At 43.4% G+C, this 72089-nt stretch overlaps 2 protein-coding genes across 11 annotated transcripts in view; both read right to left on the bottom strand.

The window, feature by feature from the left end:
- Positions 1 to 29220: 29220 nt before the first annotated feature.
- CUNH6orf118 (chromosome unknown C6orf118 homolog) lies at positions 29221 to 50788 on the bottom strand. Its single transcript, XM_044434668.1, has 9 exons — positions 50102 to 50788; positions 48306 to 48428; positions 40893 to 40952; positions 39337 to 39461; positions 36421 to 36479; positions 35977 to 36158; positions 33769 to 33822; positions 31921 to 31982; positions 29221 to 29326 (listed from the first exon to the last, which is right to left on the bottom strand). The coding sequence occupies exons 1-9, from the start codon at positions 50786 to 50788 to the stop codon at positions 29221 to 29223; spliced, it is 1458 nt and encodes a 485-aa protein (XP_044290603.1).
- Positions 50789 to 64609: 13821 nt separating this feature from the next.
- Positions 64610 to 72089, bottom strand: part of PDE10A (phosphodiesterase 10A) — a 275032-nt gene continuing 267552 nt past the window's right edge. For all 10 annotated transcript variants that reach the window (XM_044421393.1, XM_044421421.1, XM_044421403.1 and 7 more), the window contains 2 exons: positions 70928 to 71016; positions 64610 to 69955 (listed from right to left, as the gene is read on the bottom strand). In XM_044421393.1, coding sequence (XP_044277328.1) covers positions 69841 to 69955; positions 70928 to 71016 — 204 coding nt within the window. In that variant the 3' untranslated portion in view covers positions 64610 to 69840. The remainder of the gene's footprint in view (positions 69956 to 70927; positions 71017 to 72089) is intronic.

Here is a 72089-nt window from a genome sequence, read left to right as displayed (position 1 = left end):
CTGCAGCTTTCCAAACCATCACACTCATCGTGTCCTTCCTGTCTGCATCCCAGACTGTCTGCATCCTAGACATCCCATTTATTTGTGTGGCATCAAATCAATCCTGAGCACTCTGGCAGGATCCCAAGGTGCTAACTGCATGATTCCTACCTATAGATCATCTTCCTCCATGTGCAGATCAAAGTTCAGAAAAGCAAAATCCACCTATCCACCTTCGTATTTGCATAGCTAGGTCGTCAAAACATCCCAGTTCCTTGTCATACATGGTTCCAGATTAGGTTGCAATTGTACTGAAAGCCACCCTGTTGAATTAGTCATGTTCCTAAGAAGCTGGCATCCCTCTCATCACCCATATTTCCATGGAAGTATGTGCGAGAGAGAGAATTTTAAAATTTAATAGGTAATTGTCAGTGATCAATCACAGCCTGAAATTCATTCTCGTACATGTTCTACCACCCAATAGCCTGAAGGCTCTCTGGGCAGTTAACAAGATCAAAGACATAAAGCAAACAGTTGGCCTTTTAATGCAAACTTACCTAATTTCACATTTTAGATCCACTCTGAAACAAAAACTTCAAATTTTCACTTCTCCAAATTTTGCAGTGGATTTTCCAATGAAAAGAAATGTTGGCAACAAGTTTATATTTGGGGAAATAACATTCTGAATTGCTTCAGAAAATATGCATTATAAATAAAAGCATGTTTAAAGTGCATGCATTAGGAGTTGTGCACAACTGCTTATGAATTTTCACAGGAACTGTTCAGTTCCCAGGCGTTGATGGCTGAGAGAAATCTTGATGAGAGCGAGTTGCTGTTGGTTGGACAGGGTCTGCTTGCAAATGAATCATTAACTGGAAGATTCCACTGGGCAACTTGTAGCAACTTCTTCCTGTATGAGAAATACCCTGGTGGCATTCATGTGGCAACCTGCAACCCACCACTGGCACCACCCTGCTCCTGTTCGGAAAACAGACAAAGCAGTAACCACAGAAATTAAGGAAGATTCACAGCCCGTAAAAGTGCCTGCCTGCTTTTTCTGCCTACCAGTATTGAAGGCCCTTCCAATTTAGCAGAACAAGATACTTTATCTTCATGATGACAATTCGGCTACTCCATTCAACCTTCTAAACACTACATAGATCATGTCCTTATTATCTGTATTCCAGGGAGAATGTGATCATATTGTACAAGGTCAACAGACACATCACAAACCATGTTTTTCCTTTGGCCAGCAATCATATCACTTAGCATCTAGTAGGACATTTTATGGCATGGGACAGTGCAAGTCACTCTTGTATCTTAAAAAAATGCATATTCCAAACCCCAGAATCCTTGCACAGATGGTCCCATGTACACAGAAATCCCCACATATCAAATATATAATAACTGTTTTTACATAATATGTGAAGGCCATGCAGTAACTTACTAGAAGCACAACTGGGGGAATTGTACACTCAGATTTCAGATCCGAACAAATTAAAACTAACAGTAAAACTATAGAGACCTGTAGCAAAGTTTCTTCTCATTTCATATACTTTCTGATTCATGTTCCCCAGTAAGAAACTGGTGCAAAAAGATGAAGAAAAGTGGCATTAGAGCATACAAGTTTCCCCATTTCACACATGATACCAAGAGTAATTATTAGGACAGAAGAAAGGCGAGTAGGGCAAATCTTGTTCCCAAATATAGGAACACTTTCCAGAGTTTTCTTTAAAGGACCCCTGTACATAGAACTAGGTAGGAAAGCTGGCAAAGCATACAGGGAAAATAACACAGTGACTCAAAGGGAAGGCTTGAGAGAATAGCCACCAGGAAGAGATTCACCATTGCACAGAGACAAGGGAGGAAAGAGGCAGAGAGTGAGGAGTTTGATGCCTGCTTCCTCAATAAAGAATTTCACTTGACCTGACCCCTGCCTGATTCTTAAGTGGCTGCAAATGCTGCTTGAAACAATCTGCATCAGGAGCCAAACTTGTACATGTGCAAGAGCACAACTGTGCTCATGTACAAGTTCCCATTCATTCAGAGGTATATTTGCTAGACTTCCTGAAGAAAAGTTTACTTCCTGTAAATGTTTACTTCCTGTAAACATACTGTTTGTGCTAAGCATTTAGCTCACTCTTTCTTTCTTTCTTTCTTTCTTTCTTTCTTTCTTTCTTTCTTTCTTTCTTTCGCAGCAATTTTTGCAGGTGAGTAAGTCATCCCATGGAGGCATCCAGAATGAGCTGAAGGTGTAGAAGAAAAGAGCATTCCTTGTTTCTTCAACAAGTCATACTCTAGAAGTACCATCATTCCTGTTTGCTTCCTCACCAGATTGGTACCCAAAAGCCATCAAAATATGCTGCCTTTGCTCCATTTGCTGAATAGCATCTGAAATGCCCAGTTCCAGTCATTTAGGCAGATGGTACTCCAAAAGGTCAGGCAGCAAAATAGCTGGAACATCACAGTGCTGTACTCGAAGACAGGAAAAGAAAAATGCAGGACACACAAAGCCAGAGACAACCCCTCATTAAACAAGGAAGCCCTGTTTCAAAGCAATGATGCGTGTAGAGCCCTTGGAATTGTGCAGTGTGATTCTTCAGACATAGGAAAATTGTGACTGTGGCAGAATACTCCTCCCTCCCTTTGAGAAATTAATGGCTCTCCCTAAAACCTGAACAGGTACCCTACATTTTATGGACACTGTGGCTGCACACTTATGACTGTTTACCAAATGCTAACCTACGATTTATAGAGGTGGTAAAATGGGCATCAGTTGATTAGCTCTTCCTTGCATGAATTCATTGCCTGTCAAGCTAGCCCTCTAATTGTCACAAAAACAACCAGGAAATTAAAAGATCATGCAAGCAAGACAATAGAATATCAAATAAAAATGCAGCACAAGCACAAAGAATAAAAGCATGAAGAGAGAGCAATACTAATCCCACAGGATATGTAAAAATGGATATGTAAACACTGGCAAAATCAAGACTAAAACATAGAGAACATCGGATGTTTAAGGAATGAAGCTGGCGTTAAAGGATGAAGTTTATCTCGTGGGCCCCTGTTGCTCATCAGCCTCCAAAGTCAGAAGCTTGTGTGCATCCTAAACCCCAAGCCAGGTGTAGTGGTGGCAATCTCTTTTTATCCAGACAGCCATTTCAGGGAAAACTGGAGGGGACGGAGAGGGAAGGAGGCTGGATGTTGATAGGAACTGACATATTCCCCCCACACACACACTCCAGCCTCCCCTTGTCCACCCCACTTGCCCCTCCAAGGCACACCTGCAAGAGCAGGGAGGCAACCCACGTGGTTCTCTCTCTGGTGTGGTGGCCCAGCCTTGGTGTTACAGAATCTTGGAGCCGGGATGCTGAATAATCTGATGGCACCATGGGACAAAATAGGAAGGCCCTTGGATTGCACCCTAAGAAATATTAAATGATAGGAAAAGCTCATCAGTAAAATCCTGAGGAACAATGAGAAAAAGATATATTATAGCTCCACAACCACACCGAAATCAGGAGCATCAGAGACACCTCCCCATTCAGAGCAATATTGAAGAACAGCTTAGCACTTAAAAACACCCCTTATTGGCACTGAGAAATAATTTTCCACCTGCACCCAGCCATGCTAGCCTTTCCCCCCCTTTCCAGTAACCTCTTGTTCGTCACAAGTCACATGATGCCATGGCCAACCCACCGTGCCCCAGTTTCTACGTATCCCTGCCAGAAGAGAGCAGGCTGTACCTGGGGAAGGAGGTGGCGTGCCAGACAGGAAATGCCCCTGGGCTGGTGGGCCCCCATTCCTGTTGTATCAATGCAACATTACAGAGCTATCTAAAATAACTTGTAGGATACTTCAGTGGGTGGACTATAATATCTTTATGATATGCTCCCACTCTGCTCCATCTAGAAATTTTAGGCACTAGAATTAAATAGTCCATGACCTCTGGTATTTTGGAAGGCATGGGAGTTGGAGGCCCCATGCACTGCCCCAAGCATGAGCTGAGACTGGGAGATGGGAGAAACCTTGGATTCAGGACTACTCCCTCCATCATTCTAAGGTTCCTCATAATGCAGTCAGTGGTCTAAAGGAGGAGGGTTCCATCCAGAATCCATCATGCTTAGAGGAGACCAAGTTCAGGCCTAGGGGCCAAATCTAGCCTTCCAGAAGTCTCAGTAGAGCACTTTGGGGTTGCCACATCTCCATCTGGCCACACTTCCATTTCCCCACCCACCATTTTCCCTTCCCCAAGCTGATTCTAAAACATTGGCATGCCTTCCTGAGGCTTAATGTGTTAAACTAATATTTGTGGTGTTGTGTGTGTGTGTGTGTGTGTATTTGTGGGGAGCCCTGCTACTTTACCTTCAATCCTACTCACAACTCAAATGAGCTTCTCCAGAATGGAATTTCACCCACAAGCTGAAAGAGGTTCTGAACCCTTGCAGGAGACCCATCGTAAACAATGAGACAAGTCTGTGGTGACTAAGACCCATTGATTTCAGTGGATCTGTTCTTGGCATGAAAGCAACCTGGAAAGTAAATGAATGTATTTAACTGCACCGGTATACTAGGAAATAGCATTCCTTTCTCTGTTGAATCAGACCATGGCCAAGTCTAGTCTGTCATCCTGTTTCCAAGAACAGTGTGAGAGTCTTCCCAGAAACCCACAAGCTGGGGGTGAAGCAAGAGCCCTCCCCTTTGACTTCCAGACACAGAATTCTTGTGTAGCTTTCACTGCTAATAAAACTTACTTTCCTTTGTCTTTTGTTTGTTCAGCATTCTTTTGCAGACCAACATTTGGTTGGCATTGGTAACCCTATTCAGGCATTCAGCAAAAGCTGTAAACGGGTATAAGGTTTTGTGCACAGTCCCATCCCAATGGATCCCCCACAGCCACTCTCAATGTCCACACATCCAGTACAAAGGCCCGATGAGGGCGGCAAAGCATGTTCAGCTGTTTCAGCTGGATGTGCTTAGACTACATTGATAACTCAGGGTCCCTGCCTGCAGAGATCCTCCAGTGTCTTCTGTGGCACATACTTTGATGCTGGATGTTTGAACCTCATGCAGTGGTACGTACTGGGAAACTGGGAGAAGGGCTGACACACACCCCTTGCCTTCTTCATCCTTGTTGTCCTCACATGTTCAGTCAGGATACATGTGCAGGGCTACTGGGTTACATATTTCAGTGGAAATTAATAGCATCAAGATATTTTGATCACTTAGGATTTAATGATAAGGAATCCTTTTGAAGGAGTATTGTCATCGTCACCTGGAGACCTGAACACTTGAATGTAGTTCTTTTGTTTTAAGCATGAGTTCTGTTTATTTTTGCCTTTTCTCCAACTTAATTTGACACAAGGTTCTAAATCTCAGCAGAGGTGGACATGTATTCAGTAGTTTATTTGCTTAGCCTTTCAAATAGGCTAAAGCCAAACTCTGGCAAAGTTTACTTTTGCTGAATAGTTGAGTAAGTTTCTGCTCAGCTGTGTTTTTTCTTATTTTAAATAAAATAGCATGACTATCAATTTTACTTAGCATTTTGTCAGCTTGATTTTTTCCCCATGTTGGCTTTCTTTTAAATGGCCCTTTATGAATCTGCAGAGCTATTTAGTTGAAATGGCTGATGTCCACTTAATTTGGATAATAAGCTGTCAGCCTAATCTAATTAAAAAGATTCTGATATAATATGATTGAAGGCGCCAAACAAGGAAAAACAGAAAATGAAATGGGTTTGCTGTTAGAAGGGAGGTGGATCTGTGAAAGTTTCTGCTAATCAACTTCATCCAAATTGCCTCATATTAAATCTGATATTATAGAAACATTGCAATAGAATTCAGCACAATTTCAGAAATAAAGCAACACAGCTGCAGCCTGTTGGAATGTAATACTGACGGATGAAACCTACATGTATATGTGGGGCTACCATCATGTTTTAAGCACGCTTGTTTATTTGTTTGTTTGTTTGTTTTTATGATGGAAAGCATCATAAAATACAATTCTCTGGGCATTTCACACTGGTGTTGTGTATTGGTTAGGATGCTGGATTGGGACACAGGAGACCCAGGTTCTACCACTTACGAAGTCCCTGGGTGACTTGAGGCCACTCACTGACTTTCGGCCTAGCCTACCTCACAGGGATGTGAGAAGAAAATGGAGAGGAAGGGACTGCATAAGCTGCCTTGGGTTCCTTAGAAGAGGGGGATAGTGGAGTATAAATACAATGATGGTGGTGGCATATAATTTTCATGAGGCCCAGCCAGCCAGGTGAGGGCTGATGGGAGTTGTTACCCCCCCCAAAAAAAAAAAAATTGAAGGGCCACAAGTTGCCTTCTGTTGCCTTAAAGATGGAGCCAGCTAACTGTAGCCCAAATGAAGCCCAACCAAGTACCCTTGGCTGAGATCAGCTATAGCAATATCATGCACTGGATGTTTCAGTTTCCCATTACCAAGCCCTGAAAAGCAATGAGTCCTGTGTTCTCGAAGCACAGCCGCTGCTCCCCACAGAGCGCAGGTGGGACATTCTGTGTAATCTGCATTGATCCTAGTTGTTCCATCTCCAAAGCACCATTCCTAAAGTTCTCCTACTTTAGAACCTAAATACTAGTCAGATTTAAGAGGTCAAAAGCAACAACAAAGTCTCTTTCTCCTTTGGCATCAAGCTGATCCCCCCCACACCCCAAATCTTGTCCTTCGTTGGATATAACATAAAAGGTTCAGTTCTTGGTGGCAGGAGCGTGGAACACAAACAAAAATCCACTTCAGGTATAAGGCTGAAGTAATCACTTCTCTTTGAAGAAAGGACTGAAAATAATTTGAGAATCATCATTTTATCAGGTTTTTTTTCCCAGTGAATTTGTAGTATTCATTAAAAAAATTGGGATCTATCAAGCCAAAGGCTGCAATATTAAATACATATACCTGGGAGTAAGCCCTATTGGACAGAATGGGAATGACTACTGTGTAAACATGTAGGTTTGCATGGTATGTTCATGGAACTTGGTTTTCCCTGAAGTCAGAGGGCCTTAAGTCATGATTATTTTTCACACTGATTTAAAATAGGCCACAGTGCAAGTAGCCCAGTGTAACGTTTTAGGTTACATTACATTACTCCTCAGATGTAAGTTCCAGTGAGTTCAATGGGGCTTCTCCTGAGGTAGGTGAGTACAGCATTACAATCCTTGTTGTAAATCCAGCCAGTTATCATGGAACTTCACCAAAATGTCACACAAACATTTCCTTAAAGCAGAATATCTAGTCTTAAGCCAAACATGCAAACTTCTAGTATTTTCTTCACTTAGTCCTAAAATAGATTTTTTAAAAGTATTTGACAGTATCTGTCATGTACACATCAACCTTTGATGACTGTTATTCAATAGCAGTCAGAATTTAAATAGCATCTGTCAACTGCATGGAATAGTTTTTAATAAATATTATATTAACTTCATTTATGCATGTGGTCAATCAAAATGGGTGTGGGGAATACATTTCTGTTTTCAAATATCATCTCCAACATTTGAACAGTATGTTTTAAGATCAAATTTCTTCTCAAAATCCAAACATCAAATTTTGGCAAATTTATTAGATGGTCTAATTAAATGAGAATGTCACCTCCCTCCCAACTATTTTATTTAGACTTTTATTTGCAAGAGAATAAATATAGGCATATTTGAAATTAGAAATCATGATATTCAATAAGCACTGGGAGAGTACTTCATGCTGCTAAGGTAATGTATCCCTGGCCTGAAACTGGTTGTTTCTGAGCAAAGAAACTTCAAAAAGAGATTTGAATGAGAATTACAATCCACTGGAAGGTTCAGGTCTCGGTCCCTTGGCTTGAATCAGGATAAAGTCTTCTAAGAATCAAACCACTTGTTAAATGCCAGAACAATAGCACCATAGCTATTATTGCTTCCATTTTCTTCCATCTTCAATGACTCAGTTCTGTAAGTTGGCAAGAAGGACAATGAGATCTTCGTAAGGCTTTGGTCTGGGGCACCACTAGGGGAACACAGGAAAGGATCCAAAAGGACCATAGGGAATGAACCTTGGAAGCCACAATCCTTCTGTTCCTGAACATCCACATATCAAGAACTAATTCAGGTGGAAGACGTGAGCTAGAGTCCAAAGCTGAATTCAGAAACATGAGGACTGCTCCCTCTCTAACACCACACAAGCCCCACAGTAAGCTTGGGACATAGCTGGGCCCATGCTAAACTGGTGTTTATCATATGTGCAGATCAACATGAAGTTGTCATAGGGGCAGAATCAAAATCTGAATAAAAATTGCCCCATTATGACAGTTTCACTCCACATGTAACAAGAATCTGTCTTCCGATCATAGGCTTGACTTGAGAAGTGAGCTATACCCTCAGGTGAAAAGATGTCCTACCGTCGGAAAGGTAACTGGGAACTGAAATGTGATGCTTTACACTGATGCATGTTTGAAAAGGGAATACCAAAAATTAAAAAGTGGGGTGATAAAATTTATACACCCTAGTAGCTCAGAAACACCAATGGTGAGACTAAGAACTTTTAGTTTGCAAATTTCCTGTGAGCATCCAGAGAAAATGCCTCATATTGTGATCTTTTAAGAAAGAACGGCATCAGAAAAAATCGTCTAGATCAGATTATCAATCTCCAAGGCAGGTTCAGCTAAGAATTTATTGGTTCTCCGCACTCTCTTGTGTGGGGGGTACTGACCCTCCATGAAGGTGTGCATCTCCATCTCTCAAGTTCAGTGATGACCAGAAGAGCACCACAAATGCCCATTTTTGCAAGGAGGAAACTATGGTGCACTCACAGCTCACTGCTGGCCAAATTCTGTGTTGTTCATCACAGAGGGTTTCCCAGAGATTAACACAGCACAGCTAAAGGGCTTCTGGGAAGCATCAAAAGAGACTTATGCAAATCTCCAAACTGTGGAATGACAAGATACTTTGTCTGCAAGATCCGCTTATTAACATCTCCATAGAACTGATTGACATGATACATTGTGTAAAATTCATTGCGCAAGCTCAGGCTTCTCTGCATAGGGTATTTTGCAGCTTATGAGTAGCTTCCTGGCAGTTGAGGAATGAATTATCTGAAGCAAAAAGACCACAGGGAGTCATAAACACCAGGGTTTACAGATTCGTGAACCAGCTGGTAGTTGCTATCTGTCATTCACAGAAGACCAGGGATGGTCTTTGCTGCTATTCATGCCCTAAGAGGCATGTGAGTTGCACTGGGACAAAAGATGCTTTATTCTGCTGAGTCACTGCCCAGTAAGGCAGGAGAAAGTGCATGATCTGGAAGTTTTATGCCAAATAAAGCTCCCAAAGCTGCTCCCATAGAACAAACATCCTAAATCTGGTGCCCTGCAGTTGTGCTGGACTACAACTCCCATCATCCCAGCCAGCTTGGCTCTGTCTGGTGCCCTCAGATGTGTTGGACATCAACACCCATCATTCCCATCCTGGTGTCCTCCAGATGTGCTGCATTCTAACACAGCCGACTGGTACCCAGTTAGAGAAGGATGCCCTACACTGAAAGAAAAAGCTGAGGCAAGGATGGCTGCTGGTCCAGAATTATTCTCTGTTGGCAGGTAGACATATCTCATTATTTTCTGTGGCCAGGAATAGCCAAGAGGAAGAATGGCCCCTGCATATTCATGTTCGCATAGCATGAATATGAGTAGTTGCAGATAGGCTTTTGGTCTGACCCAGAACAGTTCTTTTGTCCTCACATTATCGTTAAAAGAAAAAGAAAGCTGCTTGCTTTAATGAACTCCAAAACCATCTGAAATGAGCAAATGAAACCTTGTTTCTTAAGCAGCCTTCTTGCTATATTTATTTATTTGCAGTTAATAATGCCACTTTCCACTTTGCAGCAGAATCCCTTGTGAACAAATGATACATACTGGAGAAGAAATGCATGTTTCATCTGGCTCGATAAAGCTATCCTGAGTTTCAGAATCCATACAATTCGAAGACCTGGTGCACTAGAGCCCTGGGTTCCTGTCCCCACTCAGCCAGGGGGCCCACTGGGTGACTCTGGGCCAGGCACAGACTCACGGTCTAACCCAGCTCAGAGGCTGATGTTGTGCAGATAGAATATGGAGGAAAACCTTGAGTTGCTTGCAAGAGGAAGAAAGGCAGGGCATAAATGAATGATGATGATGATGATGATGATGATGACAATGATGATCATAGAAGATGTAGTCCTAGGCATGGGAACATGCCTTCAGGAATGCATGCATGCATAGGAATGAGCTGGGTTCTTCAAACTATCTTCCAGCCACTGGTACAACTGAGATCAGCAGGGAAATTGCCCCAGCCACTTCCCTCAGTTGGATGCTGAGAGCCAGAGCTTGCTGGTAAGGTGGACCTGGCTGCTTTCCCAACATTTATACAGACGCACCCTCTGCTCCTTGCTTACCAACTAACCCTAGCCAACAGTCCCACCAACAGAGTTTGTTTTTGAACCTAAGTTTCCAAGTACAAAGCTCTCTTGGAATAAAATGCGCAATGAACATTTGGGTTCAGTTTGTTCCATCCTGAAAGCTTAACTAATGCAGTTGTATCGTTTCTTCAGGAACCGATAGTGCATGGGAGAAAGCAAGAAGGTTTGCAACAAACAGAAGCGAGTTATACTGAGGGAGGGATCTGGGGCATTCAGAGCCATAAGCAGTTGTGATCCTTCAAATCTTCTTCACAGACAACAGCAACAAAAGAAGGACGTTTGATTGTCCTCAGATCTGAAAGCAGCGCATTTCTTGGGGGCTTTTAAAAAGAAGCATATTAAGGGCACATCACTATCACTGCGGCTGAAACGCAGACTATGGGGACAGAGAAAACGGGAATCCTCTTCTTTACAGTGGCTTCTGAACCTATAATTTTTACCATGCCGTGCCGCTAACATAAGACTTCATACAGAGTTGTGATTGCAGCTGGAAGAACAGAATCAGTGGAGTGTGAGAAGACTGAAAACAGGGATGTCATGAGGAATGAACCACATCTTAGAGGCTTGTCAAGGAACCTTTTTTTACAGAAATGAGTTATCTGTGTATTTTTCAGGAGATGGGAAAACTCAACCATGTTTCAAGATGACATGGGCATCCCCCAAGAACACAATGCTGGTAATGAAAGGCCAAGGTCATAGATGGATGAATGGCTCACAGGTTTGCCTTCAACCAGTTGCTAGGCTCCAGCACAGAGGAAGTGTCGTAAAACATTACCATTTTCTTGGTGGTGGTGCTTCCTTAAATTGTATGATGCTCATGGCCTTAATCAAACTCCTCTGTGTGTGTGCACGTGTGTGTGACACAACCCAGTGGCCTTTGCATCATTCTTTGAAGAGCATTCCTATGCTGTTAATCATCGTTTCTTTCAAGAGAGACATCCACAGGCACAGCTGTCGTTCTGAGAGGCTACTTGTTCCTCATCCAGATGTCTCCCTCCTGCATGAATTCTGGAGGAACAGGAGCACACACGAAGGCCAGGCATGGGGACGGCCCTTCACTACTGCAAGAAGCACTCGCTTGCACCCTGACCATTGTTACCACTGAGTTCTCCTGCCCCTTCAAAACAGGTTTCATATGTGCCTGGGGGATACACGCAAGCACTGAGGAGATGGATGAGGTGTGTTTTGCATCCAAAGCAGTAGTCATGACTGCAAACTCTAACTGTTCATCCTTTTGCAATTCTAAAGCAGGAGGATATGTGATGGAGCAAGGGTGAGCAGAAGGTAGATTTTGGCTTTCAGAGGCCAGCAGTCCTTAGCATTGGCTTGTTGGCAGGGGCTTATGGGAGTTGAAGTCCACAACCTCTACCGTCTGCCTGCACCTGATGTAGAGAAGCAGAAGTTGCCCATCTGGCACACTTCCTTTGTGGCCCTGTCTCTCCCAAAGACCCCACCCACTCAAAGCTATTAGGGGCTCAGGGAGGGGCAGGGAGAGGAATCCCCAGGGCTATTTGCAATCAGAGATAGTGAGGATATCCCTGCTGGTTATGCAGGGCCAACTTAAGCCACTTTTCTACAAGGACGGACCACAGCTTAGTGCTAAAGCAGAAGCTGGGCAGGTTCTATCCTTGGCAGCTCCAGTTAAAAGGATTAGGTGTCAGGTGACAGAAAGCCAAGAAACCCACTGCCAGTCAGAGTAGATATAGTGAATGAGATGGGCCCATGGTCTGATCTGGCATGTGGAAGATTTTTATGCCCTCCCCACATCAAAGGTCTGTGGCAATGAGACCGCAGTGGCCATTGTACATGATCCCTACATGAATGTGCCCATTCTCATGAATTCCAGAGCAGAAACTGTATGAACATGTTGAAGCAGGGGCACAATGAGCTCCTCCAGATACTGGTAGACAGAAGTTTCCATGAGCTCTGCACCCCTGCAGACTATAGGGTATGGGGTGGACTGACAGGAGTTGCAGTCCAACATCTAGAGGGCCATAGGTTGCCTGGCACTACCTCAAATAATTTGTAATCGCACAAGCATTGGTTCTTTAGAGTCCACGTTCCCAGATGCACATCTTTGCACCTAGCATCTGGACACATGTTCATTGATAACCACTATGTAAGCCAGCTCCACAGCTCTGCTCTTATGGAAAATTTAGAACTATCTTCCTTTTGACTGGTTGACTGGCTGAAGAAGAAAGTATTTCTGAGCATGTGCTGACTGTCATGTCTTCTTCCCTTAGTAACAAAGCCAGTCTTCAGGAAGCTCAAACAGCTGCAGCCCCAAAGCAGAGGATTCCAGATCCATTGCTCACTCTCTCCCTCCCTCCCTCCTTCCCTCCCTCCCTCCCTCCCCATTTCCAAGAAGAGCTGCTATTATATTACACCCCACAGTGAAGTTTCAGCCCTCCTACATTTTCTAGCACCTTTTACATGACAGAAGCTCAATGGAAGAAAAGACTGCAGCCTCTTACACAGCAGGAGAAAGTGCCCAATGATTTGTTGTAGCTCAATTCCTAATTCCAATTATCAGTATTGTGTACAGCTACCTTCTCCAAATCTGCTTTTCTTCATGCTCCAGCCCAACAGGAGGCATCAGCCCACAGCCCTTCCCATCTCTGAAAGAAATACAGAGGGAGCAAACAAAAAGAAAGGAGCAGAAAGGTTGTCTGAGTCATGATATCTTCATTTAGAGGGGCACACGCTCACCAAAGACCAGGCGGTGAGCTGCGCTTTCCTGGGGACCGCTTGCTGGATGTGGCTTTGAGGGAACCTGGAGATGCTCATTCGGTAGAGGCCAGCTTTGCTGGCACAGAAAAACTTGCTGGTGTCACAGAATGGTCTCCTGGCTGTAATCTGCAGCCATGCAGGCATCTAAAGTCCCAAAATATGAGGGGGCTATGTACATGCAGCCAGGAGCAAATATCAGTCCCCATTGATGATGCTGTGGCAGCTTGACCTCAGGGCCAAAATCTGTGGCCCTCACAGCTCGGGGGCAGCAAATAACTATCAGAAATCCCCAAGTGATGGGACAGTGGCACAGATAGGTAGAGACAGACAGAGCTCCCCAGGACTGATACTGCTTGCCAGATCAATCCTTTTCTTATTTCTAAAAACATTTTGAAGTTAGCATGCACCAAGTGGGCATGTGCCTGATTACAGATGCTCATTGGATTGTTCTTACTTCAAACATACATATTTCTACCTCAAAATGTTGCTTTTTTCCAAGTCAGTGGTGCCTTTTCAGCACTTTTCAGTAGAACGTTCCTGTAGCTATGATGGCACCAGGATTTAAGTGGGTCTAAAAGGAAGACTTCACAACCTCAGAGGACCTGAAGAAGGGACACCTACATCCCTAAGATCATTCAAATTCAAGGTCTAAAATTAGCTATCATCACCAACAATGATCCCCATTGCTGTGGGTGTAATCAGAATAGGAGGAATCAAAGTTAAACAAAGCCAGATAAGAAATGGCGCAAATAAGGACTTTGCTTTTGGCAAAGCAAACAGGCTTTGTGGAGACTAAGAGCTGATCAAAATGACATCACTTGTATTTGTTTTGTTGATGCTATGGCCATCTAGACATCGCCAGCCTATGGTGGCCCTAGGAATGAAAGCCCTCCATAGAAATGTCCTATCCATGACAGCCCTGCTCAGCTGTGCTAAATTCAAGGCTGCAGCTTCCTTTATGGAGTCGATCTATCTCGTATTTGGTCTACCTTTACTTTTTCAACCTTTGACTTTCCCTAGCACTATTGTCTTCTCCAGTACCTGTTTTACATGATTTTAATGGTCATGGCTTGGCCAACCAGCAAGTCCTGCATTCAGTCATTGTGTTAAGATGCTGAGAATTCTTTGTTGGAGAAGATTACAGAAATGCATCTCCCAGGTTTCCTAAGGATTCACAACAAACAGGTTAGAGCTGTGGTGTAAAGCCCTAGCATGTGCAATACAACGCACAACACAAAGCAGGACTTTGTATAGGTGATGTTCTATGCATCTATGGCTTCACATAAAAAGCCAAAGTCAGAATATTTCATTTCATATATCTTCATACCACCCAATAACCAAAGCTCTCTGAAAAGTTTACAAAGCTTAGACACTTAAAATATATAATAAAGACCATGTTCATACAAACTTATAAACACACAGCATGAAGGGAATGGGGAGAGAGATCTAAAAATATTTTTAAACAAACAGCATGGAGAAAAGAAGAGCTGATTAGAAACATCATCACATAATTGGGGACCAACACTAGGAAGCACCCCTTCTTTGTTCCTGCCTTCTGAGCCTTCCTTGGAGAAGGCACCCAGATGAGGGCCTTAGATTGCAAAGCAGCATACAGGCAGATTCATGCTGGAAGAGGCATTCCATCAGGGACTGCAGTTCTGAGATGTATGAGATTTTATAGATCAAAATGTGCATCCTGAATTGATCCACAAAACATACAGGTGGCCAGTGCCATAATCAGCATAGGAGCCCAAAAAGACCCTCACAAATTCGACATATGAGGTTTTATAGGCCTACAACTACAAAGAAAGGGGGAAATGGTTGAATATTTCCTGTGTAGCAACAGTAGCTGACAGTCAGAGAAAAATGGGCTGCATCTTGCCGTGAAGATATCTCCTTAACATTAAATCCTTGTGACAGGCAAAGCCACATGGCAGTGGACTCAACTACCTGTTCATTGATCAAACCTCACATGTATCATAGCTTCCATATAAGGGTTTGTACACACGTTCTGGGAAACTCAATGTTTTGCCATCCTGGAGGATATGGCTTAGATCATGTACAAACAGAAAATGGATTTTTCCAGGTACAAATAGAAGAATGGATTTTTTTCCCTGCAAACCAAAGCTAAATATTACCAAATTGGAGTTTTCTGCTGTATCCAAGTTTGACCAAAGAAGATAACTCTTTTAAAGAGTAGTTATAGCTTTAAAAACATCTGAACTAATTATACCTAACATTATAACACAGAAATTAGCTTGTGAGATCTGATGACAAAACCATCTGTTCTAGAACTCTAGGCTTGCCAGATGTCCAGAGGATGGTAGCCATTTCCACCACCGCCATTTTGATTTCAGCATCTGATGATGTAAGCATTCTCAGTATTAGCACTAATAGTCATAAATAGCCCAGTGTCCTATGGAGAAACTGAATTATATTTTCATTGAGTTGCAGCCAGAATTGCTCCTGCACGATTTGCAGGGAGGAAACTGGAATCCAGAGGAGATATCTGGAGGAAGAGGGCAGAGGAGTGGGTTCTCTCAGTGTCAACTTTCCTCTGCAGCCCCTGCTCTCAACTTATACACTGTCCTGGAGGGTCCGCCTTACCAAGTTGGATGAATCAGTCAACATTGCTTTAGTTTTTAAAAGTCTCACATTATTATTCTCCCAAATAAGAAGAGCAGTGTAAATTTTGGTAAGCTCTTCTCAGAATGGAACTGAACTGAAATTCCTACCCATCTCTCAGTCAAATTTAATAAAGAATTCCCCAGCAAGGAGAAGGCCACGAAGTACCTGCCTGTCAAGAAAAAGCTGGTGGCAGCCTTAATACAGTAGAAGCAACATGGTGGGATACACCAGGAGTCAATCCCAGAATGTTAAGGCCATCCCACTGAAGCCTGGAAGCACAAAACTCTTGGTCTCTATTACTCCAGTACTCCTACTCTAGCCTACCCCAGCCTCCCAGAGCACTTTCAGGGGCATAAGGTGCCCACCAGAAAAGGGGAATCAGATAAAATTGCCTTCCCCGCACCTCCCTCCCAAAGCATCATTGCATTCCTGGAGTTCCCAACTATGCAACATTAGACCCAACCACGCATGTTTCATTGCTTCCTTATAAAGGTTAATACACCCATTTTGGAAATCTCCATATTTTGCCACCCTCATAAAGAGATGACTTAGATCAGGTTCCTCAGGTAAAGGCAGACCACCTGGTCTCTGCTAGACATTTTGGACAATAACTCCTATTATCTATGACTATGCTGAATGTGGATGATGGGAGTTGCTGTCAGAAACAACCGAAGCAGCACCAGGCTGCCCAACCTTGCACTAGATGCACACAATTTATTTATTTATACGCATATTTCTAGACTGCCTATAATCACAGAGGCCTTTTATAGGCATCTGACCACCCTGCACGTACATTCCACCTGCGACCCACAAGCGCATAGTTCGATCTGTGGGGGTTTGCCTTCGGAAGCTGCACTTGCAACCTTTTTGTCCCCCTTATGTGCCTAGAGATCATTGTTTTTAAAAGCCCTTTATCAAATGCAACATTGGCAGGAATCCAACCCAGCCTCCAAACCACTGAAGTTTCCTGAGCAAGCAATTCAAAAATCCTTGACAAGCCAGTGAAATGTCTTATCAGTGGTAGAGAAGCGTTTTCCAATTCTAATCAAACCCTTTTGTTTGCCTGTTTCCTGTGATGGGGTTCTTCGTGCTGCCACTCACTAACGCGCAGGCTGCTAATCATCATTGGCTGAGCTGCCTACATCTCTCTGCTCAGAAGCGCTCTGTCACTCCGAAGAGGGGGGCAGCATCTGGGAGAACCTGAAAGGACTAGAGGGAAAAGGAGGGGCCTCTTCCTCCAACAGCTGCAGGCCATTCAACAGACTTCTCCAACTACATACTGATTGGCATAAATTACACTGAAGATTTCAGAATATCAGTCGGGGCGGGGGAAGCCAAGTCTTAGCAGTACCTCCTCTGGGACCAGCTGCCAGGCCATGGCACAAGCAGACGTGACGTGAGGGCTTTCTCTCAGTAGCTGGCTTCTGAAAGGCCAATATTGAAACCTGCAATGCAGTTTCCAACACCAGAACACCCAGTAAGAACAGTATGACTCCGATCCTGCCAAAGCTTCCACCTGTGCAGAGGATGCAGCCCATAATCAAACAAGGTGTGCTCACATACCTGCATCCGTGTGTAACAGGTGGAGATTCCAGGCAGGAAGAAGAGCCACAGAGTCTAGAAGAATTACAGCTTCATTCAGAGGGTGACATTCACAACAAATTGAGAGATATACCTGATAATCCAAAACTTGCCATATTTCTGTCCCAGCAGGGCCTCTCCTTGATCAGAGTTACAGCTCTGGGTAGCATGTGTCAAAATGACACAGGGCCTTGTCGCCGTTTCATTCAGCGCAGCAAGATAGAAGCCTCTCCCCTTCTCATGAGGCTCATTCTCCGAAGAGTCAGATATGCGACTCGTGATTGCTTGATGTTTGGGGTGTTCATCATGCGGCAACGTTATCTGAAAAGCGCAATCACGGGAAAACAGGCTGCTATGTTTTCCTGAAACAGCTGATGCTCTTGCTTCATCATGAACCATTTTGTGGAGGTTCACGGCCTTCCGTAACATCAAGTCAACCTTGGCATTTCATATGGCACTAACATATTAATCCAGATCTATATATTACGGCATTTTTTTTGTATTTTTTGTGAGCCGCCCCGAGGCTTTGTTGTGATGGGGGCGGCATAGAAATGTTTTAAATAAATAAATAAATGTATTGGATGGAATGAACTTAAAACATCCCAGGAGTAATGGCTTCATTTTACTTGTCGCTTTTAAGCCACGGCCTGGGTGAGCAGAGCTGCATTTGCTGCAGTTCCCTCGCCAAAGGACCACACTTCATCACCTTCCCTATCCTGCTGGCCACCCTAACCATGGCCCTCTGCACTTCAAGGTGTGCATGTCTGGAAAATGCCCTGGGACTGAGGCTGCGGTCCTCAGAGGCTGCTTGTCACCCTCTCAACTTGGAAAGTGATGGGCATGCAGCTAAGCCCAGGAAAAGCATTCCCACTTTGCCCTCCCAAACCTTCAGATGGCCACTTTAGGCCATCCCAATGTTTTCCCTCCTTTGGTGCAGGGGAAGGATGAGGCTTCTTCCCTTGATTTGGCAGAAGCTGGTGGTGCCTCACCCCTCCCCTTTCTGGCCCTGGGAACACCCCACAGTGCCTGTCCCAGAGACAGTCTTCCATCTTTGGGGCTTCAGCTGGCACAGGAGGAGCCAGTCCAGTTGAGAGGACAGACAGGGCCCCTCTGACAGTAGTCCTGGTGTGACCACAGAAGGCTTCTTCAAGGCCATTGCAGGAGCTCCTTTTTTCCCTAAGGCCACCCAGGCAGAATTGACAGGCCAAAGGGTTGTGCTGTAAGGAAGCTCAGAGGTAAGCCATGATTCCACATACTAGTTCACTTGTTTTGTGCCTGCATTAATCAGGAGTTATGGGCTCATCAGGCAGAAAACAGTGCTAAATGGAGAACCAAAGTTTAAAGTGAGATTTCCAGCCCACATACATTTGACTATTAGGAATGGTCAGTGATCACAGGTGACCTCCTGGCCATAACTGTTTTGCCTTGCAGATTGGTCTGCAATCTACACATCAATGTAAAGTCACATACATCTTCTCAAATAAGGGGGAGGGAGCTCTTAGTCAGCACTGATTCCTATTAGAGTGGCTTTTTCACCACGTGCTCTTTGCTTTGAAATAATATGGAGTTTCTACAAAATGAGATACATGATGGAGGAAAAGATAGAAGGAATGATTTAGGGCAGGAAACTTCTTGATGAAAGTGTACTTGTTGAGGATGGCCACTTGTCCTCTGTTGCAGCAGATCATCCTGTAGTTGGAGGGCTGCAAGAAAACATGTCCCCTGTTTGAAGCGTTTCCAAGTCCAGCTGAAAGATAAAGAGCCACCAGTAGGAAGAAGTTGCTCCTCAGAAGTTGCTTCAAGTGGGCCTTGAAGTTGCTCAGCAGCAGCATCTGGTCAACAGGATGCACACAGATCACCTGCTGCAATGACATGTCCGGCATTTCTATTCAAGAGCCCAGCCTCATGGGTCAGAATGATCTCCCATTGTCTGCCCTTACACCTGCCCACCTAGCAGTTTGAAAGCATACCCTCTGCAAGTAGATAAATAGGGACCACCACTCCTAGGTGGTAAATCTGCTGGCTTCGTTCGTTATGAAAGCAAGCACCAGTTCTGGATCTGCCTGGATATGCTTGGCAGAGGATCAGCAGAGAAAAGCCCTGGATGAACTGACTTCAACACGAATGTCGCTAGCCAACTGGTGCTAAGCTAGTTCGTCCCCTGTGGTGCTCCAGTGCAATAACAGACTAGCAACTGCAGGTGCCAGAACATCTACTGTGTGTAAAACATTGTAGACTCCCTGGCAATATTTGCCATATGTTAAATAAATAAATCTACTCAAGTTACACTCATAATTATTAAATTATGTGAATTAGACTATGCCATTTTTATGCAAATAGGTGTCCTTGTTTTTAATGACGCATGTCCTTTTTGGGAATGATTCACAAATGGCTGCAAGAAAGCCAAGGGGTAGAAAAATAAAGTTTTAACAAGAAAAATAATCTGGTTTTCCAAAATACGTTTTTGAATTGAGTGTGAGAAAAAGGAATTTACAGTTACTTTTAGAATATTGACTGAAGGTTTCTGTGTTCCTCACGGTAGATCAATGTACAACATACTGACTTGAAACTTGCATGGGTATCTACTTTGAAATGTGTTACAGGGCAAGATAGTCCTTTGTTTCTTTCTCATCCCCTCCCATGTACCCATCTTTGCACAGAAGCTTGGCCTACCACTCTAGCTCCCTTTTCCCCTCCATTGCACACAAAACTACATTTTCACAAGGGCTCTGTGAGCACTTTGCTGTATGAGCAACTTGGATTCAATGAGGCCCTAATTCATGATTTTATTTTGGAGCAATTTAATGTTTATATTTTTAAATTTTCTCTTGATTTACTAAGTTATGACTGCAATAATTATATATGTTCTTCCATTCTTGATCCATTAGATTTCTATTGCCTGTCGGGATCTTGGAAAGTTGGCCAATAGTTCAACCAAAAGGAAACTGGTAACCGGTTGTTTACTATGCCAAGTAGAACCAACTGAATATGAAGTTATTTCCCCAACCACCTTTTCATCTGCTTTGAATTTTAGGATTTTCAGAGGAACAAACAGATTTGCGCACACACGTGCACACGGACATACTGCAGTCCACACACAGGGCCTGTCATGACTGGGGGACCAGAAGAGCCTTTTGTCATGGGCCCAACATGCAAACTTCCGTGTGACAGAGCAGGTCAGGAACTACTGCCACTAAACTCTGGGGCAGGATCACCGCAATGAACTTGCTATGGTTAACATAAATTGGGATATTTCAAGAAAACCATTTTCTTCCACAGCCATTGGTGAATTTGCACAGGAAAAGGCTAGGAAAACCCCTGTTAAATTAAAAAAATGGAATATTATTACACATTATTGCACCGTGTCCTTTTTCTATTAAAGATATTACTTTGTTAAATGCAGACATGTAACATAGAACAACTTTTGTAAGCCTGTTTTGTCATTGTTCCATTTTTAAGTGTCCAGCAGCAGTGTCCAGAAGTGGAACGGAAGTGGCCCAGAACATTCTCCATCTCTGAGGGGGCTTGTCCATATGCACAACTTTTTGTTTTAACTTCATTGAAGAAGGATCTCTGCATTTGATGATAGGCAGCTAGATGAACATTTGTACTAAGCCATTTGCATTTAAGCAGAAAATGACACTGATTGTCACTAAATATAACGAATGTCGTATGTATGTTTCCTTGGAACCACAAGCTCAAATCAGTCTGTCAGAATTTCAACATATCCTGATGCAAACCTGTCAAATGACACAATTAGCTCAAGAGAATAAAGAAAAGGCTTGTCAAAGGCTTCACGGCTTTACTCTTGATCAAGTTCTTCCCTTTACTCAGTGCCTTTATTAAATCCAAATGCAGTTCACGCTTCCAGTTAGGTCAAAGCTTTATACTCCTCACCTCTTGCCAACACCTTAATTTCAGACTTTAAATCTGAAGGGCAGCATCTTGCTTACAAGGCCCTGAATTCTGGATTAGCAAGAAGACATTTAGCCATACTTGTCGAAAACTTATCAAAGACTGAACCCTAGTGTTTAGTTGTGTGGTGAACTCAAGACATATCAGGCAGCATATTCTTCATGATCTAAGACCATCTTAAAAGGATGAGTTTGCTAACTGATCAACTCTGTATGGGGAGAAGGTAACCAAACTGCCACTTTTGCAATGCAGTTAAGGTATTTGTTTTGCCACAGAAAGGTGGATCTGGAAGTACAGTATTTCCAAGAAGGAAAACAAAACACCTGCTTTGAATGAATACAAAAAAGGAAACTTCCTATCTAATTTTCCAGGTGAGTGTTGCTTATTTACTCAGAGGCCCATGGTTAGTGATTGTAATTTCAGGATTTCACCAGGTTTTATTCTATTTACTAAAGCAGTCTTCCTCAGCATGGTGCCCAAGATTTTGTACTAGTTTGTATCAGCCCATCCAACATGACAAATGCTGAGGGATTCTAGGAGCTGCAGCCCCAAACATCCATAGGGTACCATCTTGGGGAAGGGTGGTCTTCAGAGAAAATTGTGCCAACTACCAGTACAGCAAATGAGGAACCAGGACAGCCATCTGAGCGGGATGGTATAATCGGAGTCCTGCAACAGCAGGGGGTTGGACACAATGACCTTCATGGCCCCTTCCAACTCTACTCTTCTATGATTCTATGAAATAAGACCTCCATGAATACCAGCAAAGAGAAAAGTCAATTAAGGGAAACATAAACTCATTCCCCCTTATTCTCAAACACAAATGTCAGAAATCAATGGTTTGGTTACAGAGCTGGAACTGACCGCACAGAATAACAGCTAGAGCCGGATGGGGAACCTTTTATGGCCCAGGACTGAATTCCAGTTTATGAAGGGTCTCAGGGGTTCTTTCCAGCAGAGTGTGGGGCAAAGAGCACAGGGATGGGATCAAGGCCAGGTAGGTAAAGCCAAAGCCAGGTAGGTGGGGCCAGATGGGAGGGTGCTATGTTCTCCCATATTTCCTTTTTCCTGCTGCTGCTTGTTTCCCCTGAAAAGTCATTCCAGGGAGCTAGGGAACCCCCAGGGACCAGGGACCATGCAGGGAGATGCCGCAGGGGGCTGCAGGCAGTGCAAAGAATAGGAGAAAATTGCCTTCCCACACCTCTCCTCTGGAATGGACACTCTCTAATCAACCTAATGGCTGTGACTTTCCAGTGACTTTCTGCTTTGCCATAGTTCCAGACAGAAGATGTCATAGAATCATACAGCTGCAAAAGCCTAGAAGACCATTGTGTCCAACCCCCCGCTCAATTCAGGACTCAAGTCTCCCATCCAGGTTCTAGCCAGGCCTGACCCCACTTAGCTTCCAAGATTAGGCAGGAGCAAGCATTGATGTCCACCACAGTTTCTGTTGCATCAATGTTTCTGAGCACTGGTCAGCAGCCCAGACTGAGTCCAATGTTTTCCCTGTCAGGCTAGATTGACATGGCAAAGCGGTCACTTCAGTGTAAGGTATCCTGGATATCTTTGATTGAACGTCACCTTAATAATAAGCCTTAAAATCATTTCTCCTTGTAGGTATTACACAAGTATTGTGCAGGGGCTGCTAAATAAAAACTTCAGATGCACAGCAAGAAACCGAAAGAGCATAACTAATCTTTTGAATGGTTAAATATTAATTAGACAAGAATGGAACATGGAAATGTTTAAAACAAATGTTCTTGGTGGTATTATTAAATGTTAACTTTTATGCATACTAAATCATTTTGTAGCCAGTAAAAATAGCTTTTGTGGTCTAGCAAATGCATAATTAATATATTTTTTCTTGCCATTGATGTTTAATAATTAAATGGTAGGCCTAACATTTTGACAGCAAAAGAAGAGAAGCCCTTTGAAAAAAAAATACTATATTTCATGATGAATGTTATAGAGATTAATCATTTCCATTAAAGCTTTTTTGTTTCAATTTATTTTAATATACCAAGGAGCAGCCTGTTTAGATCCCTTTAAAGTCTAATTGTGGAGTTATGAGGCTTTTCTATTATTTCTGCCTCAAATACAGTATTCTGCATTTCCTAGTTGTGTGGGCAACCTGTCTGCACAGACTAACTGAATGCTGACAAAGTTTTTGTCGCAGTTTGGTGAACTAGCCTTTAAGCCTGGCAGATTCAACTTGCCAGTTAATATTTATGAAAGGAAAGGCCTCTCAGTGACTAGTCATATGAGCTGACTCAGAGCCTAGTAGAGCAAAACATTTGCTGACGAGGGCTAAGCAGTACTGGAAAAGCCAGTTGCAATGGGCTGCTTGCAGCTGGAATAGCTGCAGGAAAAAAGAATAGTCAGAACTGCATTTTGGGCAGGCTTTCCATGTTCTCAGCAACAGCAGTTTCCCTTCTAGCAGGTGCAAGAAGAGGAAGAAGCTAAAGGAAATGGCAGCAGGGGGGTTTGCCCCAGTGCATGGCTGTGGAAGCCCTCTGGGTAAGAAACTGGCCAACCCCGCTTTGGAATATTCTGCAAAAGCTTCCAGAAAAGAAGTGAGCTACTTGTGGGCCTTGGAGGTTTTGGCCTACTACTCTGACAAGCCTTGTCCAGAATGGCAATCATGAGGGACCTTGAGGGTTGCAGGCCAAAACCTCTGGAGAGCCATAAGTTGCCAACCCCTGCTGTAGAGCAGCACAATAGCACACAGCAAGCTTAGGGGCTCCCAACATCAAAGCTGAGCCAAGGGCGGCAGTCTCGGCAGTAGGTTTTGGCCTACTACTCTGACAAGCCATGTGCCAGAAGCTGAGGGACAAAGCCAGAGCAATTCACTGATTAATTTAACCCAATATATTTCCCAAGGTTGTTAAATGCTTTGTCTGCAGTCAGTCACTGACTATCACAGCCACTCCTGCAATGAGGCAAGTCTGAGCTGCTTCAGATATTGATGGGATGGCAAGAGAGGACCACCAAAGACTCGCAAGTCACTTCCCTTTGCTTTCAGGTTCCACCAGAAAGGTGACGGGTGCTTATTTTCTTCACACAGCACATGTGTTCTGCCACTATACTGGGGGGGGGGGGGGGGGGGTGCCTCTTCTGCCTCCTGACAAGACCCAAGGCTGGGGTGGGGGCAGAGATGGAGGGCAAGGAACTCAAACTCCCTAATCCTCATCCCTTTTCTGAAATGACCAGCAAGCCTTTGAATCCAGATTGCCAGGAACATGAGGAGGCTATCCACCCCCTGCTTGTGACCTTCCCATAGGCACCAGGCTGGCCACTTTGGGAACAGACTGCTGGGCTAGAATAGCACTTTGTTCTTCGCTTTCCACTTCTATCATCAACATCATCATCACATACAAATACAGTACTGTTGCACTGAAGCAGGGGTGGGGGACTTGTGAAGCTTCAGACACCATGGACTCCAACTCCCATCATCCCCAGACAGTGTGCCTGACAGCTGGGGATGATGGAAGTAGTAGCCGATAACTACTGGCGGACACCAGCTTTTCCACCTCTGTGCTGAAGTCTGGCTAAATTATGCACCTGAGAGTTGTTATCCTTTGGATCTTAGCAGAATAGTATTTGTTTTTTTGTCATTGCAAGCAGGTCTGCTCACCTTTTAGAGGAAGGGTGGGATATATGGATTCTAAATTAGTTCATACATACTCATTTATCTAGTCATCTGGGGGCCTCGGATGTCAAACAGCTACCAATTGGGCCCCTGATTACAGCATGCTGCCTGTAGAAGAGCTGAAACCAATGTAGCTTTGGCCATTTCCCCCAAATGAGTTCTCAAATCCAGAACAAAATATGCTCATGGTATTAACAAGCCACCTGTGGGCCCACTAGTGCCAACTGAAGGGCTCACAAAAATGCAATAGATCCAAAGTGTTCAGTTTGGACACACCAGTTCCTTTTCCAATTGATCCCAAAGACTCTTCCACCTTCACCTCTACAGTGCTTTGAGCTACGGGTATGTGTCTTAAAATAAACCCAACGGAAGGATTTCATTCTGGCACAGTGAAACCAAAGATCTGTATTATTCTGCATTGTTAATGGGGTTGATTCAGCTATCCAAGCCATCCATATGTTGCTGGTGGAACCATGTCCTTCTAATCAACTACGCCAATATGATTCGTTCGGCCTAGAGGGCAGCTTCTTTACCAGCTCCTGCTGGGATGCATCACATGGAGCAAGGCATTTACAAGTGTGAACACCTTCATTCATTGTACTTGCAATTACACTTTATCATCACTCCAACGCTTCCTTTGCTTTGGGGACTGTGTATTTCCTCTGTCTGACAAAGGTCCTGCCTCCTGCTCGGGCATCCCTGATCTAAAGCAAACCCACAACATGACAACTGCAACTCAAGCTGGTGAAGCTTTTCCCAGCATGCAAAGGGAGTAGCTTTGCCAGCGCTATTTCTGTTACAAAGCAGCAGAAGCCTTGCCAGAAAAAAGGGAAACTGTTCTAATTGATAATGCAGCCTTCCAGAATCACACAGCTCTGCTAGTCGTGTTGCCAATTGGACAAAGTCAGACTGAAATGCATTCATCTGTCACACATTTTGAATCAACAGCCCAGACTAACATTGCATATGCCACATATGAGTGACAGCTGTAGAGAAAATAGCTCCTCTGAAAGCCAGCCCAGAGGCCTAACCGCTTGGCATCTCTGACTAACTCATGTAAAAAGTGGGATCAGAAAACAATAATCACCAAAAGCCCCAATCCAGCAAATCTTTGACTGCCACTTCAGAATATAGGTGAAGATTGTATGTTTGAATATTTCCAAAGTAAAAAGTAAACACTTCCTGCAAACTGAAAGCTAGCACATCTGGGCTAAGGATTCCACCCTAGCCTTATCATTGATGTGAGTTTCTCACATACAAGGCGCATTCAAATCTGCAATCCATCATCGGCTTCCTAATTTTTTGTACTCAGTCCCACATGGATTTACCAAATTATTTTTTTTCACTTAGAAAAATGATAGCATTTTAACTCTCCTCTCTCTAATATATCTTTAAAGTACAGCCATTTACCAAATTATTTTTTTCACTTAGAAAAACGATAGTATTTAAACTCTCTTCTCCTAATATATCTTTAAAATACAGCCAAGTGCTACAGGTATGAAAGTATCGATATTTCCATTCAATTTCATGGGGAAAAAAATCCTATTGTTCAATTTGTCTTAACTTTTCTCTGCATGTTCAGCAATTCTCAGGAATTTGTGTTGTGACATGACTTGAGTTATGCTGCCATCTAGTGGATAGTTGGAAAAAACCGGATCCTATAATACAGCATAGGGAGAGTTGTTCTAATGCTGGATTTGAAATGCATTTGTTACATAAAATGTATTACAGAATCCAGCACAGGACAACCGAAAAAGACGAAATGCCCAATAAAAATAAGACACTCTGAAGCTTTTATTAAAGGAACCCACCAGAGGAAATGTTGCCTTAGTTAAGACTCATTACTTGAAGAACCATCCATTGTCCTGGAGCCCACTCGCTAACAGTGCAACTTTATGCACGTCTTCTGGGAAGTAAGTTGCACTGATTTCCACTGAGATTACTCACAGTAAATGGGTATAGGAAGCCAGTAATCCAACTGCCAGGAGAATCTTGTCCAGGAGAATTTTCCTGAAAATGGCTGCTATCCTGGGACTTGTTGAAATTCTGTGGCTCAAACCACAGCTGACCCCAAGATATTTTATTTCCTGAAGCAGAGCAGTAAAGTGCCCACTCCTCTACCTGGCACATAATTTGCTGTCCTTCCATGATATTTAAACCCAAGTGCCAAAGGTCCCCATCTCATCTGCCTATAGCAAGGCCAGCTAAAATTAAATTCTGGGCACAGATACTATTCCAGAAACAGTAACCTCTTTCTTCATTATATTAAAAAAAAATCAAATGGGAGGAAGAAGGGAAACTTCTGGACAGCATCTGAAAAGGAACTCCTGTGCCTTATATGGGCCATTCAGGCACAGGGAGCTTCAAGGAATAGCATCCAAAGAACTGGTTGGAGTGCCCTTATAGCCAATGCTACAACAGACACAAGATAAGCCCACCGGGGAAAGAGTATCATTTTGTTCAGTCCTTGTTGGAGGGAGGGTCCCAAAAGATAGTGTCACTGGATAGCCCCTTCAACTCACAAACTACTTCTCTCCACAAGCTTGGGGAGCTACAAAGAGTTCTCTCTCGTTCCCTCGGTTATTCCACATTGACATGAAACTGCAAGGAGTGGCTGTGCAACAGTTAGTAGGCCAGGTGCTCATTCCATGGATGTGCCGGTGCCCTGGGCATTATATCTCCCTTTCGTCCGATGCAAGGAAGCACTGGAAGTCCTAAATCGGTGTGAGATCATCAAAGGCTTGGATGTGGGCCTGCATGATGAGACTTTCTCTGGACAAGCAGAAGCGCTGCATTGGCTGCTTCTTCTCACCACCTCCTCTCATTTTTAGGGAGCTGAGCCATTCCACACTCCCTCTTGGATATCTTGCTAGAGATGGCAGAGCAGAGCTCAGGATGACCACCTTGTCTAGTTTGGCAGCTGTAAGGGCAATCTACCCAACTGTTCTCCTGATAACCAAGCCTGGCCTCCCCACTCCACTCACCAGATCCATAATGAACAGCAGCCAGGGGAAAGAAAAGAGGGTGGGCAGGGGCAAGGAGTGTGCCAGAGAAGCAGGATACCTTCCTAGGCTACCAAGCGGACAAAGAAGACATTCACACTTGACCTTTCTTGATATTCACTTTCCTGACCAATCCCAATGAAGGGTAATAATTTCTGCACAAATCACAATACAGAAAATTAATTAAACTTTATAATTTCACTTTCCATGTACAGAATATCATAGGGTAAGCTAAATCTTAGGACATATTGAAATGGCAGCTCCAAGGGCAGAAACAAACAGAAATCAAACACATACAGGAAACTAAAACAGAAATCAAACACATACAGGAAACTAATACATTAATCCATGTGGTAGCAATCTCAATACATATCAAGCAATTATCCCTTCATTGGGCTTTATCAGAATACGAAATTACTCATATCCTCCTCAAAATCTTAGATGGTTTGCTGTAAAAGGAACTACTGAACACTGGAGGTAGGCAGAGCTATTCCTTCTTCTGACCAATTCCAGTGAAGAGCCTATTGGGTGATATATTTTGAGATTTATACGACATGCATTGATAAATTGGTTCTCTACATCTGTTAGATTAAAACAAACAGTACCAAAGTCAATGCATAAACATAATCATATGATAGTTCTGGACACAGAACCTGCTACAAACAAATCAAGAGGTTTTTATCTTGTTCTGATGAAGACAACCTCACTTAAAACTAATTCTGGAAAACTAAAGAAAAATATTGGAAGAATATGGTGCAGTGTGAAATCTCATTACAGTCAACAGGTACCTCAAGAAATTCCATATGTAATACTTAATAATAATCTATGGCATAAACCCAAGGCCAAGTTTTATAAAAAGAAAATACCCTTTTGAGCAAATATTTCTCTTATTGCTATCATGAAAACATTGCAAGGTTCCTATGGTCTTAAGAAGGAAATGGTCCATATTTTGCTACTAGACTGCCAATCTTTTTAACATCTCAGGCTTAGAGATGCAATTAATCCCTTCAGATATGTATGCCAACACAGAGCCCAAATTTACAAAAATGAATTTCAGATATGGTGGTGAGTCTCTGTTCCCATGGTCCCTTTCCCATTCTAGTGAAATAGAATTCTATACTATATTAATGGAAATATAATTCTATAACATCATGATACATTGTCACATTTGTTAAAGAATGGAGACGTCTTTTTGAGACCAGTTCTAATAGCATACAATACAGAAGTTCTAGGACATCCCATTATTCATTTTGCAGTGTAGCATTAGTTCCCTTCTTTAAAATGCTAAGATTAAAGATTTGAACAGGAAGCAGAAGAACTTGATTCTTCTAGTTGTTCATAAGGGTCTTCTTTCCCCTGATATGTCAAGAAGTCCTTCACCAACTCCCACAAACACCTAGAGATTTAAAAAAATAGCAACAATGATTGTACAGACTTAATCCCATCAGTGTATGTAAAGGCAAACATCCCACCAAACTTCTCTCCATTTTCTTATAAAAGAGTAACCTCAAATGTTGTGGAAAAGTAGTCATCTTCTCCACCATCACCTCCCCATTCCATATACGGTATATTTAGCAATAGCTAACGAAGAAGAGAGCAATGATTAATTACTAGTTACTGTTTAGGGAATGGTAAAGAAAAATTTCTGCATCTACCATGATATCTAAGATTGAGCCAGAAAACCTTTATAACGATGCTACAAAATGTGCATACAAAACATTCTCAACAAAGACATGTTATGGACATACTAATTTTAGACCAACACTTTCCTAAGTCCATAATGTTATTCAGGAATGTATTTCTTATCAGGCAATTTTCTGCAACACACCTGCCTTTTGTTTGTGTCTCATAAGATACGGGATGAGAGATAGCATGACATTCCAATGAAAAACTGCTCTGGACTTCCCAGAGGAAGATACTAGTTGCAGTTGTAGCTGTGAGAGTGGTAGAAATATTCTGGCTTGTGTATGTTGATTGGGGGTTAAGGGACTAATGGATGGATATTCCTGAGACATTCATTCCAGCTCTAGCATCCTAAACTGCCTTTAGTTTCCCCTAACATGCGCACTTATATTTGGTCTGTAGTCTACTGAGATGGGTGTTCCACTGAGAGCAAAACAGTTCTGGGCAGACTACCCACATTTGTGGGTATTTTCCAACGCCCATTCGGATGTGCATCCAATTCGTGTCTGCAGTCTCTGCCCCAGAAAGTGACTTGCCTGCACCATCTTGCTTACTCACAGAAATACTTGGATTAGAATGTGCAACTCTATGTTTTTACATTGGCTATATTATATTTTACTCTATCATTATTTGTTGGAGTTTTTGAATATTAATATTTAAATATATTGGTTTTTTAACAAGTGAATACTTGTATTTCATTCACTGCTTTGGGTGGGCCTCATCTAGAAAAGCAGCTTATAAAATTTAAATTAAATCGCTGTTAGATAAATGCAATACCATAAGGAGACTTGGCAAGTTACACTAAACCAATCGGGTATTTCTATGCAGGTAAATATTGACTCATGCAGGCATGGGCCGCTATTTCGCCTGCAGTCGAGAGGAGAGCATCATGCCACCTGAGATGTTGCTACTTGGGGACAGAGTGGTTGCATTATTAATCTGTGCCTTTCTGACAATTAATGCCATTTAAATAAGCTCATGAGCACCAAGGGCAAAAAAAGATGATACAGTTCTGACTTCACAAAATTAGACACCCTCATTCAATTCTGCCCCCAAGACAGACTTTGATTCGCCTGCTCCTCACAGTCTTTCAAAGTCCCTAATCTATAATGGAGAAGAGTTATGCCAGCTCCCAAAATGAGAATTGTAATAAAGGGAGAGCAAAATTTGGGAGCTCCCTCATTTATAAACTGCCTTATTATGCAAATATCCCCAAGGCACTGTACAATTTTAAAAGAATTTAAATATGCACTTTACTGGGAGCAGAACTGAAATAGTCTTAAAAGTTGAACACATTAAAAAATATTTAGTAAGGGCATTTCTTTAACTGTCTCAGGCTAATTACTTTTAATAATTAACAGCCTATAAATGAGACTAATTAACCTTGTATTCTAGTATTATCTCCTTCTAATTGCCTTAATATTTTATTTCTAATAACCTCTAGGATGACCATATTTTAATGATTTTAAAATAACATAATTGAATTTTTTCTTCTGAAACAATGATTTCTTTTATTCTTGCAGGGATGCAAGCTACCCATTTCTTCCAAGTTTCCGCTCCTGATATCATCAGGGCTGGGCAAATTTGGCTTCTGGTTTCCCACTGCCAGACAACAGCATACGTTTCGCTTCTGCTGTCCAACATCCTTTTCACTGACTAACAGTTACAACCAGTACCAAACAGATTAATGAAAGATCCTGCAAACAACCTTCGTTAATGAGGAACAGCCTCCAGCTATCCAGTGCTTCTTGCCACTGGATCAAAAGCCTTCACACACCCTGCTCCACAGACATACCGTGTTTACAGCATAAAACCAGTTCTACCCATAAAATCAGTATGCCCAGTTTTCTTCAGCACGTGCATGGACCATGATGGGACCCATAGTTCATTCCCCCCAGCAATGCATGTGTCCTCAAAGCAAATCCTACTGAATCCAGTGGGACTCGTTTCCAGACAAGGTTACAGGCGTAATGTAGCACCCATGAGCCACACTGCATTTCTGTGTCCGGGGCTAACTCTGGATGATATTGCAGAAGGGATTTTCCTCTGCAGCCTGTGGCAAGCAGTGTAGAGAGCCACACCAGGTTCCACCAGTCAGATTCTAGTAGAGAAGATGTTGGTGTTTTCCTCTCAGTCCTGATATAGGGGGCTCCTTCTGTGCTCAGTGGGGAAGGAAATACACTCTTCACGTGCCCAAGATCCCTCTTCTATGGCTTTGCCTTGGTACTCAGAACAGATGCGAGGGCCCACTCTGACCTTAGCACAAACTGTGCCCTTCCTACCTTGCTTGAGAACATTCACACTCACCGTTGGCATTCTCCATTAAGCTTCTGCCTCATTAATGCAGAAGTGATATTGTGTTCGACATCCTACAAAACACAACCAGAAGAGACCTAAGAATCTAGCTCCTTTGCTTTAAAACATTTACATAGCATATTCCAAATGCACAAGCTCTTCACCTCCGTCTCTACAGGGTTGTTTTCATGTCCATGTAAGCCATGGCAGGCCCAGTGGTATTATCCTTGAATTGCAATTTTGGGAGCTTGGTAGAGACCTCCTTCACAGGATAATAAGCCACAGAGAGTTGTTAACCATCCTGTGCATGTCATCTGCTGGAGTTACTGTCTAGCAGAGTTACTGTCAGCAGTGTGACTTGTTATACCATGCAATCCCAGCTACTGTGGCCTGTTGGTGTGGGGAGAAATCTACCCAGAATTGTAAAACATCCCCTGAATTCTGGGTGGCTTGTTACCCATAGCAACAAACCAGCCTGGCTGGGTTCTCATGATATGACAAGCTTTGCTGTCAGGGATAATCATGCCAATCCTCCCTGCATTCATCTAACAATTGTTTCCATGATTTATTTCCCCAGCTGCAACCATGTAAACTGAGTTAGAATCTTATCCATGACCACCTAATGACTGAGTTCAGACAACACAGTGGCTCACACCCAAGGGCTGTGGGTTGTTGCTGTGCTCACAAGCCATGACATGTTAACCACAAACAACCCATGAGGAGAACCCATGTTTTGATGTTGGGTTGTGAAGTGTAGGTCATTTATCTTGATCTGCTATTTCATCTAGGTTCAGAGAATTTTCTTAAACAACACCCTACAGTTCAACAACGAGCCACTCATAACCTTTAGTATGGATTATTGTCTTGTCTGAACCCAGTCATTGATTAGCCACATTTCAAACTGTGTACAGGTAAGTATCACAGTTAGCAGAAATCAGGTTCTTAGATGCACAGAGTGTGAAGGCACCACGTGATTTTGCAGTCCAACCCACTCCACAGCCCATGGATTACCCTGAACGGTCCTAGCCACAATCTGTTACAAGCACCAGGAGCTAATGCACATGCCAATATATAGCTCCAGATCATTCATGCTAGGAAGCCAAGCAAGTGCTATGCTATAGGGGAATGTAAACATAATAAATTGGTCACAGTGATGATGACTGTTGAAGCCAATGCTAATTAAGGATAAACACAGCAACTATTTCTCTTTCCCTGCTAAGCAGTCGATTCCAACCACTTCACGATCAGATTAGCGTTGTGGTGACATTCATAAAATGGGCTCAGGCACAATTTCATAGGGCATCCCCTCCTGCAAACCTCCTCAGGTTTTATGGCTCAGACCCTTCTGCAGTTCCAGTCTGGTTCCTAAAGGGCCTGTTTTGGACCTGTCCACCAAGCTGCCCCCTTCCCCAAATGAGAGTGTGGCAGGGATGACGACTCAGGGCAACCCTAAGGCTCAAGATTCCCAACTGGATGCTGCTGTGGCCATGTGCTGGGGCATATGTGGCAGCATCCCTGAACCCCATCGAGCACGGTGAATGTGCCTCTCCTGCTTCCCAGCCCCAAGAATACAACAATAGGACCATAAACCAAAGCACACACAACTAACCCTGAAAAGCAAGTTCCGTGCATCCTGTGAATGGGATGCTTTTAGATGTGCAGGATCCTGCTCATAGGGTCAGCCCTCCTTAGTTAATCCCTGACGTATGGGTCCCACTGAATAAATGTCTTCCAAAATCCCCTTGCTCAAGACTGTGGCTTCCCTTCCAGAATTGATCCATCTCGTATCTAGTCTTTCTCTTCTTTCTTGACTTTAACTTCCCTACCATGATTGTCTTCTCCAGTGATGCACAAACTTACCCGTATTTGCTTTTTTAGAAAGTTGTTAGATGCCTGAAGTTTTGATGCTTCTCCCTGCAGAAAGAAAGAACACCAGGCTTCCCAAGTGAGTCCCTATATCTTTTGGTCAGTAAACAATTTAATCAAATGCTTGTTGGCAGCAAAACAATTTGGCCAGTAAACAATTTTGATCTAGGCTTAATTCTGAAGAAAAAGAGAGCATTCAAGAACAAAAGAAGAGTGCCACATTTGCAATATAGCTGCAGTATGCGCACACATTTTTAGACCATTGGGAGCCTCATTTTTCACCGCTGCAAAGCTTTGATGGGCATTCACATGCTTCCCTGAATGCTTCTCACCACCCACCTTTTTAATCACCTTTTGAACATGTTTACTTAGTTCTGTCTGAGATGCCATTATTCCCTTTCAGAAAAAGTAGATAAATATTAAGGGGAAGTTGAAAAGATAAGGTAATACCATACAATGCACTCTGTGTTCTTGATCTACTTTGAACTCTAACAAATGTTCATTTCCCCACAACCCTCCAATAATGTTCTGAGTGGAGTGGCTGATCCAGGGTTTAATTAAGCTGAGAGGAGTTCATCATTGAACTGGCTGTAATCAATGCAGCTTCCTGGATGTCATTTTGCGGCTGCTGAAGTAGATGGCATCTATTTTCTTTTATTTCATTATTTTATCTCAGAGAATTTCTCTATCACTTACCAGGGCTATTCTTTCTTAAACCTACCAAAATGGTTTACAGATAAAATCATGGTAAAATGCAATAAAAGCAATCATTAAGGCAAGAAAGCAGTGATCACACAATGAAGGCTCATTAAAGCAACCAGGGGTAGCCCATAATTCTAGCCGTCAGTGACACAACTAAGCAAGCAAAAGTGTCACAAGTTGTCAGTGTGAATCTGTGATCGAGCACCCTGCCTGATCTCAGTGGGGAGGTTAATGCCACATGGTAGTCACTACAGATGAGAAGGTCCTCCCCATCCAACTCCTTGGCCACACGAACTTCATAAGCCACCGCATGGTAAGCCAGGCCTCTCTGCCAGAATATCCAGGCTGGGGTGGCCTATACAGGAAAAGGCTGTCTCTCATAATAGACTACCCTGGTCCCCGTGTTTTTAGGTGGAGGCTTTTTAACGACTGCTGCAGAGATGCAGGAACAAGTTTACCCACAGGCCTTCTCAGTCTGCCCAGCCTCAGTGCAACATCACTGCGCTTCCTTAGATGCGAGGCTTCTTTGTTGTCTTCAGATTAGTGCAGCCCTCCCAGTCAAGTTTTGGCAAACAATTCGGAGGACCCCCTTCTCTCCCGACACATTTCAAGGTCTCACAGTTGACTGAGACAGACTGAACAGAGTAGTGTGGGCTTTCAAAGAGAAGGAGGCTGTGGTGAAGCTTGCTAGCATTCTCCCACCTCCCATGGGGTGAAGCCGGCAAGAGATCAAGACCTCCGTTCCTCTCCACCCAAGAGCAATTCCAGAAAGCAGGTGCAGCCCCAGGAATAACCACCGCGGGAGACATGGTGGTTTGCTTTTGAATAAGCACCACTGAAGTGAGTGTGATTAACCTCTGGATGTCTCTGGGTACATTTTCAGCGAGGTTTTCCTTGCAGGGGACAGGAGACGGAAAGCCACTTTGCATCTGCTCATCAGTTCACTGGGCAAGTTTGAAAGGGGGAGAGAGAGAGAAGTTGTGGGTGAAGAGACAGGAAAAGAGCCGAAGGCTGATCTTCATTATCCCCTCATCCGAGTTCCTGCTGTTTTGCTGAAGCCCAATACTCCCTTATGTTCCACTGAAGCCACCCCTCCACAGTGCCACAAGTTTAACACACACTGAAATATGTACCTCAGAAAAATGTGAATTATAAAAAAGCCACGATATATCTAGTTGGAAGAAATCTGGGCTATAACAGGAGGAACAGTGAGGATGGTTTGAGATGAGCATCAATGTTCCACCATTGAGTCAGGCATTACAACACCAGTTAAATGCCTAGTCTGGATTCCCCAAGCAAGCACTGCAGGTGCTCTTACTGCTGCCATTTCATTTCCATCCTGCTTCCCTGTAATGTTCTTGAAGCTGCTTAGAAAGCATAACACAAATGCATAACATAAAGCACTCCATTCATTTGTAGATGATTCACAGGATAAAACCAGGACATAACACCTCCAGCTTAATGGAACACGGCAGTGCCCCCATCCACTTCGAGTCTTACCTCTAATTCTTTAACTGTTTTCTCTCTGATATTTGCAATAGCAGCAAAAGTCATGGTGTCTTTAATTTCTCTTTCCATTGCTCGAATCTCCTCCCATTTCATGATAATTTGACTCCTCAGGGATGTAAGTTGCTCGACACTGGAAAGAGGAGGTGTTTCTGACTTCCCTGCCCTCTCTTTTTCTGCAAGTACAAAGGAGTGGTGGTCACCTGGATGGGAGATTATGCTTGTAGCTTTAATATCCAGGGGCTAAAGCAAATAGGGTCAATGCACTGGCAAATTCTGAGAAACGAACAGGAGCGAAATGGTTTGCCATCAAACACAGTCATAGGATCTCTCTCTTGGCAGCCTGCAGCACAAGGCTTTGATTTTACAGGTTCTCTGGATGCTCCATAAAATGCATCACATGTTACTACCATTATTCAAAGAAATGCTAATACTCACCTGCCGCTTTTGAGTCAGTCTGGCTCACCCACAGCTCAATTTCTAACTCATGTCTGAGTCTAAAATGTATAAGAAGGAAAGCTTTGATGAAGTCCAGTCTAGCAGAAGCAGTGTCTTCAGATTTGCACATTATAAGTCAGAAAAATGCAGGAGCAGAACTTAGTGGATGTGTTTATATAGGGATTACTAAAGACTCAAAGTGGCCCAAATCTGCACCTGGAACCAATGCGTGTTTCTTCATCCATCTATTTGCTTGAGACAGAAGCCACACAGATGGCAATTAGATCCCACTGATAACTCTTTCTCAACAAATAAAAGCAAACAAGTGCCAGTTTCTCTGGCCATTTCCATGTTTAAATACCATCATATTTTAGGGGCTGGTTTTTATCATGAGCTGCCTTGGGTGCTTGACAAAGGCCATGTAAGGCAAGATATAAAATTAAACAATGAACAGTCAACAAAGAACAGAACAAAGAAAATGTGCACACCATGAACAGCCTGTCAGGATGTTTATTTTGTAATGAGAGCTATTAGACAATTACACATCAAACCAGGCTTGTCTCATTTAGCTCCACCAGCCGCAGAGACCCATATCTGGGGTTAATCAACAATATACACAAGCTTTTCCATTGCTATTATAGGTGGGGATTCATAAAAGCAAACTCAAAGCTCTGAGCATTTGTGAATGCCAGTTACTGAAAGGAACTGCTTGATTAATTGGATCATTTCAGATTTAAAACAGCCCCATGAGATTTTAATACCAACGACTAAGACATCTAAGCAGGGATTCTGAACTACTATTAAACATTCACTGATATAAATTCTGGGGGCAGGAGTCCTCCTGGATATTGCAGGCATACAGAAAATGTGTCAGGCTTTATTCAAAGCCTTCCTTTCATGTGGAGGGTGGGGTGATTGTTGAGCTACAGAACTCTTAATGAAAGCTGAAGGCTATAGTCCTCCTGACATAGTTATTAGGAAATAAATCTCATTGGATCTCATGCGCCTCTGAGTAAATAAGTTTCGGATTGCACTGACAGCAGCAGCAATACACAGGTAGGCTATTTAAATCATGGGACTTAAGGAGCCTTACCAAACTGCCACATACATTCCATGGCGGAAAACAAGAAGAAAATGTTTTATGCTAAGTGGATTGTTCTGTGATGGGTGAGAATGAAGCATGGATGAGCCAGTTTGGTCCACAGGGGGAATGTAATTCCTGCACACCAGGAACAAGACTAAGGAAGCACACTCAGGATGCTTCCCCACCTCCCCCTAACTGTTCCTGCCACATTAATAGTATTATTGAGCACACAGCCTTTACCCAGAGCACAGCTGCTGTGAAAAAGGCAAAACCCATGATGGTCATAATTAGGAACAGAACTGAAAATAAAACTGCCAGGACCATAATTCCGTTATACAAACATTTGGTGCAGCTGCACTTAGAATATTGTGTACAGTACGACTGCCTGGCAACAGTGACACACGCGCTGGTGACTTCCCACCTTGACTTCTGTAACGCGCTCTACGTGGGGCTGCCCTTGAAGACGGTCCAGATACTTCAATTGGTTCAAAATAGAGCTGCCAGGCTGCTGGCATAGCTGCCATGGTGCAGAGCCATAGTCCCCCAGCACCACCTTCTGGAATCGGCCATCGAGATAGGAGCGGAACCACTGCAAAGCAGTGCCTCCAACCCCCAATCCCGCTAGCCTATCCAGAAGGATACCATGGTCGATGGTATCGAAAGCCGCTGAGAGGTCCAGGAGAACCAACAGGGACGCACTCCCCCTGTCCTTCTCCCTGCATAGGTCATCGTACAGGGTGACCAAGGCAGATTCAGTACCATACCCAGGTCTGAAGCCAGACTGAACTGGGTCCAGATAATCAGTTTCATCCAAGAGAGCTTGGAGTTGTCCCACCACCACCCGCTCTAACACCTTGCCCAGAAACAGGATGTTGGCCACTAGTCTATAATTAGTGGCCATCTCTGGATCCAGTGACGCTTTCTTCAGGACCGGTCGGACTACCGCCCGGACTACCGCCTCCTTTAAAGGGGCAGGCACCCGACCCTCCCTCAGAGAAGCGTTAACCACTTCCAAGATCCAGATCCCAATCTCGTGCTTGGAATTATTTATTAACCAAGACGGGCAAGGATCCAATAGGCAAGTGGTGGGACGTACTCGTCCCTTGTCCACATCATCAGGCCACAATAACTGAAATTCATCCAATAATTTTGGACCAGACAGCAGCATTGGTGTCTCCCCAGAAACCTCTGATTCACTAGTGGTGTCTAGCTCATGACGAATCTGAGCGATTTTCTCCCTGAAATGCATGGCAAAGTTGTCACAGCGGGCCTTTGAGGGTGGAACCAGATGTTTCTTAGGACCTGGACGAACCAGGCCTTGCACCACTCGAAAAAGCTCCGCCGGACGGCATTTTGAGGAGGCAATGGAAGCGGAAAAGAATCTCTTTTTCGCCGCCCTCACCGCCACAGCATAGGCCCGATAATGGGCTCTCAAGTGCGTTCGGTCAGATTCATCCCGTGATCTCCTCCACCTACGCTGTAGCCGTCTCCCAACCTCCCAAGTTGCTGAGGAGTTCAGGTAGGTGGGAGATCCTGCTTGCAGGATTTGGTGGACTGCTGGTTCACCGCTGTGTAAATGGAATGCTGGGCTGGATGGACTATGGCTCTGATTCAGCGTGGTTCTGGTGTGGGTTGATCACAGTGGGGCATGAAAGAGGTGGAGCTCTCGAGCGAAGAGTCACTTTGCCGGTCAAACACCACTTCCAGATCCTGGCCCCTGGTCTCAAGGATCAAGCTATCCCTGAGAGTGCTGACAACCCTGATCAAGGGAGGATGTTTTCCATAAATATTGTATACATTGTATGCAATAATCTCACACTTACATAACTTACTCTTCATTTCTTGCTAAGGCCAATTTGGATTTCTGCACCAGAGCCTGTATGTCATGCCTCTTCTCTTCTATTTCATGTGTCATCACTGTCCTCTTCTCCATGCCTTTTACTTCGTTTTGCAAAGACTGTTTTGTGGTAGAGAAAGGAATGATGCATTAGAATTTTCCAACTAGAGGGAAGGAAAGAAACTGTGGAAAAAACAAATTGAGCCATTTTGTTTAACTGCTTTTCTTCAGAAGCTCTCTTGATGGAAGACTGGGAATAAGGAATTCCATGGGCAAATCTTAATCCTTCTAATGCAAAACTCATAAAGAAGATGAAGGAAAAGCAAGTTATTGTAGGAATATTCTGTCTCTGGTTGTTTGCTTATGTCATACAGAAATTGCAGTTCACCATGGAAACCTATACATAAATTTGTGGTTTTTACCAGGGTAAGGAACTTGTGGTCCTGGACTCCAAATCTCACCACCCACCCCAGCCAGCATAAAGATGACTGGCAGGGCTTACTGTACAACAAATTCTGGGGGACCACATAGAAACATAGAAACAGAGCGAGTCAGAAGGGGCCATCTAGTCTGACCTCTGGCACCAGCTGGCTCCTCTCACGACACGCCCACCATGTGGACGTCCAGCCTATCCTTGAACACCCGCACCGATGGGGCCTCAACGACCTCTCGTGGAAGCCCATTCCACACCCTCAGGGTCCTGACTGTCAGGAAGTGCTTACTAGCCATGATGTTACTAGCCATGATGGCTATCTTCTGTCAGAGGAGGTATGCCTATGTACACCTGTTTCTGGGGAAACATCGGTGGGAGAGGTCATTGCACTCCTGTCCTGCTTCTGGGTTTCCCACAGGCAGCTGGCTGGCCACTGTGAGAACTGCATATTGGACCAGATGCTCCGATGGCCTTCTGACATGGATGACAGAGCAGGCATTGAGCAGGGTATTGAATAAGATGAGCTTTAAGGTTCCTCCCAGCTCTGTGATTCTTTGATCTATCTGGCCAATTGCAGTGAGGGCCAGTTCCCATGCTTCCCTTCATTACTCAGAACCACCACTCACTAATTAATATTTGAACTGATTCCACTCCACTGAAAAGCCTCATGCTGAGGCAATGTGAGACAACACAAGCATTCTATGTGTGGTGTTCTAAAGGGGCCTTTGTGCATTTGGGGCAGACATGAGATACCACACTTTGGGCAATAAACACGGGGGGGGGGTGGTTAAAGAATTATAACCTCTGCTGTCATAGCCTTGTAATTTTAGATATTGCTGATGCCTATTTTCCAACATAAAACAGATAATGAAGAATACAACACAAGAATGCAGACCTATCTTGCTGCCCTCAGGAGAAAACTGTCTCATAACAAGACCAAAATCAGATTCAGCTGCTTGCCTGGCCAGGTTCTGCATGTGGACTGGTGCATCAGAGGACCTTCTCATCCTTCGCCTTGGGCAGGGGACTTCCTTGGGCAGCCCTATTTGTGGACGGAACCCTTTCCAACCACACATTCATTATACACTGATATGTATTGGATCCAAAAATGATCTTACCCTGTATTGTGTTGTAGGTAGAGAATCCAGGAGAATCACTACGTAGAGCTCATATTCATTCTGCAAGTCACAGTCAAATAAGGACATTATGAAACAGCTACACACATGAATCGAAAGACTGCTCTTTGCTGACCTTGATTCCCAGGTCCTGAATGTGGAAGTCTCACTCTCCTTTTCCCTTCATTTACAATGCATTTACAATTTCCTGTAAAATGCATTTGGATCTATAAGATACTGTGGTAAATGGTGATTGCACTAACAATTTTGTTGTGGTTGTTAGTCACAAAGTCGTGTCCGACCCATCGCGACCCCATGGACAACATTCCTCCAGGCCTTCCTGTCCTCCACCATCCCCCAGAGTCCACTCAAGCTCACGGTGACTGCTTCAGTGACTCCATCCAGCCACCTCTTTCTCCTCCGTCCCCTTCTTCTTTTGCCATCTATTGTTTCCAGCATTAGACTCTTCTCCAGGGAGCCCTTCCTTCTCATTAGGTGACCAAAGTATTTGAGTTTCATCTTCAGTATCTGGCCTTCTAAAGAACAGTCAGGGTTTATCTGCTCTAGGACTGACCAGTTTGATCACCTTGTGGTCCAAGGGACTCGCAGGAGTCTCCTCCAGCACCACAATTCAAAGGCCTCAATCCTTTGGCACTCAGCCTTCCTTACGGTCTAGCTTTCACAGCCATACATTGCAACTGGGAAAACCATAGCCTTGACTATACGCACTTTTGTTGGCAGGGTGATGTCTCTGCTTTTTAGTATGCTGTGTAGATTTGCCATAGCTTTCCTCCCCAGGAGCAAGCGTCTTTTAATTTCTTGGCTGCAGTCCCCATCTGCAGTGATCTTGGAGCCCAGGAAAATAAAATCTGTCACTACCTCCATTTCTTCCCCATCTATTTTCCAGGCAGTGAGAGGACCGGATGCCACAATCATAGTTTTCTTAATGTTGAGTTTCAAGCCAACTTTTGCACTCTCCTCCTTCACCCGCATCAAGAGGCTCTTTAGTTCCTCTTCACTTTCTGCCATTAGAGTGATATCATCTGCATATCTGAGGTTGTTGATATTTCTCCCAGCAATCTTAATTCCAACTGGTGATTCATCTAGCCCCGCCTTTCTCATGATGTGCTCTGCATATAAGTGAAATAGGCAGGGCGACAGTATATAGCCTTGCCGAACTCCTTTCTCAATTTTGAACCAATCAGTGGTTCTGTGTCCAGTTCTCACTGTTGCTTCTTGACCCACATATAGGTTTCTCAAGAGACAAATAAGATGGTCTGGTACTCCCATCTCTTTAAGAACTTGCCACAATGTGTTGTGATCCACACAATCAAAGACTTTAGCATAGTCAATGAAGCAGAAGTAGATGTTTTTCTGGAACTCCCTAGCTTTCTCCATGATCCAGCGTATGTTGGCAATTTGATTTCTAGTTCCTCTCTCTCTTCGAAATCCTGCCTGTACTTCTGGTAGTTCTTGGTCCACATACTGCTGGAGCCTAGTTTGTAGGATTTGGAGCATAACTGTGCTAGCATGTGAAATGAGTGCAATGGTGCAGTAGTTTGAACATTCTTTGGCATTGCCCTTCTTTGGGATCGGAATGTAAACTGTCCTTTTCCAATCCTGTAGCCACTGTTGAGTTTTCCAAATTTGCTGGCATATTGAGTGTAGCACTTTTACTGCATCGTCTTTTAAGATTTTGAATAGATCAGCTGGAATACTGTCACCTCCACTAGCTTTGTTGTTGCTCAGAATTCCTAAGGCCCATTTGACTTCACATTCCAGGATGTCTGGCTCGAGGTCAGTGACCACCCCATCGTGATTATCAGGGACGTTAAGCTCTTTCTTGTATAGTTCTTCTGTGTAATCTTGCCACCTCTTCTTAATCTCATCTGCCTCTGTTAGGTCCTTGCCATTTTGGTCCTTTATCATGCCCATCTTTGCATGAAATGTTCCCTTCATATCTCCAATTTTCTTGAAGAGATCTCTGGTCCTCCCTATTCTATTGTTTTCTTCTATTTCTTTGCACTGTTCATTTAAGAAGGCATTCTTATCTCTTCTAGCTATTCTCTGAAATTCTGCATTCAATTGGGTGTATCTTTCTCTTTCTCCCTTGCCTTTCACTTCCCTTCCTTCCTCAGTGATTTGTAAAGCTTCCTCAGATAGCCATTTTGCTTTCTTCCATTTCTTTTTCTTTGGGATGGTTTTAGTTGCTGCCTCTTGTACAATGTTGCGAACCTCCATCCGTAGTTCTTCAGGCACTCTGTCTATCAGATCTAATTCCTTAAATCTGACACCTCTACTGTATATTCATCAGGGATATGATTTAGGTCATACCTGAGTGGCCTAGTGCTTTTCCCTACTTTCTTCAATTTAAGCCTAAATTTTGCAACCAGACGCTCATGATCTGAGCCACAGTCAGCTCCTGGTCTAGTTTTTACCGACTGTATGGAGCTTCTCCATCTTTGGCTGCAAAGCACATAGTCAATCTGATTTCTGTGTTGACCATCTGGTGATGTCCATGTGTAGAGTCGTCTCTTGGGTTGTTAGAAAAGAGTGTTTGCTATGACCATCGTATTATCTTGAGAAAATTCTACCAGCCTGTGTCCTGCTTCATCATTTTGTACTCCAAGGCCAAACTTGCCTGTTATTCCGGGTATCTTTTGGCTTCCTACTTTAGCATTCCAATCCCCCATGATGGTAAGGACACCATTTTTTGGTGTTAATTCCAGAAGGTGTTGTAGGCCTTCATAGAACCGGCCAACTTCAGCCTCTTCAGCACCAGTGGTTGGGGCATAGACTTGGACTACTGTGATGTTGAATGGTTTGCCTTGGCTACGAACTGAGATCATTCTGTCATTTTGGAGATTGTATCCCAGTACTGCTTTTCCTACTCTTTCACTGACTATGAAGGCTACACCATTTCTTCTGAGGGATTCTTGCCCGCAGTAGTATACCTGATGGTCATCTGAATTAAATTAATCCATTCCTGTCCATTTTAGTTCACTGATTCCTAAGATGTCGATGTTCAGTCTTGTCATCTCTTGTCTGACCACATCCAGTTTGCCTTGATTCATGGATCTTACATTCCAGGTTCCTATGGAGAATAGATCTTTGCGGCATCGGACTTTCCTTTCACCACAAGATACATCTGCAACTGAGTGTCCTTTCGGCTTTGACCCAGTCACTGCATTCTTTCTGGCGCTACTAGTACTAGCCCTCCGCTCTTCCCCAGTAGCATATTGGACACCTTCCAACCTGAGGGACTCATCTTCCAGCATCATATCTTTTTGCCTTTTTGTACTGTCCATCAGGTTTTCATGGCAAAGCTACTGGAGTGGGTTGCCATTTCCTTCTTCAGTGGATCAGTTTTTGTCAGAGCTCTCTGCTATGACCTGTCCATCTTGGGTGGCCCTGCATTGCATAGCTCATAGCTTCATTGAGCTATGCAAGCCCCTTCACCATGACAAGGCAGTGATCCATGAAGGAGGCACAATTTGGCACTGTCAAATAATATAAGGTTTAACAATGTTGTTTGTTAATTGGTGAATGAAGCACTTTCATGCCTGTAGAAGCAAATCTTGCTTTGTCCAGTGGGAGTACTCCCTTAAAATTTCCTTCTGAGCACAGTCTTACATATAAAAGTATGTCCTTATTATCAAAACTTCAACATAGGGGCTTATTTGAAAAAACTGCAAGAATTTTGCCATTGAAGTGTGGAATGCTTTAATGGAACCCCTTATTTAATGGAATTTAATGGAACCCCTTAAATGGAACATATTTCCCTGCTTTTTGGTAGTCTAAGCATCTAGACTATAAAATATGGCATACTGAAATAACCGAAACGTGCACCTCTATGATATCCAACATTGTTGCGGGGGCATAGAATTCTTAAAGCCCCCAGAACTTGGACTCCAAAGTCTGAGCCCCCACCCCAGTCCACTCGCAGGCAGCATGGAAAGAACTGCACCCACAGGGTCTCTGAAGATGCAACTGGGCCTCAGGATGGTGCGAAAGGGGCAGGCCAGGGCACAAAGCAAGCCTCTCGGTTCAATGAAGTGTGCGAGGTACCACGGCCACTGTGCCTAGCCCTGTACATGGGATGCGCATGAGCCTTCCTGTTCTGCGGCTTCCTTGCCTCTGCAGTGGAAGGCACTGGGTTGTACCCTAAATCTCTTAATAGAAGGCCACATCCAAATTCCATCAATATTTCAATATGTTTATATATTAATTAATCCAATTAGCTGTCTTTCAAGAATGCAGACTCCCAAGGCATGTTATTGCATAAAAGCATGCAGCAAATGCATGAATAGAATATTATTTTAAAATGCATTTCTAAAACATAATTCTGATCTTTATAAAAATATAATTTCAATATCATAAAAGATCCAAGTTTTACAATATGGATACTGCCTTTGATTATGCATTTATTTCATTCATTCATTCATTTATTTGGTTCAACAAGGCATTTCCACAGCAATTTTAACTTGTTTCAGGAGTATAAGCAGAGATGAGCCATGTAAATTATGCATTGCCTGGGATGCCTTGCACAAGCACAGTAAGGGGATGAGCCACACTTGTTTATTTTCCCCACCCTGCATGCAGCATTGATTTCCCTAATTCCTCTTTGTGGTACATCCTACCACGTTGTCAGAAACCAGGAGGCCTGGCTGGTTTGGGTGATGGGAGACAGCAACAACCCTCAATCAATAACCCATGGATTGATTGTCTGAGAGCTGCTGCCTCCCCAGACAAGCCATACTATTTATTTATTTGTTTGTTTGTTTGTTTGTTTAGGGGACTTCTATGCCGCCCCATTCGCTGAAGCCTCGGGGCGGCTCACAACCATAAATAAATAGAATCCAGTAAAACAATATAAATTAATTTATATTGTTAATTTATTGTTAACAATTAATTGTTAAGTCACCCTGGCCAAAGAATAAAATAAATAAATAATATTAACAATTAAAATAACATTTGAATAAAAAGGTCTTCGCCTGGCGCCGAAAAACAAATAATGATGGCGCCAGGTGGACCTCTCTGGGGAGCGCATTCCATAGATTGGGTGCCACCGCAGAGAAAGCCCTCCTCCAAGTACTTACCCTCCTAATTTCCTTCACGGAGGGTTCCTGGAGAAGGGCCTCTCCCGCTGATCTAACTGAAATTAATCCATTAATTTTGGACCAGACGGCGACATTGGTATCTCCCCAGAAGCCTCTGAATCACTAGTAGAGTCTAGCTCATGACGAATCTGAGTGATTTTCTCCCTGAAATGCTTGGCAAAGTCGTCACAGTGGGCCTTCGAGGGTGGAACCAGATCTTTCTTAGGGCCAGGACGGACCAGCCCTTGTACCACCCAAAAAAGCTCCGCCGGACAGCATTTTGAGAAGGCAATGGAAATAGAGAAGAATTTCTTTTTCACTGCCCTCACCGCCACAGCATAGGCCCAATAATGGGCTCTTAAGTGTGTTTGGTCAGATTCCTCCCATGATCTCCTCCACCTACTCTCTAGCCGTCTCCCAGCCTGCTTCATCGCCCACAATTCAGATGTATACCAAGGGGAAAGAGAGGGCTCTGCCTGGCGGGAGAGGACACTTAGGAGCGATCGTGTCAACAGCCCTAGTCATCTCCCCATTCCATAATTCGACCAGAGCCTCGACAGGAGCACCAGTCTTGTCAGCCAAAAACTCCCCCAGGGCCTTCAGGAATCTGTCCGGATCCACCCGGCTCCGGGGGCAGACCCACGCAATTGGGTCTGCACCCTTACAGAGGGAGAGGCTGCTTTCGAGCACAAACCTCACGAGGAAGTGATCTGACCATGACAGGGGTTTCAGACATAAATTCCTCACCCTCAGACCACCCTCTTCCTGCCCCATCGAGAAAACCAGGTCCAGAGTGTGTCCATGTTCATGGGTCGGGCCTGTGACATGTTGAGACAGCCCCATGGCTGTCATGGAGGCCATGAAGTCCTGAGCCGCCCCGGTCAGACCAGACTCCGCATGGAGATTGAAGTCCCCCAGGACCAACATCCTGGGGGTCCTCAACACCAGGTCCGAGACGATCTCCGTCAGCTCAGGCAGGGCAAGTCATGGCAAGTCATGCCAACAACGATGATCCACCCAATGTGTGACGGGCATGCACAGCACGCTTGACAAGCTGCCGTGCTGCGATTGGGCGAACCAGGGAAAAGTCTTTCCTTGGTGAAAGAGGAGTCTTCCGCCTGCATCATATCACTAGTCCATAAAAGGCAAGTCCCAACACGGTTCATTACAAAACTGTCATTTAAAGAACAAAGCAGGAATGGATCTGAATCCTGCCTAGACTCAAACAGGATTCAGATCTCTCTTTCCTTCTTACCCTCCTCGTGTAGCAGGCAAGTCACACGCACGGAGGGTGATCCGAATTAGGACCACAGCAGGGGCAGCAAAGGCATAAGCCTCTCCTCCTTCCTGGCTGGGCCTTCATCCTGATCTCTTTCTCTCTTTTTCCCTCTCACAATCTCATGCATACACTCACACACAAGCACTACTATGGCCATTCACTTTCTTAAAGGTCACACAACTGCTAATTGTGCAAATGGTGTCACATCTAAAATGGTCATGTTGAACAAGTTACGAATTTTCACATTTTAGTACTCTAATGGCATGGTATTATTATTAGCAGTAACGACCCCGTAATACATAGGTTAAGATTCAAGAATCCCAGAGCTAGCAAGAGGATACAAATGTTGTCTTTGCACTGCAGTGGGATCTGACAGTCAATGAGGTCTCATAAGGTCACCTAAGTCATTTGATGAAAGAGGAGGAGGAAGAAATGTGAACCAATCTGTGTAATTTGTAGTATATTCTCTGGGCCTTTCTGTACCCTAGCAATTCCAGAGTGGTGAAATTGTTCAGCAACTTGACCTATTTCTATATGAAAGAGTGGGGATTTGCCTGATAGGTGGACAAATTTAATTGCTCTGGCTTCTTTCTGAAGCACAGATCTACTTACAAATGCAATCCTCCATAATGGCTTATGCAAGGGGCAGCTAAACTCTTCCTAGAGCATCAGACTGTTACTATTGTCTGATTGATTTACACCCTGCCTTTCTACCAAAAATGGCACTCGAGGTGACTAGCTGAAAGTGGGAAATGGAAAAATATTGCACCCCACAAAGAACAGCTTTTGTGCATATCCCTTTGTAATCAGTGCTGTTGATGCAGAGAGGCCTTTTGAGCAATATAGAGTTGTAATTCTTTTGTTGACTTGGGTCAAAGATAAATGAAAGAAGGATTGAGTATTGTTGTGCTTGTGCTTGTGATATGTATTTATATTCCACCTATTCTCAGTACTGGGAATAGAGAGTTAAATGGCCAAAGCAAGTCATCTGAGAACCTCTTAGGATATGATGCACTAAACATTATGAGCAGCACTTACTTTCACTTCCCTCAGTATATCACCAAATATCAAAGAGCTGTTGCAGATATCTTCAAACACATCACCAACAGCTTGCAACCGGTAAAAATGTGGACGATTGCAATCACAGATATTCCGGAGTGCCTAAAAGAAAATAAAAATTAATCCATAATGTATATTCAGGTCTGTTGCCTGGCACCATACAGCCAAAATATGAAGTTAATATTTTCCCAATCTCACGGTCTTCCAGACCAAACACTGTTCCAGGTGGTGTGTGAGAAGCCCAATCACAGAAAGCACTTTTGTTAAGTAGGTTCCAGGAAAGAATATTGCTCACTGCCAGTCTCATCCGGATAACTTTTCACATTATCTGGAAGTTCACGTGATCTTGCTGTGGGTTAAGATGTGTATGTGCTATCCTAAAACACAAGATTTTATAAAATTGTGCACCCAGGCAGGGCATATCTGAGTTTTAAAAAGTTAGGATTTGCAACCTGTATAACATTTGCAGAATTTGCAGAATTTCTCAGCTGTGGTCTGGGAGGCTGGAGGTTCTTTGAAGTCCCACCTGGGAGCTGTGGTGCTCTTGGAGCTGGTACTCCACAGGCTGCGCCATCACAACATGCCCCTTGCAGCCAGCATGGGAAGTCACAACTGGACTTCCAAAGGCGGAAAAAGGGGCATTTGAGGAAGGCAAGGAGGGGAGCAGGCTGGATCCACAGGCACTGGCACAAGTCTCCCAAACTCCTTCCTTCCTCCTCTTTAGGAGTTTATCTAGAAAGCCATTCCCAGCATGGGACATGGTGGTGGCAGTGATTGTTACAACTGTTCTCTCCACCTGTAAAGGAAGCAAGAAAGGAGAAGGGCCTTTTCAGGAGTGGTGCCCCATTTATGGAGCTAGTTTGCCCAGGAGGTATGCCTGATGCCAACACTTTATACCTTTCAGTGCCAGCTCAAAACCTTTTATTTTGCCATCATTGTAATTGTCGGTCAGTGGCCATGCTTTTATATTGTTTTTTATCTAAATGATGACTGGTTGCTCTTGTTTGATATGTTATTTATTTTTATTCTATTTTCTCATTTTTGGGCATTATTCCTTTGTATTTTTGTGATTTCTTGTATATAGATTTTATGGATAGTTGTGTTGTTTTAATATTTGCAGACATTTGTAAACCATGAAAAAGCATGTGCTGAGAGAACGGACTATTAAAAAAACTTAATTAATTAATAATAAATACAACTGTGCTTTGCTCTGGGCGCAGGAGGCACATAATCCTCCTGGTCTGAGAACTACATGACTTGCTGCAGGGATTGTTCCCTGAGATGCTAAATGTCAGCTTGGATGCCAAAACAAGCCATTCAGGGGTGCTCAAAATACGTTTTGTTAAATACTAGAAAGAACACGTACTTTTGCTCCCATAAAATAGGTGTGAATTCCAACAACTACATCTCCTCCTATACGTCATTACTTTTGTTCCTGAGAAGTGAGTGCCATTGGGTTAGGTGAAGGACACCGTTGCCGCGAAGGTTGCAGCAAGCTGTAATTTAGCAGCATAGCTAAAATGTGGCAGCTCAAGAGTTCACAGCAGGGTGGACATCTCCAGAAAACTGACCCCTTGGGCTGCTCCATAGTATATGCAAGTTGATTTAGCATTTGAGGAAATGGTTGGCAGAATCCATTCCAGGTTATCCAGGTAGTTGGCTAGGGCATGCAGGGCTATTTTCTGTCTAAACATGTATAGGATAGCACCCTAAATTTACATGGGTTTGGATGGATCTGCTAGCTCTTTATAATACCTCTCTAATTATTTACTTACCTGAGCCAATTTTCTTTCATGTTGTTCTGCTGACTTGCTCCCAATGAAATCATTCTCTAGCAAATCCCGCTTAGCAATAAAATCCTTCTGAAATTGCATGAACTTGTGAAATTGGTCTGTTTTGGTCACGCCAGCCAAGTAGGAAGGAAGGAATTGGTATTCATCTTTAATCCCCTGCATAACACAAAGCTGACTGTTTCTGGTTGGTTTGTATTTCAATATCTTCAACTCTGGAACTTCTAGCTCTTCCTGTATAAGCTTCTTTTGAAATAGGCCAACTCCACCCTCTGTTTCCTCAGGAGTGTCCTTTTGTTGTGGTTTGAAGGCAGCAGCACCGAGCGAAATGCTTACTGGAGCTCGAGAGCTGGCCTTGGATGCCCAAGGCTGACGACACGAATGAGAAGCAGATTTGGCCCGGGTGGGAGTTGGTGTGCCAGCATAACTGGTTGAAGTATTCTTCGACTTTCTAGATGCCTCACTGGGTGCTGTGAACTGGGCTCTTCTTCTGGGTATCAAGCCAGGGTTTTTTGCACTCTCCCAGTAACTGTGTTTTACTAACACCTGAGGCCTGAAAAGCTTGTCATGGTTCAGGTGGCCTGAGGTGTAAAGTTGAATTTGAGCTTTGTGGGCCTTCTCCACTCCATCTAAGAGGTCTGTAAGGCTGTCTTTTTGCTTCTTTTTTGCCATGCTGAATGTTAGTCACTGTGCATATAAACAGAGCTTACAGCTTTAGCAGAATAAAGGAAAATGCTCAGCTCAACATCCCTCAAGCATCACTAATGACCCCCTGATTTTAGTGGGTTTACTCAAGCTATGACTAATTCTGCATCCAATTCTTTGGGTGGCTTTGCATGGCAGGACAAGCCATAGCGGGAGAGGGAGATCACCATTGTTCATCTGTCATGTTGTCCAAAACCATCATCATGGTTTTTCAGCATGGTACACTGGGTCTTTAGAAACTATGAACAGAGACAACCGTCTGGCTCATTGTGACACCCCAAAACACAGCTCATCTTGGCACCAAGGCCAGAACCAAAGAGAGGTCCTGTGAAAGAGATGAGGAACCAGCTGCAGAATTCTCAACATCCACAGTGAAGCATCATTCCTTTCATACTTTGGAGACAATATGTACAGGTGTAATACACATCGGGACCCACAGTTCTGTCAGCTAAGTGTGCACTATCAGAAGAATGAGCTTCATTTTTCACCCCTTAAGAGAGCAGACGCACAAGCGAAAGCTGCCAGCAACTTTTTATACAAAGGTGGACAGAGAATCAAGTCATTGAAAGGGGTAATTTACATCCAATTACTGAGGTCCGCCTTAGCTCCAAGGATGAAAAGCCAACATTCTTCAGAGTAGGCATTTGATTACTCCTTTCTGGACATTTTTAGGTACCATGACCCCCTCCACTATCCTACAGAATATTTGGGAGCATTAAGTGACCCCTCTGTGAAGCTGGTCCAATGTTCCTGACCAACAGGAATTGTCCATGAATGTCAAGGAAACCCCTTCCTTGGGGTGGAGTTCCTCACTTCTGAGGAACTCTCAATCCATAAGGTAACTCCATGACCATGACCATGGACAGGGATTCCTGATACAAGGTTTTGGAACTGGGAGCTAATTGGAAGAGATAATGCAGGTGTCCTCAGTACAGACATACCTATTGCTTCACTACCTGAAACAGAGGTTTTGTCACAGCTCCCTCTGGTGGCCTGATGCTGAAGAGCAGCACAATTCATTCTGCAAATGCTTGCAGGACCACAATCAGTCCAGTAGCTACTTACTGAGACCAGAGCCTGTGCAATCATGCAGCACAGCCAGAAACCCTGAAAGGCCAGATCTGGCGCAGCAGCATGGGCTTTGGTAGCAGCTACATCATGTTCTTGATGTCGCCTTGCCTTGCCTTGCCTTGAACTGTGTTTGAACCCCACTCTGCTTCTGCTTCTACCCTTGTCTTTGGTCTGACCCCGCCATGCCTGGTGCCTTGTTCCTGACCCTGCTCTGCCTTACTAGTATCCAAGCTCAACATGCTGCTGGACTGTTCCTTAGTCTCTGACCCTTCTCTGCCTTTAGCAGTACCTAAGTTCAAAGCATGACTTCTGTTTGGGCCAGCCTTTGCCTCTAGCCCTCTGCAGCATCCTGCAAAGTCCTCCATTTCTCCACAGGTCCTGGTGTTCTCGCTATAGGTGTCTGTCACCTAAGTTACAGTGCTGACGAAGTCCTACATTTTAACAATAGGAGCATTTTGCATTGTAGGTACAAAGGTAATGACAATTTGTTGTTAATTACAGTATAGGGCTGAGTTTTTGTAAAGATACAGGAAAGACTGTAGTGCTCCTGTGAGAGATTAGTATTTTATCATTCTATTTGTGGAGTTGAGGATGCAAATCCACACAAAGCACTATGCCAACAGTTCAGCCTAATATGATGAGCGGGATTCTGTTGTTACCATGTTCCTTATCAAGAGAAGTGCCTCACTCGGCTTTAACCAGTCTGCCAAGAGTCTTTGCCATTGCTTCTGGGCACATGCACTCAGGATAATTCTTGTATATGTTTAAAATGTTTCCTAGCTGTTTTCAGGGTAAAACTCCCCCCAGACCAGCTTAGATCAAACAAAAACATAAACATAAAACTACAAAATCCATTCCAATAAAGTGCGCCATTTAAGACATTCCACAGCCCAGCAAACTCACACAGAAATTATTTACACAATTAAAGAGAGAGCAATTTAAAAGCAGCAGCAATATAAACCATAACAACTCAGAAATTCAGTGTCACACCTCAGCCAGAAACTGCTTGAAATGAATAGGTTTTCAAGATCCAGTTAAAATCCAGTACCCATTAAGTCAAACTTACATAAAGACGTGCATAACTTGGGAGGAAAAATTTACCTGATGATGGCTGAAACTTCCAAATTGGATGTTGCCGGTCTGAAGCACCAAAGGATCCCTGTAGGCACAGCACTTAGCACCTGGTCCAGAGTCTCAGCCACTGCTTTCCAGAAGGGGTGCTCTCCTGGCCATCTGTTCCACTGAGAGAGACCTAAAGTTCTTTCCTGCTCAGATTATGCTCTCCATTGTCTTGAAATAGTGCAGATAACCTTGCATATCTCTTGGTAGCTGACCAAAGACTGGTGGATAAGTTGCCTATTTGTTACCCAGATGTGGCAGCCCCATAATAGGAAAGAATGAATGGGACCCCTGCAATGATCGGATATCCCTGCCAACCAATGCTTTGCTGTCACTTTGAAAATGATGGATGTTGAAAATAAAGAAACACACTAAGTGTATTTCATTGCTCTGACCATCTTAGGTAAATTCCATATATACAATAGCACAGCTAGGTGCACGAGTTGAATTTCCCTATTTCCCTTTTCTTTCCTGATATTAAAATTAAAAATAGCATATACTACTAGTCCTACTGACAATTCTGAAACTAAGTAGACAGCAAGATCAATGTGACATTTTCTACTTTACCCTGCATAAATGGCACCTCCACAACACAGAAAATGAAAAAGAACAGTCACACACGCAATAATCTAACGAATCCATAAACAAAGTCAAGACACATTAACCTGAGCACTAACTTACAATTCATAAGCTCCACAAAGTATCTGGCATAACTGCTTCTTTTATGCTGGTTCGTTACCAAGGAGGTCAGTCAAACATTCTGAGTTCTTCTTAGGCTTTCTGTGGCTGTTAAGCAACAATGCAGGACTGACCGGTGTGAACAAATGCAGTCTCCGTTCCTGGATGTCTCCTTACCAGGAAATCTTTCTTTGCAACAGGAAAAAAAAGAAAAAGAAAAAAGAGGATAAGAAGAGGAGGAGGAGGAGGAGCTTTACTTGTCAGGCCTGCTTGTTAAAAAAAAGGCTAAATATCTCAGCCAACATTCCAGCATTTTCCAAGTTGTTCTACTGAATTAATAGTGAAGAGAAAGATTACTCTGACTAGTGGTGATAATGTGTGTACTTGTGACTTGCGGGTGGGACAACATTAAAGAAACAGGGTGGAAATGAATAAGAAGGCAACAGGAGGGTTGTAGCTGGCAGCCAAATAGAATCCCTCCAGCTGCTCGGGTCAGTGAGCAAACCTAACCGGGAAGCATCAGAGAGTGGCCCATTTTAGCATATTTCCATTAGAAGGGCCTAATGGGAATAAGATCTTCGTGCAGTTCCTTCTTTTGGTGAGTGCAGGAAGGCAATGTGCCTGGTCTAGGTCTACTTAACGAAGAGGAAAGCTCTTGATTGTGCACTAAATACGAGTCAGCTAGCTTATAAGTTGTTTAGCAGCAGTTAATGCAGGTTGCTTACCTGTAACTGATGTTCTTCGAGTGGCCATCTGTGCATTCACACATATGGGTGCTGCGCCTGCACAGTGCCTAGGCCGGAAAGATTGAAAGCTAGCGGTTTTGGCGGAAAAACTCCACTCCCCTCTCCCTCAGCAGTATATATAGAGCGGAGTGTCCACCATTTTCCCCAGTCTTTGAAAGACCAAACGTTCTCCACCTTCCGGAAGAGGATGGCATAACAGCCCATTAGGTACCATGGCAAAGCACACAGTACCAATGAAAAACACCACTCACCGACACCGAGTGGGGCCAGCAGGTAGGTTGTGTGAATGCACAGATGGCCACTAGAAGAACATCAGTTACAGGTAAGCAACCTGCTTTTCTTCGTCATGGCCTCTGTGCATCACACATATGGGTGAGTAGTAAGCTTACCAGAGTTGGTGGAGGGTGGTGTCATCATTGAAGAACAGCAGAGGGAACAGCCCTCCCAAAGGAACAGTCTCTTCTGGCACGCACATCAAGGCTAGGTAGTGCTTTGCGAAAGTACACAGAGTAGCCCAAGTCGCAGCTTTGCAAACCTCTTGGATTGGGATACCCATGGCAAATGTGGAGGAAGTTGCCACTGCTCTAGTGAAATGACCCCTCAGAACAACAGGTAAGTCCATCTTTGCAAGTTGGTATGCCAATGAAATAGTCTGAACTATCCATTTCGACAATCTCTGAGATGAAACAGGTAATCCTTGGTCCCGTTGAGAGTACTTCACAAATAGTCTATTAGAACGTCTAAGAGATTCTGTACGTGATCTGTAAAAAGCTAAGCAGCATCGCACATTTAAAGTATGTAAGGACCTTTCAATCGGGTTTGACAGAGACAGAAAGAAGGCAGGTAACACAATCTCCTGATTCAAGTGGAACAGCATGGCCACTTTGGGCAGAAAGGAAGGATCCATTCTCAGAACCACCTTTATAAAAATTAAGATAAGGTGGATCTATTCAAAGAGCACAAAGTTCACTGGCTCTACTAGCTGATGTAACTGCAACAAGAAAAGCTGTCTTCCATGATACGAGACGCATATCCACAGTCACTAAGGGTTCAAATGGTGGTCTTGTAAGTGCCTGAAGACAACTGAAAGACTCCATGTGGGCATTATAGGTCGAATACAAGGATGAAGATTTTGTACTCCTTTCAGAAACTTTCTTATAAGCGGCTGTGAAAACACCGACAATCCCTGTATTGCACCACGATAATGTGATACAGCAGCTGCATAGACTTTAATTGACGAAGGTTTAAGTCCTGAACGATGTAGTTGTAACAGAAACTAAAGAATATTCTCTCCCGAGGCTGCCGTTGGAATGAACGACTGTGATTCCGCGGAAGATGAGAAGCGGAGCCACTTTGCTGCATAAGACTTTCGAGTTGATGGTCTTAGTGCAGACTCGAGAATCTTTATAACGTCTGGGTCTAAAAAGCTCGGTCCCGACGGTACATCTATCAGTACCGAGGCATTGAGGAGGTCCAATTGATCATGTGTTGAAGTACCAAGCGACCTTGTAGAGCTTGGTACTGGAGCCATGTCGGTAATCAACGAATTCGCCACGCTGTGAGGTTTAATAAGGGCAAGTCCAGGTGATGGACAGCACCTCCTTGTTGAGTTAGCAGATCTTGTCTCGATGGAAGACGAAGGAAGGTGTTGTCCGAGATTCGAAGGAGGGTGGAAAACCACACTTGATGAGGCCACCAAGGTGTTATCAGTATTCCTGTGGCATCATCGTGCACGATCTTTGAAATGACTTTTGTTAGTAGTGGAATAGGTGGGAACGCATAAATTCTGAAGTTTGTCCAAGGAATCATAAGAGCGTCTCCCATCGATCCCGGTCCTATTCCCGCTCTGGAGCAGAATCTTTTGCATACCCTGTTCCTGTGGGAAGCAAATAGGTCTATGTCTGAATGTCCCCAAAGTTGAAAGAGCTGAATGCAGACCTGATGATTTAACTCCCACTCGTGGGTCATCAACATGTGTCTGCTCAGAGTGTCGGCTTCCTCGTTGTTGGTCTCAGCAAGATGGACCACTAGGAGGGTTATACCCCTCGAGATGCACCATTCCCAAATGTCCATGGACAGGCGAGCTAGGGCCGTGGACTTTGTTCCGCCCTGCTTGTTGATATAAAACACCGCCACTACACTGCCAGATGTGATCTGTACCACCTGTTGGAGGACAGTTGCCTCGAAGGACTGAAGTGCTTTGAAGATTGCTAAGAGCTCGAGGTAATTGATGTGGCTCAATGACTCCTGATGGCTCCACATGCCCTGAGATCGGAGTCCTGCGCATACCGCGCCCCACCCGATGAGCGAAGCATCAGTATACAGAGTCAGCGTTGGGTGGGGAGCCTGGAACGGGGTACCCACATTCAAGTTGGTTGGGGTAGTCCACCAAGTCAACATCCGTAGAACAGAGCAGGGCATTCGAAGTGGTTTGTCGGGCAAATCTTGTTGTGGACGGAAGTTCTTGTTGAACCAGAGTTGAAGAGGACGAAACCTCAACCTGGTGTGTGGGACAAAGGCAACAGTGGCAGCCATATGCCCCAGAAGTCTCTGAATTGAGAGCACTGGGTCGACGTTGTTGTCGAATCCGAGAAATACAGGAACGGACACTGTCATGACGAGCTGGGGGGAGGAACGCTCTCGCTACCGTGGAATCCAGACGAGCTCCAATGAAATCTATCACCTGCGTAGGGACAAGGGATGATTGTTCATGGTTAATACAGAGTCCTAGATCGCCCAGCAGTGCACAAGTCACTTGAACAGCTGACAGAAGACTTTTGCGGGTCTGCAAAACTATAAGCCACTCATCCAGGTAGGGATACACTTGGATGCCCTGGAGCCATAGGTGTGTACACACCAGGGCCATACATTTCGTGAAGTCCCTTGGGGCCATAGCTAGTCTGAACGGGAGGACATTGAATTCATATATGTTGGTCCCAGTGGTGAAGCGCAGAAGACGTCTATGACTTGGATGGATCAAAATATGGAAGTAAGTATCTTTCAGATCCAGTGGGGCGAACCAGTCCTCTCTCCTCAGCAGTGGAAGGATATTTTGAAGGGTAGTCTTCCAAAATTTCCTCGGCTTGATAAATTTGTTGACATTTCGGAGGTCCAAAATCGGACGAAGACCACCATCCCATTTAGGGACCGTAAAATATCTAGAATAGAATCCGTGAAGCCACTCGGAGCTAGAGAGTTGTCGAATCGCACCTTTATGAAGCAGTTGATGTATTTCATCCACTAATACCGGGGAACACGGTGTAAATCGAATCAGGCTCGACGGAGGAACGGTATTGAATTCTATTCTATATCCGAGCTAGATGATGGATAAAACCCACCAATCAGATGTGATGGACTCCCAGATGGGGAGTCGGCCTTGCAGCCATTCCCCAAAAGGGAGGAGGAAGGGTGGGAGGAGAGGTGGAGGAGAGGTGGAGGAGAAGTTCGCCCGTCCCATCAGCGTTGGCATTTTTCCGTTTTGAAATGGCGACGGCCTTGTTGAAAGTGCTGGTGGGGTTGTTGTCTTCTGCATTGTGGTCGCTGTTGGTATTGTCTCTGCAGGGGCTGGTAACAGTAGGATGGACGCAACCATATCCACTTACATTTTTGCTGTCCCGGCAATTCCATCCTTCTTGCTGTCATGTGGGATTCATGGATGGACTTAAGTTTATGGTCCGTCCATGAATGAAAAAGACCGGATCCATCAAAGGGCATTTCTTCTATGCGCCTTTTCATCTTGTCGGGGAAGTTGCAATTCCTCAACCAGGCATGCCTTCGCAGTGAGATGGCCCCGACAAGAGCCCTCGAATCCATATCCACATGGTGACAAACTGTGGATAGTTGCTGTATAGTCACCTTCATCCTCCTTGATGAAGGTCCTAGCCAAATCCCGTTGTTGTTCCAGCAGGGGGGGCGATGATGTTGTTCAGCCTCTGTATTATAAAGAATTGATACGTGGCCAGGTAGTTGGACATATGAAAACCAAGTCCTGCAGCTGTGTAGACCCTGCATGCCAAGGTATCAATCTTACGGCCCTCTTTGTCTTGGGAGGTGGTATGTCCCCTGGATTCCCTGCCTTGGGATGATTCAACCACCACGGAATTTGGCTTGGGATGATGAAGCAAGAAGGGTATGTCACTCTCCCAGGCACAATACATGGATTCATGTCTTCTCACGGTGGGCTGTGTCTGCGAAGGCAAATCCCAGGGTTGAGTCATCGCCTGCCGCAGCATTGTAATAAGCAGCAGGACAATTGCAGATGATTGCTCTCCCCTGACAATGTCATAGAACTTGTCAGTGCTCAGATCCGGCTGGTGTTGCGCCTCGATCTTGAGCGACCAAACAAGTCTAGACATGAGCTCCCCGAACGAGATGTGGGGCTCTTCCAGTAACGCTGGGCCCTGAGACATTATCAAAACATCAGGGGAAGTGGATTCTGCATCAGAATCAGAGTCAAGTCCGAGGTGGTACAGTCCCGACAAGGAACTCCCTGGAGAAGTGGGGCATTCAGGCTCCACACGTCTTGAGGTAGACAGCATATCTCCATGTGTGGAAGGCGAGGAACAGTCCCTTGGTTGAGGATGAAACCCAAAGGATTGGTAGTCATCTGAGCCCAACGGATAGTTGGAGTAGGGCTGGAACCATCCTTCTTCTCACCGTTCATCCATCCAGGACTGAGGTGGTGGTGGAGAGGTCAAAGATGGGTCCCGAACTCTTGCCAGAGGCTTCGGGGCTGGAGACCGAGCCCTGGGAGGGGAGTCTTGAATCTCCCCATCAGAGATAGACTCACAATGAGGTTCCTCAGCCAGATCAATGGCTTGGCCCTGTTGAGAGGCAGGTTGTATCGGGGACCCCAGTGGGGTAACCTGCATCACTGCCTGAAACATTGGTACCAATGGCATAGGTACCGAAGCTGCCATCGGGATCGATGGTGCTGTCAAACCCGAATCCCTGTGCCTCTTCTTATGGGGCATTTTAGCTGCTTTATCTTTCTTCGTCTTTTTGTGGGAAGAAGAGTGATCCGAACCTCCATGCTTCCTCTTCTCTCGTTGTTTACGTGGGGGAGAGAGGAACCATTGAGCCCCGGAGGGGGAATTTCCATCATTCGATGGTTGCGGCTGAGGCAACGGCGGCGTGGCCAAAGGGCGTTGTCCGGGCTTGCCTGAGGCAGAGGCTGGGCATTGGCCTGATGCAGTTGGAGCAGCAGCCTTGTGCTTAGCTGATGGAGCATGCGCTGGCCCAGGCTTTGCAGAAAGCTGATCTGATTGCATCAGTGCTTGGCCCCATAGAAGTTTTCGCAAGCAATTCTCCCTATTTTTTCAAGCCTGCTTGGTAAAAGCAAGGCAATGGCAGCATTTATCTGTCCTGTGCCCCTCGCCAAGGCAAAGGAGGCACAAGTCATGAGGGTCTGCCGGGGACATCTTGGACCCACATTCCGCACATTTGCGGAAGGCCGCTCGCTGCGCCATTGTAGAAAAAGGAAGGAATAAAGTATAGGAAAGAGGGTAAGATAATATTTTTGTTAATATTTTTTTTAATAAGTAGAACTAAGAAAACGGAGAAGGTATAACAAGGGAATAATAACTTGGAATAATAGTAACGAAGAGTAACAGGGCAATAAGAATAAAAGAGCAAATACTGAGTCGAGCAAGAGACAAACAGGCACGAGGCACCGCGAACAGCGGTTGCAAAAGACTGGGGAAAATGGCGGACACTCCGCTCTATATATACTGCTGAGGGGGAGGGGAGCGGAGTTTTCCCGCCAAAACCATTAGCTTTCAATCTTTCCGGCCTAGGCACTGCGCAGGTGCAGCACCCATATGTGTGATGCACAGAGGCCACAACGAAGAACTTAGAGCACACAACTTGAACTGGACTGCAAGGCAGACTTCAGTCAGCTGGATCAGATGGTCAGTGAAGGCCGCCTGGGAGATCAGTGTCGGAACAAAGGGAGGGTAGGGTGAAGTGCCCCGTTATATACTCTTTGCTGCTGATGCCATGAAGCCCTGCAATCTAAGCAGCCTGAAAGTACCAAGTCGCACTGTAGCTAAGCAACTTACTGATAATAAGGATTCAGGGAGGACTGGCAGATCCTCACAGGCCCATAAGCTACTTAGGTCTTGGAAAGAAGGCCTTCTTATGCTCTTGGACAGCAAACAGCAGCTCATTAACTGCAGTTGATATTCTGAGGCATCCTTTGTCCATCTTCTATGCTGAGCCAGGCTTGTCGACTTAGCCAGCCAAAATGGAGGCTTTCCCCACAAACTGGAAGACATCCATGGCCTACAACTGGATGCCTGAAGTGATCAAAAGCATCCACAAACCTATGTAGACATGCCCTGTATGGGACATACAATTCACACCTTTCTCACCATGTGTTACATATCCTTGGTTGCAATGAGTGTGCACCTGTGATTTTGCCTGCGTGAGCCCAGTATGTGAAACTACAATGGGGGCAAGATTCCTGTGCATAATAGAGTACAAATTTCTCCCCATACATCTATGAGGTAGGGGGGAAAATCATGCCTAAAGCACAGACGTACGAAATGATGTGAGCTAAAAGGAAAATTCAGAGGCTCATCAGACATCATAGAATAAGAGGCTAATCAAACATCATAGAATCATAGTAGAGTTGGAAGGGGGCATGAAGGACATCAAGTCCTGTTGCAAGACTATAATTTACACCATCCTATTCATACTTCTCACTTTTATGGAAAATTTTGAGGCCACTACAACTTAGGGTTGCAACAATCCTCTCAGGATCCATTTCTCTTCTGTTCAACAGGTTTCTTCTCATGCTCAGCCTTGGCTTAGGAAGTGAATTAGCTCAGAGGAACTCGGATCTGGAAGAACTGATTTGGGTCTGGTTACATTAAGGGAATAGTCACAATCACCATAATACACCTGTGCGGTGAATATTTCATGGACACATATATGAACAAGACGAAGAAGACAAATAGCCAAGCAAAATTCACAGTAAGCAAGCAGATGAGAAGGGTAGAATCAGATGCAAGATACAGCTGGCTTTTTGGGAAGTATAATCAGAATGAGTAGGTCTTTCAAAGAGTGCAGGAAACAAAGGAGATCAACAGATCCTGTTAAAGGATCAAGGGTCAAGACAAGGTGCAAAGGCCAGTTATGGGCTTGGGATGAAACAGCAGAAGGAGAGTGAGAGAGAGATTAACTTTCCATTCCCCCAGTACTGGTGAAAATCGTCCCCCTGGAGCTGCCTTTTCCATTGAGAAGGAAATCTCATTGATGCCAATGAAGCTTCTGTGTGATGCAAGGAGATTATGCAAGTGACAGGAACTATGGCGGCAGGAAGCAAGAAGGGCGAACTCTCCTTACCCATCTCTCCTATCTCAGTGCCACTGCCCCTCACAGTGGTTTTTTAAATGTGCACTTTAACTGCATGTACTCAATGCTGTATTTTGTTTGGAGATATAAAAGAAGAGGGGCCTGAGAAACTTAACTTCTTCACAATTTAAAACACATACACTTGTGAGGAGAGGGGGCAGGGCTGCTTCTCCCAAAAATCTTCAATTCTCCCCTTACTTTTACTTGCATTATAAAATGCTTGCAATCCTGTAAACTAACTGGGTTGGACAATACACTTGAACATGGTTGCATTTTTGTTTTGTTCTAAAAAATGAAGAAAGGGTACATACATAAATTATACCCCTCAAAACATAAGCTTGAAGTCTGTCCTTCCAATATAAAATGGGCTCAATTTTTCTATGAATTGTTCATCTTGCTGTCACTCTTTCCTTTTAGAAATGTATTCCTAAAAGCCGTATCTCAAATTCTTGTTCACAGTGCCTATAAAGAGTGAACCAATCTGCTTCCGTCTATAGCTAATAAGATACATGTGTCAATGTTAATAAATGTTACAGAATTAATATCCTGTGCTCATTAGATATCTAGCTGTAACTATCAACAGATCTGGCAATAAATATAACCATTGTTTTTCACGGTGTTCCTTGTAGAAGTCCAATAGTTAACAGTCTTTGGGCATGACCAGAAAAGGTGATATACACATGCTATGTTAGAATTGCATCTCCACCATTATCTTCCATCTCTATTTTAAATCAGCCTGGAAGGTGCTAAAATACCATCAAAACATTTGCAGAAATTGTCCTTAATGCTTATGTGTATGTGGTATGTATTGCTAAATCCAGCTCCATGCCTCTGGGCGGTATCATTCCCTAAAGCCTATCTCTATTTAAATTGCAAACCTGTGAACACTTAATTGGGAATACCTCCTGTTAAAACCAATGGGACTTACTTCTGAGTACAGTGCTACATTGGCTCATGAACTTAATCCACTTCAGGACTCTGGTCGAGACCCGAATTGGTCGTGAGCCAAGTCAAATTTCCCCATAAGGTTCAATGTAAATAAGGTTAATCCGTTCTGTAAATATTTTTATCACACAAATTTGAAACAAAGTAACAAAGAACAACAAAGTAACAAAGTACAGTACAATAGAGAACACTAACCTAGGGGAGGGGGGAGGTTATTGTTTGGAGGGAGAGTCCAAACCATAATCGTGCGATAGCAATCGTGCTGGGGGGCGGGTGGGAAGATGGCTGCGATCGCGAGTGCGCTCATGCGGGGGGAGACTGGCGCGATCGCAATCGTGTTCGTGCGGCAACATGGCTGCGATCGCAATCTTCACCCAATGTGGAGTTCACAAACTGAGGCAATTTTTCTCTGAAATGTTTGTTCACAACCCAATTTGGTCGTGAACTGAAGCATTTGTGAGCTGAAGTACCACTGTACATACACATAGGACTACAGGGTAAACCTGATCAGGATTCCTTATATTTTGATTCCTATCTCAGGATTTTTTTTAACCCTCAAGCATTCTCATCTTTGTCCTATACTATTTCTAATTGTGTTAAACAAGACCTTTATACCAGGTCTGCATAATACAGAGCTTATATTCAATTTGCATGTCCCTCTGTTTGCTGCCCATTGGGAATTTCCATATGCACATTTCTGTGGTCCCTTGCCACATTATTCAAGTAATATCAAAGACTTGCCCAACTTTTTCAATAATGCCATGATGGATGAATGACCAAAACATGCATCCAAACTGTTCTCCTTTTCCCTGGATTCAGAGCTGGACGGCACCAGTTTTTCCATCCAGAACACATGACCCATCTGAGCTGGATACTTCAAAAATGGACTGAAAGCCTTGTATGTGGCTTCTGTTCCTAGTCAAGTTTGCTGCAAATCTTGCTTAGGAATAGAAGAGTAAGAGTGAAGGGAGGGCAGATCTTGAGAAAATATAGACTGAAGTAAGCGTGGGCTCGCAGAGCAAATGCACATGGAACCATGTTCAACCTTGGCTTCTCAGTGGGCTGATCACAGGCAGCAGGGTTAAGCCAAACCCAGCCTATTGCAATGCAAATGACATTTGACTAAATGGGTCAATGGATAGCATAGTATAAAGTTTCATGACCATGTAATTTGAAAGATGTGTATAATAGCAAAGAGGGATAAAAGAGGGTGCTATTGAAGGAGATGCAGAGAGAAGACAGCACTTGCTATTGCAACACAGAGGAACCGGCACATCTATAAGTTTGGGAGTAGCTGTGAAAAAAGTGAGAAAGGAATGAGTTGCAATGATAACCTAAGTCCATATTTCAGTGTCACTTCATGCAACCCAAATATCTTACAACCATCATTCAAAGCAAATAAAATGAATCCCTGTGGATAATAGAATATGGCGGCCCTCTTGAATTAGTAATAAAGGTGATCTTCTGAGTGATTTGAGTTGTGCATCCCCTACCTTGGCACAGTACTAATTTATCTATGCAGCTGCTGCGTCTCTTATTGTCAGACATGCACAAACACACACACACACACACACACACACACACCCCAACCAGTGGTATTTCCATGCTGAAATGATAGCAAAGAATAACACAAAGATGTTTTTTTAAAAAAACTTCTATATTCTGTAATATTCACAACATGTGTATGTATGTGTATATCTGTATGTATAATTCAATTAAAATTATGAACAGTTCTACATATTTTATGCATCATACATATATTTATATGTATAATTACATATCCACAGAAGATGCCTTGGTGCACTACAGACAGCTGCTTAAGCAGAAACAGATTTTCACAATAGGACCTGCAGACATGCAGATGTTCCAGCTGTTTGGCTTTGCAAATTTATTTACAACTTACCTAGACCATAATAAATGATTGGATATCCTATTATACAGACATAATAGTAAAGATTTGGGTTTAAAATACAAAGACCGCAAATGAATACATGAAAAAATTACATACCATGTACACTATTTATAATTTATAAATGCGAAGTTAAGACCTCTTTAAATTATTGCACTTGCATATTTCTTTTTTTACAAAGAGTTTACTCAGCATCATATATATAAAACCTTCCCTCTTCAGAATTCCTTAGATATAGTAAGATTGAGTATTGTTGAAGTTACCTCTTCCCAGAACAATCTACCAGAACCTGGGCATACATTGATCTACAAACCAGTTAAATTGTGGCTGTTGTGAGTGTACACCAAGGGAATATACCCTCATCCAATTGAACACAGTTTTTGGTCAAAAAGCAAAATGTTTTAAAGGAAATTACTGTGATGTGCTTCTGCTAGATTGAAATATAAATCTTATACTCTGAGCATCCCAATTACAATTAAGGGAATGTGTGAATGGCGCTCGCCATACGCATTGCATCACCATCATTTATCTTTCTAAAGAGAGTCAGAATAGCATGAATCGTTGTCGACCTGCTGCATATTCGCCAAGAAAAATGCATTACATTTTCTAAATGGTTTTAGCACTGACTGAGCAAGCAACTCAGATGTGTTAACATTTCCAGAGATTACAACGGCGCCTTCCTGGTTATGGCAGTCCATGTGAAGAGTATCCTTCCATTACTGACAACCTCAGTACATGTCCTGTGTCAGCCGAGTCATATCATTTAGAATTAGTTCCCTTATTGAAACATTACAGTGTTCTATTCTTCCAAAGGTTGTATCGAGTACTGTTCACATAGTGAAATATATGGAATAATTTTGGCAGAATACTGCTGCCTTTTGAAAAGCTACTTATTTAGAACAGTTCAATTTCCACCAATCAAAATGTTTGACATCAGTATGCATTAAACCTGAATAGAATAGCATGCTCAAAAGTATTTCTATCAACCATTTTAATCTAATTTATCCTTCACAGGGCAACAGTTCAAGATATGTCAGCAGAAAAAGAACTGTCCAATGCTTAGAGCCTGCTCAGATATTACTTGGTCTTTCTGATTCCATCCATGAACGTACACAACCTTTCCTCTCTTCCTCCACCATAACTAGAATTAATTGGCCATTTATCATAGGATTGTTCTTCCTCAGGTGTTTCCATCTACCAGTACTGAGGAAAATGGCCAAAGGATAAGGAAGTCTATTAGCTGAGGGACCATTTGAAATCTGGGTACAAAATCTTGTGCCCAAACAGTAAGTTCAGTGAAAACTTTTTCTGTTGTATAAAGGAAGAGCTGATGCAAGATGTCAATAGGTATCACAGTTGCTGGAAGTAGAAACCAAGCAGTTACATAGGTTTGTTCAGAGGGCGTAGGAAAAAAAGATTTAAAGTAATTTCTGCACCTGTTTCAAAAGTATTTTTACTTGCATGCTTTTGTTTTTTAATTTTTTGGTATGCTGAGATCAAAATTTATCCATGTCTCCATATGACCTCTGCACATAATTTCTATGCCAAAAGCAGCTTTACTAGTTACTACAATATTCTACAAAGTAACACATTTTTATTTTCTTTTAGGTTCAACTTTAAGAAAAAGTTAAAAAGGTACTGTCACTCAATCAGTACTGTATGTAACAATAGCTTTTCCTCTAATTTTTTCTATAAATTGCTACTAGCTGTGACTTCCTTAATCTTTTATTTTGAATCATTGAGATAATTCAGAATGTGATGAGATTGTTGTACAAGCAAATACTCATAGTGCAGCTTCAATTTGGACAATGTAACAAAATCTCATGAGAAGGTTGTGTGTGCATTTGATACAAGCTTCTGAAATAACCGTCAATGTGAATTGTCTTATTTCTCAGATCGTTTTACATTGTAAAAAGGAATGTCTTTCAACTCTGTTAAGAAGGAATTGGAAATGATGGTATGGGGAGAAGAGCTATTTGGGTACCTAAGAGGGCAATTCTCACACTTGTAGATGCCATCTAAAGTGGCATAGGAAAGTTGAAAGCCCCTTCTCTGATCATGTGCTCTGAAGATGGAACTGGGAACCTAAGTCCCCTCCGCTCTCACAGCTGACATGGAAAGAACTCCATCAGCTGAAGCTCTGAGGTTGGAAAACTGACCTTGGAGCTGGCACTGGAGGAGATGGTCTATGCAGGGGGAAGGGAGGAATATAATGTTGGTGCCTCAGTGTTTCCTGCTCGCAAACAGGGGCAAATGACTTAGACCGTCTTTTGCAGGGCGAGAGGAGCATGGAGGTGGCCTTCACTTCCTCACCCCTTCTACCACGAGTAGGAAGCCTATAGTCCTCCAAGTTGGGAGAGTTCCAGGCAGCCATGCTGCATTGCACTGTAATTTGCAAGTCAGAAAATTCAGTGCTAGCTCACACTGCCAATGGTAATTCTGCATAAAGCATAGCTGATGATTGCTTAGCGCAGGGCTGCCGAACACTTTTCAACCCACAGGTTGAATTCCATTTCAGGGGAGCTTAGGGGAGGGGGCCACATTCTATTACAATGAGGAAAAAATGCACAATGCTAGGAAGCCACCCAACAATTGGTGGCTTTGAGAAAGTGGGTGGGGCTAGAGGAAGGAGGCACAGACATCTGGGGAACCCCAGAAGCCAGACTGGGCTCCCAGATGGGTTGGAATTGGACTCTTCATTGCTGCTTTGGAGGCAGCTTGATGTGATTTTAGCTATCCATCCAATCATCATATACTAAGAGTAAAGTCTATTTTCACGATCATAACCCTGATCTCAAGTGAAGGTCATCACTGTCAAGCTGTGTCACAATCAACCCAATGCATCTATGTATTTTAAATACCCAACTTTTCATCCCATATCTGGAATCCTTTCTTGCACATTACTGTCTCTATCTATATATCTAGAAAAAGGACATTCTGTATAGGAATGTTTGGATTAATGAGAATGGCAACTGCATTCTCTCTCTCTCTGTATATTCAGATGAACCAAATCAGATCATACTTGATGTATGTTCTTCCTTTAATACTTACTTGGTTGTATTACTTATACTTACAATGTCTATATATGGACAAAAGAATAGTTAAGAGTTAGAGGGCACAGGGCAATAACATTTAGGGCACTGAGAACAAATGAGTCATTTCAAGGAGCTGAATCTTTAAAACAACTGTCAGAGAATAAATTTAAATCTACAAATTATATGTATAGCAAAGGCTCATGTATACGTCTTCAACTACATTTCTGATCAGACAGTACACACTTACATACCATGAGCTCAGTTAAAACATAAGGCAAAATTCCTTGGGAACCTGATCAGTAAAAAGTCTTTAAAATAGAATAAATATTTTGGGTTCAATATAGTATTATGAACAATGTACTAACAATGCACTCAGTATGGTATATTGAACAAGAAAAGAAAAAGTCAGCATTGTCAAATAGTTAAAAATATAATTTTTACACAGTTATTTGCCCCAAACCTATAATAGGATCGATGTATGTAAGCTTTTAAGTAGAGCTGTTTGTTCTACTGAAGTCTGTGTCTAACATTCCTTTAATAACTTAAACATCAAGCCCGGATCTGAAGTTTTGTAGCAACAACAACAAAAAAGCATTCTGACAACTACAATATTTACTTCTATTGTCAAAAATGGATCTTGGTACACCAGTCATTTTCAGAGTTCACAGATCATCTTGCAGATAGCATCCTGAATATAGGTATTCTCACAGTACCTTTTCATGCATCTTAAATGGTAACACCCAATACATGAATTGTAGCTAGGCCCCAAAGCAAGTACAATCTCGCTCCCCGTAAGCTCTGCACACTTGGGAGATTTGTGGGAATTGGCCCAAGGGGGAAAGGAAAAGAATATCCATTCAAGTCAACAGCAGAACTTATTTTGAGGTCAGTGGTACTAAGATTAAACCCCATGGCTTATTTATACACGTATAAAACTGTATCAAAGTTAAAATATTTGCACCAGGTCTATAACTCCATTCTGCAAAGAGGTATTCACGCACTTCACGTAACGCCATTATGTGCCGAACTGGGGCCCAAATCAGGACAGTCCTTTATTCACAGTATTCAATGGATTTCAAATCTGCTCTTGCTCAGCAGGCAACCTGGTTTCTAACCTGGTTCTCAAAGGTTCCCAGTTATTTGAAAGCATCCATGGGAAGGGCAAAATAGTACCAGCTGAGCAACATAAAAGCTAGTGAGAACATCTGTGGTAATTCTTTTGAATGTATCACTGTGACATCTGGCTAACAGGACTTTTTCAGGAGGAGCCTGGTTTTTGTGGACTAGTTGGGTTTTGGAGGCATGCATTTTCTATTTGCAGAAATATAAATTGACTGGTTCATCTGTGTGAGAGATCTCTGCTGCCACAAATAAATTCAGCCTGTTACTCTTACTAAATGTTGACAGGAAGGCCCTCAGGTACCTGATAAGATACTTATCTCTCTCCTTACCAGAGGTAAATATTCTATTATTTCCAGTGTAGATATAAACACATTCTTTAGCTTATAAAATCACTGAAGAACCATACGTTATATCCTTTCACTTGTCTATCATGTGCAATAAAGCAGTTGCCCTATGCTGTTAATAAAGTAATGTTGGAGTGTTCTCCCTGGAAGTTAAACTCCCCCTGTTTGCAGCAAGTTAAATTCAAGTACTGTAAACTCAGTGGTAAGTTTCAGCCCCAGAGATTTTCTGCTGGAGTTCAAACTGCTTACACGAGGATTGAACAAAAGCATTCACAAAAGCAATGTGGAAATGCCCTATTTATAACCAAGAACTACCCAAGTGAAACTGGTATTAAAGCCAGTATACTGGTATAGTATAATAAAAGTACCATGGAAATGTCACCCTGCAACCCCCACTACCAAGACACAATTTAAAAGCATTCCCTAAGATTTGTCCTCCCCACCCAGGAATTTAAATTAAGGCCTCAGCAAAGTAGCCCATAAGAAAAAGCCAGTCTTTTCTATTTACAAGCCAAACATTTGCTTTGATAGCAGATTCTGAAATAGTTGAATTGTCAGGCAGTCTCTCTCTGTTCACACTGTATCACTGAAGAAAGAAATTTGCACACAGTCTTCCCAGTTAGCATTTGCAGTGTTTATCCTTTTAAAAGCCTAAACAGGGGGAAGGATTCTTCAATAAATGTTTAAATATGGATCAGTCATCAATCTTCACAGGAACTGAATCTGATGCAGTACTATTTGTTTGGCTGGGTATCCACCCATAAGCTTCTTCTCCTCGTATCACTTTTTCCCACTGTTTGAGATTTTCCCTGAAGAAGAAAACAGCCAGCAACAAAAATATCAATATAAGGTTACTTTATTTTCAAAATAAAGCATCTATGCATCCAGACTGCTATAAAAGACTCAGCTATAAGAATTGGTCTCTCTTGTTTTTGGCAATCAGTCTCTCAATTTTCTGGAACTTCAAAGAGGTCAAGGAACCTCCTAATGGAACCTGTCTGAGGAACCTGCTCAATTACTTTCCACCTCCTGAAGCCTGAATCATGATTTATCCTTCTACACATGGTAATCAGCTGACCAATCTCAGAATGTTTCTGTTATCATCAACACTGCTTTGTGAATGATCACAGTAAATTGTTACTTACATTTACAGCACAATCCTCTATGTGTCTCTTCAAAAGTGGTCCCCATTGAATTTAACAAGGCTTACTCCTAGGTTAATAGGTATAGGATTGCTACCTTAAGCTTTAATGTAATTGGCATAGTCTGTACTTTGGCATTTCATTTTCCTCTCAGCTCACTCCTTACAATTTCACACTCTCCCCAACAAACATGTTTATATATTTCTTCCAACTTAGAATAATACCCCATGCATCAGATAACATAGACTGTACTCCACAATAACATGATCTTAACTCTGTTACAGTAACCTTTCACTCCTGTCTTCTATCATATTATCCTTCCATCTCCACAGTCACTTTAAGCAACATACTGTTCCTAATTCCAATGATAGATTGTTTTTTCTCCCCAAAGTTTTGATGACAAACACCACCAAACATAAGTAACCTCACCAGAAAAAGTACCAATTAGATCTATTCCTCCATTCTAGAAGGCAGCTAGTTTAACCTAGGATATCTTCGTTGCCTCTCTCCCACCCACTTTAAACTATTGAAAGAGTCTTTAAATTGGATATGCATTTAATTTCATTTCTTGTTTGAAGGTGACAGCTTGTTAAAAGGCTTTCAACTGGCAAAAGGATGATGCAAAGACTTATCATTCACCTGCATGCCCGAAGCAGTGGCGCTGTTGGAGGGAGGATCTGTGTGAGGGTTGTGTAACATGGCAAGGCTACAGCACTGTAGAACCCAATCTGGAGGGAAAAAGTAAAACAGATCAGTTATCAGCAAAGGCTACCTTATGTCAATCAGGAAGACACAATGCCAAATTTACTTGGCAGAGAAATGGTCATCTCTAGAAAATATTTTCTAAACATTGGCCATATGTTTTTTAAGTCATTTGTTCTATGTCAATCTTATGTATGGTGTGTTTTATGTATGGAAAGAGTCCTAAAGTAAACTATGCATGGGAACCCTGTGAATGATTTGTCTATCTAGCGATGTTATATCGAATTTCTGTATTTAGCTTAATTAGCAGCTAACTTATTCCATACTATTTTCCCAGGTTAAAGTGCCACAGTGAAAATGTTAAGCTTACAAAATTCCTGGTGTTAAGACAAGGCCTGGTTCAAGCAACACAACACCACCTATGGGTGAGTTGGGGATCAGGTCCATCTGCTCCATGGTTACTTTAACCTTTTAAGGAGGTTTGACATGATTTATATTCGATATAAGAGCACAGAGCATACAAAATGCCTGCAACTAAAACTTAATTTTAAAAGCTTTCAGAGAACTGTTTTAGGAGCACCGCCTTTCATTTTTACAACTTTTAAAGCCAAATAACAGTTCTATGTTTGAAGCAAAACAGAGTACAGAAGCCAATGAAGTCTGCTGCCATTCTTCTCTCAAAAAGACAGGTGTTGCATCTTGTGTGAACTGAACTAATATTTGGTTCTGTGAGGACAGATTTTATGTCTTGGGGTTCTTGTATTCTGCCTCTCATATTTATATGATTTCTTATTTGTGCAGCTAACATGATTCTAAGAGCCTGGGACTGGGACTCAGACGATCTGGGTTCGAGTCCCTGCTCAGCCATGGAGCCAACTGGGTGACTTTGGGCCAGTCACAGACTCTCAGCCCAGCCTACCTCACAGGGTGGTTGTTGTGGGGATAAGATGGAGGAGGAGAATGATGTAAGCTGCCTTGAGCCCTTTGTAGGAAAAAGGCAGGATATAAATCGATAAATAAATAAATAAACAAACAAACAGTGAGAGTTTTCTTTTTTCTCAAAGTTCCCAGTTATAATTTGGACTGACATACAATTCCC

Source organism: Varanus komodoensis, unplaced genomic scaffold (assembly GCF_004798865.1).
Source record: "Varanus komodoensis strain SLA01 unplaced genomic scaffold, ASM479886v1 scaffold1, whole genome shotgun sequence".
NCBI classification, from domain to species: domain Eukaryota; kingdom Metazoa; phylum Chordata; class Lepidosauria; order Squamata; family Varanidae; genus Varanus; species Varanus komodoensis.
This window is presented reverse-complemented; position numbering and strand designations above follow the sequence as displayed.

Coding starts and splice junctions, on each gene's coding strand:
- CUNH6orf118 (XM_044434668.1), bottom strand. CDS start 50,788: ATGGCAAAAAAGAAGCAAAAAGACAGCCTTACAGACCTCTTAGATGGA. Junction 33,823..35,976: donor AAACAGTTAAAGAATTAGAG/GTAAGACTCGAA, acceptor TTCTTTCTGCAG/GGAGAAGCATCAAAACTTCA. Junction 29,327..31,920: donor CTTAATGGAGAATGCCAACG/GTGAGTGTGAAT, acceptor TTAAATCTCTAG/GTGTTTGTGGGAGTTGGTGA.